At 42.2% G+C, this 72089-nt stretch overlaps 1 protein-coding gene across 1 annotated transcript; it reads left to right on the top strand.

Moving 5' to 3' along the window:
* Positions 1-17929: 17929 nt before the first annotated feature.
* On the top strand, positions 17930-59606 carry DNAJC10 (DnaJ heat shock protein family (Hsp40) member C10). The gene is made up of 24 exons (XM_032224949.1): positions 17930-18260; positions 20695-20786; positions 22676-23035; positions 24617-24782; positions 26953-27003; positions 29046-29128; positions 29986-30117; positions 31249-31342; positions 31665-31742; positions 34255-34298; positions 34595-34732; positions 36035-36124; positions 38561-38674; positions 39506-39620; positions 41278-41405; positions 43181-43297; positions 44727-44828; positions 45367-45522; positions 49331-49464; positions 51160-51213; positions 51741-51888; positions 53703-53822; positions 55955-56068; positions 56949-59606. The coding sequence occupies exons 3-24, from the start codon at positions 22829-22831 to the stop codon at positions 56958-56960; spliced, it is 2397 nt and encodes a 798-aa protein (XP_032080840.1). The 5' UTR covers positions 17930-18260; positions 20695-20786; positions 22676-22828; the 3' UTR covers positions 56961-59606.
* The last annotated feature ends 12483 nt before the right edge of the window (positions 59607-72089 follow it).

Below are 72089 nucleotides of genomic sequence, written 5' to 3'. Positions count from 1 at the left end.
TGTGGCACGAAACACAATGAGCAAAATCTTCAGAAATAGGAACTGTTGTCTTCTATGACAACCACTCCCCTTTCCTTCTATTTATTCCCCAGCCAGGGAGGGGCCATTCAGCGTCCACTTGTGCTTTGCTTCCCAAATCAACTTCTTGTCCTCCACTGTTCACCTCTCCTAACTGCTCTGCGCATATGTGCATCTAGAACAGGCCTCAGCTGTTCTTCCGCCTCACTCATATCAGTCTCCAAAGACAGCTGCCTCTCCGGTGGCTGGGAAATGTCGGGAAGCCCTGGCTCTATATCTGTGTGCGACACAGAGCATCCACCAGAGCCTTCCCCAGACTCCAGAACTGGTTCAAGTCCCCAACCTCCACATTATCCGAGTTTGCTGCCAGCTCCACTGGTAGCTGCCGGGCCACAACAACAGCATTCCATATGCATCATTGTATAGTCATACTGGCTACATAACCATGGAAGCATCTTTGTACAATGTTGGCTCCCTTGGGTAGGAAATGGAGAAGAATACTAAAGTCGGACAAAACTGGAGTCAGACAAAACCTACCTTTACTTTTTTCTTTTTTTAGCCATAGTTTAAGATATGGTTTTATATATTATTCCTGGAAATGTTTTTTTAATTCAGTTTGGAGTCTGGATATTGTGAGAAATTTAAATCAAGTAAACAACTGGATATATCTGAAAGGAAGATGCCCAAAGGAGAAATTCCTGCATCTGTATCACCCCTATTTGTAGAAATTATAGCTAACTTTGTAAGCTACTGCTGCATAAACCTGAGGAGGAGCATCAGATGATAGCTGAAAGCCAGAAACATTTGTCTTCCTAAGGAAACAAAGTTTTCCTTTAACAATTTTTCTTCTTTGGTCTTCAGGTCTACAACCTGAATTATCTTTTGTTTCTGGACTATCAGAATCTGGCAGTTCACGCAGGCTATTATTTTCCCCCCAGAATGCCTAAAATATTTTTTTTTTAAGTGGCTACTGTATTTTTACAGGCTAAAATTAGCACTTCAGGTAGTACTCAGAAACTCATTAGTAGTTAAACTCCCAATTGTAATATGGCTTTTTCGTTCTTATCTGCCAGCATTCGGACTGCTTCATTTTGCACCAATTGCGGTTTTATAGTAGTCATCAAAAGACAACCTCACATAAAGCATGTTGGGGCAGTCTGGTGTAGTGGTAGAAAAGGTATGAGTCATAACTACCAGGGCCAAATTGGGCAGAATTTTGGTAAAGCTGAGTGAAGGTCCCACAATCTCCACCTATAGCTGTGATGGTGAACCGATGGCACATGTGCCAGAGGTGGCACACAGAGCCCTCTCTTGGGTCTGTGTGCCGTGACCAGATGCTCTTCTGGTTTCCAGCACATGCATGTGCTCCAGCCAGCTGGTCTTCAAATTTCTGGGGTTCCAGCATGTTTGTGTGTTCTGGTTTGGGCACTCGGTGTCAAAAAGGTTCGCCATCACTGACCTAAAGGACTCCTTCTGGGATGGGTGACACCGTGTCCAGAATTATGAGAGAGAGAACCAGATGGCTTCTTGGCAAACAGCAACTCGACCATGATAGGATTCAAAATCCCATCTAGACTTCACCGTCTCCAGAAGCTGAGACAAAATGTCTATAGATATCTGGCCTAAAGCAGGTAGGAGACGTATCAAGATATTGATAATGCTTCTTTCAAATCTTCTGGATAACCTCTATTTCAAGCAGATAGTGAAACAGGGATAAGGAGACTGAACCCCAGTGGTGAAATTCAAATTTTTTTTACTACTGGTTCTATGGGCATAGCTTGGTGGGTGTGGCAGGGGAAGGATACTGCAAAATCCCCATTCCCACACCACTCTGGCCAGAGGTGGTATTTGCCGATTCTCTGAACTAATCAACATTTTCACTACTGGTTCTCCAGAACCTGTCAGAACCTGCTGAATTTCACCCCCGCTGAACCCTATTGCATCATAAATAGAACTGCCCACTGAGTCAGCCTCTTTCCACACCATTGGCTGATTCTGCACTTATAAAGGAATGGAACCACTGCAGAGATTTTTTTCCTACACTTACTTTAGATGACAAATAAGGAAAAGGTCAAGAATGGAAGGGCCTATTCCTCCCGTCCAGATCCTGATGAAAGTCATCCACCATAGTGACCAATGCCACTTCTGTACCATGCTCATGCCTGAATCCTAGCTGAAAGGGTTCCAGATCATTTCTCTGAACTACTTTGCAATTAAAGCCATAACTCCTTCTCAATAACCTTTCCTAAAAAGGTTGTTTATAAAGCAGTAGTTGTCCAATATAGGATGGGCCTGAGAGGATGCAGCATTATCTTTCTCCCAGCACAAGCCCATCTCCCAAAGAGGCATAGACCATGTCCCAGATGAATCTATTGCCACACATGCCAACTGAAGAAGCAGGGAGGGACATGGATCCAGGCCACAGATGGCAAAGATTGAATCACAATACTTTTTCTATTCCATCTGGGATGCCAAAGCAAATCCCGGATCACCCTACCAAATGCTACCTTAGCAATTCAGGTCCCAACTATGGAGACAAGACTTGTCACGCAATCCCATCAATGCCGCATGGTGGCAGATACTCCTGCTGCTCATTTCCAACTGGAAGGCTCTCTTAAATAGTGCTACTGAATACTGGATGATGACTCACTGATAAAGTAAGGTTGGAAAAGTATGAATGCTGTTCCAAGATGGGGGCTTGAATATGAGCTTGTACCAGTGATGAGTTTCAATTTTTTTCCTTACCAGTTCAGTGGGTGTGGCCAGATGGGGCATGGTCATGTGATTGAGTGGGTGTGGCCAACTTGACTTCGCTCACAGCCATGCTCACTCAGCCATATGACCCACCACCAAGCCACGCCCACATAAAAAGGTAGGAAAATTGAATTTCTACCTATCTACCTGTGTGCAGGAGGAGCGAGTGAAGGTCGAGAGGGCAGGCGGGTCGAGTGAGTGGCAACCAGGTGACCGGTTTTGGGTCGCTACTGGTTCGGCAACCCAGGCCAAATTTCCGCTACTGGTTCGCACCAACCAATGCAAACCATCTGAATACCACTTCTGGCTTGTACTCTTGTTTGGTTACAATAACTTTTTGTTTTCATTCCCTGGCACTTCAAGCATTTACTCTTGTCACTTTAACTTCTGGAGCAACTCAGCAAACTAAGGAGCACCCCGAGGTCAGGGAATAAGAGAGGCTGCTCAGAGGCAATCATGTCAAATGCAATGCTCACCTCCTAACCATAATTCTTAACCAAGGACACCCCAGAAATTCTTTCCCCTCAGACAGAATGTAAGCTTATTTTGTGTTGGCTTTCATTTTCATTCGGCTACAAAACTCAGTGCTTCTCTTGTGCGATTCTATAATTTGGGATTATATTTTGCATTTATCATAACCAGTGGGACCCTTATTAGTTTTATTTCATTAAATTACTAGTTCAATAATAGTTTCAAATAACTGAGAGAGACTTCCCTCTGTGGATGCGTTTCAACCATCCAGGTTTTCTTACAAGCATTACTTCTTCAATTGTAACGTGGGTTGTTTGATTTTCACCTAGCACGGTGAACAGAGCTGTGTGCTTGGTTTATGCACTGATGCTTTATGTGAACAACAAACCAGATTTTCTGCTCTTTTGTGAAAATGTCAAGGTCGGGTGGGAAGGAGAATCACTGTGGCCATTGCTGTCTTGCTGAATGTTCTTCACCGCTTTGATATAAAGCTTTCTGTCTCTTTCTTCAAGCTGAGACAACTTTTTTTTTAAAAAATTAATAATTTGCCTACGCAATTTGTACAATTTTAAAAGGCTTTTATCTATTCACCATGTTACGTGTTTTCTTTTTTACCTTAACACAAAAACGTTCATGTTACCTGCTATATTTCAGCTTCAACTGAGACTTAATAGCCAAGTTATAATATGCAATTTTTAGGACATCAAATGTGAATCAGCAATTGCACAATGTGTAGAAAGTTAATTATGAGCCTGTCAGCTATAACCATATGATCAAAGAAACACAGTGTAGGCTTTCAAAGGAAAAAAAAAGATAAATGGCTTATCAATAATAGAAAAAAATTAAAAACATTCAGACAAAAGATGCTTTCAAGTAGAAGCAGTATAAAAATTGAAAACCACTGGTGTACGTATTTATAAAAGTACACAATAGTCCTTAAGCATGATTCCCACACTACTTTTTCCTAAATGTTCCTTATAAACTAAAGATAAAAGTTCCTCTCGCACATACGTGCTAGTTGTTCCCGACTCTAGGGGGCAGTGCTCATCTCTGTTTCAAAGCCAAAGAGCCAGCGCTGTCCGAAGATGTCTCCATGGTCATGTGGTTGGCATGACTAAATGCCAAAGATGCACGGAACACTGTTACCTTCCCACCAAAGGTGGTTCCTATTTTTCTACTTGCATTTTTATGTGCTTTTGAACTGCTAGGTTGGCAGAAGCTGGGACGAGTAATGGGAGCTCACTCTGTTACGTGGCGCTACAGATTCGAACCGCCGAACTGCAGATCTTTCTGATCGACACACTCAGCATCTTAACCACTGAGCCACCGCATCCAATGTTGCTTATACTAGACTATAAATACAACAACATATTGGACATGAGTTGCGTTTGTTTTGTTGCTTCCTTCTGGTTTCACCCCAGCAACAGTTCATATTATTTCTGATTATAAATTTTGCAGAGTTTGAATGAGGAATGTGTCCTGAACACACAGCAGGCCAACCAGTCACTAAAGACCTGATTTTTATCACTCTCAGCCTTCTGAGACATTACATCATAGTTAGGGAGGTTTTGTTATACTGATCTTTGTTTGTCTTTAGCACGGGAGGAAAATGTCTATGCTTTCACATAGTTGGAACATAAAACATATACAAGAAGTTCAGCAAAAAATTTTTGACGTTTTGCAATTTTCCTAAAGGGAGAAATAAAAAAATTAAGAACAAAATTGCTTCTTCCCAATAACTTAGCACAAATAGTATGAAGTCTGTTAGGTAAGCTCCCTGTTGGAAGAGCGAGTACGTTCAGAGAAGCGTTGTGAGAGTTGTGTTGGAGAACATACAAACCAGCATACAGAGACACTGCAGTTTAAATAGGCATTTACTTTTGTGGAAATAGAGGTATCAGAGTCCATCAAACAGTCCAAGTCATACACGGATAAGACAGTCAGTCATCAATGTCTTTCAGTTAAGGGATAATCCAAATAACATAGTTCATAATCATACAATCAGTCCGGTACACAAAGTTTGCTAGCAGTTGCAAAACTTACAATAGCTCACGGCACTTTCTAACAGCCGGCTTCCAAGACACTCAGATCAGATCAGCCCAGCATGTAACAAACAGAGAGCTAACAGTCATTCTGGCTCCCTCTTATGGCCGATTGAGGAAAACAGCAACCAATCACATTTTACAGTATGATTTAAAGAAACAGGTACAGCATTGCTATATGATTTACATATTGCCAACACAACCGTTAGATTATATTCCTAACAAAGTCAAAATTACACTCATTAAAATCTCTGGGAGACTCAGAGACAAGGACAGTTAGCATCAGGCATCTTAGCTCCATTTTCAGAGCCCACAAAATGATATTTGTCAATATTATTTCACTAACGTTAAAAAAACCCAGATAACCCTGTATTGTTATTACTAAACTATGTAATGATAGAGATGTTTGGTAAATACTTATTGGATTTATATCCTACTCATGGCAAAATCTATCCACCCAGAGACTAGATTCTGAGGACAGCCAATAAATACATTCCTTCTCTGAAATTCCCTCTTGGATTAATGCATGAAGCATGGAAACAATTGCTTCATCTGGAGCAAATAAAGCAGTGTTTAAAGCAATGGTGATGTCCCCCACCCCTCCTCTATTTCTCCAAACTAAAGCCGTGTTTACTCTCCAGTGCTTAGAGGGACAATATGCCTCAGCAAGCTGAGTGGAGAATTATTCATGCACTCTCTAGTCTAGATGCTTCACCTTGCTGGGATAGAAATCTTCATAACCAATCTCCACCACTTGTTCTCCAACTTATAGAGTCCAGTTAGTAGTCTTGGATGTGGGTCAATTTCCTCCAAACTACCATAGTAATTACCATGGGAATACTTGTTTTTTAATCTATCCTGTTTCCCTGAAAATAAGACCTCCCCAGATAATAAGCCCAATTGGGCTTTTGAGCATATGCATTAAAATAAGCCCTCCCCCCAAAATAAGACAACCCCCCTGAAAATATTGCAACCCACCAGCAGCCATGAGATGACCACGCTCACCACTTCCTGAACCTCAAAAATAATAAGACCTCCCCGAAAATAAGGCCAAATGCTTATTCTGGGGGTCAAAAGTGTTGTGTATTGAAGAAAGTCCTCGCTGTTACGAATGACAGCTCGGAAGCAGCCAGGCGCGTCTTAGCCAATCAGACGCGCCTGTCAGTTGCCGAGCTGTCATCCGCGCGAGCTGTAACACGAGCCTGCTGCCTGCTGTATAAAAGGCAAGCCGTTTTAACAGTTAACTGTCTTGTTAGAGCAATCACCTTGCTGATTGCTACATTGTTTCAGCTGCCTCAGCTACTGCCGCCTAGCCGGCTTTCACTTGTTACATTGTTGCGAGTTACTGTTACAAATCCTTCAGCTTCTGAATAAACGGTTACAGTGTCTCACAAGAACCTGCCTGGTTTCTTAAGTTATAATACTGGCGACGAGGACTGGGGACCTGTAACCTGAAGAAAATCAACTGCAAATTTGTTCTCTCAGTTGTTTAGAGTTCTCCTCACCGTCATGGCTGGTATGCCTACTTTTGCACCTTTTGGAGTCGGAGGTGAGACTTGGGAAGCATTCCTTGAAAGGTTTGAGTGCTTTCTGATCGCAAATAACCGCCAGGGTTATTCTCAAGCGCGAAAGTGCGGGTTTTTCCTTACAGCTTGCGGTCCGGAAATGTTTGCCACCGCAAGGTCTTTTGCCGCCCCAAGAGCGGTTTATGACCTCTCCTGGCAAGAGCTCACAGATGGGCTTCAGGCTTACTATGCCCCTACCCCCTCCCAAATAGCCAGACGTTTTGCTTACCGCAGGCGCGTCCAAAAGCCTGCAGAGAATGTCAACCAGTTTTTGCAAGCTTTAAGAGTTGCTGCAGCACAGTGCGATTTTCCTGACTTAGAGGCTAACCTTGCAGAACAATTTGTCTGTGGCTTAAAAGACATTTTCCTCAGACGCCGGCTTTTGGGCAAGCCTAAAGTCACGTTAGTTTATGCCATAGATGAGGCTCGCGCTGCGGAGTTGGCAGATTCATCATCCAGCGAGATAGAACGTTACCTCGCGCAGATGACAGTTGCTGGCAGTTTACCAACGGGTCAAGCCTCAACCGCCTTGGTTCCTCCTCCACTACAACAGCCAACGTACATCACCAATTTAATTGATGAGCTTGCCCCTCTTCCAGACTATTTACTTAATTTACAGGTGGACAGGATTGGGGCACAGCCCCGCAGACAGCAACCGCGTCAGCAGCAGTCTATCAGCCGTCCACTTTCCAATTCAAATGCCTGTTTTAGCTGCGGTGGTCCGCATGCCAGGGTTTCCTGCCCCTTTAAGGCTGTAGAGTGCTGCCGTTGCGGGAAAAAAGGACATTTGGCCAAAGTTTGTAGAGCTGCTCAGCCTGTTACAGCTGCATCGTCTGCTCCTCCACCTCCTTATGGGACAGCTGCTTCAAACAGGAGTCCTCAGCCCCGCGCGTCTGCTCAGCGACAGGATGATTGCTTCAACGTCAAGCAAGCTGGCCTGCCGCTTCCTGATGTCTCTATCAATTCTTCTTCAGAGGGTACGAACAAGATAATTGTCACTCCATTGATCGAAGGTCAACCTTGCAACATGGAAGTAGACTCTGGAGCTTCCAAATCCTTGTTATCTTGGGACAAATTTTCTCTTTTGTGCCCCCATGTTAAACGCTGTCACCTTTCTCCTCCTGACTCTATCCTAAAGGACTATCAGGGGTCTAGCATTTCTATTGTTGGTTCCTATAATGTCAGAGTTTCTTATGGGCAGCATTGTACAACTTTGCCTGTTTTAATTGTTCTTAAGCCCTTGCCATCCATTCTAGGTTTGGAATGGTTCAGTCCACTGGGTCTCTCAATACATGGAATTCATTCCATGACAGACACTTCTGCTGATGTGGCATTAGTTTTGTCAGATTACGCTGACATTTTTGATGGCCAGCTGGGCCGGTACAAGGGTAACCCTATCTCTCTCAACTTGGATCCCCAGGTTGCTCCCATCAGACTGAAGGCCCGCAGGGTGCCTTTTGCTTTAAGGCCCAAGGTTGAAGCTGAGCTCGACAAGCTCGTGGCACAGGGCATACTGGAGCCTGTCGACCATTCACCGTGGGAGACCCCAATTGTCATTCCGGTGAAGCCCGACGGCTCCATTAGGGTCTGTGCCGACTACAAATCCACCATCAACCTCGCCTTGCAAGCAAACCCATATCCAGTCCCTGTTGTACAACATCTGCTCCATTCCCTGGGGCAGGGTTGTATTTTTGCCAAACTGGATATGGCGCAAGCCTACCAGCAGCTTCCTGTGGATGATGATGCGGCGGCTGCCCAAACCATCGTCACCCACCAGGGGGCTTTCCGTTGTCGCCGCCTACAATTCGGCGTATCCGTTGCCCCGGGGATTTTCCAGAGTCTCATGGAGCGGTTGCTCCATGGGCTCCCTGAAGTGGTACCATATTTTGATGACGTCCTGATCGCTGCAAACAGCCGATCAGACCTCATCAAAGTTCTAAGGAAAGTCCTCGACCGTTTCAGGGGTGCGGGACTTAAATTGAAACGCAGCAAGTGTTTCTTTGCTGTTCCCCAAGTGGAATTTCTGGGCTTCACTATTGACGCCCAGGGAATTCACCCTACCCCTTCAAAATTGGCAGCTATCAGGGACGCACCTGCTCCAACTTCCAAGGCGCAGCTACAATCGTTCCTGGGGCTTTTAAATTTTTATGCACCTTTCATTCCACACAAGGCATCACTGGCCGAGCCCCTGCATCGGTTGCTTGACCGATCAGCGCCTTGGCAATGGGGCAGCCGCGAAGCACAAGCGTTCGCAGCTGTCAAATCCCTGCTGACGTCAGATGCAGTCTTAGTCCAATACAGTGACAAGATGCCTCTGACTCTAGCGTGTGATGCCTCGCCCGTGGGTTTGGGAGCCGTTCTGAGCCATGTCCTGCCCAATGGTTCAGAAGCTCCCATAGCTTTTTACTCCCGGACACTGTCATCAGCAGAGAGGAATTACAGCCAAATTGACAAGGAGGCTCTGGCTGCAGTGTCAGGAATTAAAAAATTCCACGATTACTTATACGGGCGGCATTTCACCTTGTTCACAGACCATAAGCCACTCCTTGGGCTTTTGGCAGGTGATAAGCCGACCCCTCCTATTCTATCCCCAAGGATGACCCGATGGATGGAATTCTTAGCGGCGTACTCCTACACCTTACGCTACCGTCCGGGCAAGCAGATAGGGCATGCAGATGCCCTGAGTCGCTGCCCACTTCCATTGAAGGAAATCAAACCAGTTCCTTGCCTTTCAGTTTTGGCAATTGCAGAGCTAGAATTGCCTTTGTCTGCTACAGACATAGCAGCCCACTCTCGGTCTGACCTTACTTTGGCAAAACTTCTTAATTGGGTCCTGAGAGGTTGGCCTTCTGGTACATTACCACCTCAATTCAAACATTTTAAAAACAGACAAGCAGAGCTTTCAATTCATTCCGGCTGCCTATTGTGGGGCGACCGTGTGGTCATCCCAACGGTCCTTCAACAACAGATTTTGCAACGCCTTCATGAAAGTCATCCTGGGGTCAGTAGAATGAAAGCTCTTGCTCGCAGTTTTGTTTGGTGGCCAGGGTTAGATGCCGACATTGAAGCCTGGGTTGCCAAATGCGAGACATGCCAACAATCCCGGCCTTCTCCTCCTTCCTCTCCCTCCCGGGAATGGGAGATGCCTCGAGGGCCTTGGTCTAGGTTACATATTGATTTCGCTGGTCCATTCCATGGGCAGGTTTTCCTTATAGTTGTGGATGCGTACTCTCGATGGGTGGAAGTATTGCTAATGCACTCCACCACATCTGACAGCACTGTGCGAGCTTTGCGACGGTTGTTCGCAACCCATGGGTTGCCAGACACAGTGGTGTCTGACAACGGCCCGCAATTTACAGCCACAACTTTTCAAACTTTCCTGGCTGAACTAGGGGTACGACATGCGCTGGTTGCCCCTTACCACCCGGCAAGCAATGGCCGAGCGGAAAGGGCAGTTAGATCGGCCAAGGAGGCTTTGGGCCGGCTAAACCGTGGTGACTGGCAGGCTAGGGTGGATGCTTACTTATTGGCACAGCATTCCACACCTTGCCCACTGACACAGAAGAGCCCCGCGGAGATGTTGATGGGCAGGCGCCTGCGGACCACCCTGGATAGATTGCATCCCGTCTATTCAGGAATTCAGTCTGGCAACCTGGGGCCTCCAACCCCATCCCGTTCTTTCCAACTGGGGGATCTAGTTTGGGATAGAAATTATGGAGGGGATTTGAGATGGGTTCCAGCAGTTATATCGCAAATAACAGGACCCGTTTCCTATAGGGTTCACTTATCCGATGGATCCTCATGGCGAAGACACCTGGATCAATTGAGGAAACGGAAGACAGCAGCCGTAGCTTCTCAAGCGGATGTTCAAGGGTTTCAACCGCAAGTTCAACAAAATCTAGCCTGTGTAAATGCTCCTCCCATTCCAAGGGTTCCAGATCCTTATATACATAGCCCAAACCCCTCAGAGGTGGACTACCAGCCTCATGCCCATCCAGCATCATCTGCCACCATGTCTCATCCACACAGTTCACCTCTTAGTTGTGCAATTCCTCCACAATTACCACAAGGACATCGTTGCCAGGATCCGCCTGCAATAGAATTAAGGCGGTCCGAGCGAATCCGTCGTTCCCCTGCTTATTTAAAAGACTACGCGTGCTTGCGCACAGCTGGGGGGAAAGAAGTGTTGTGTATTGAAGAAAGTCCTCGCTGTTACGAATGACAGCTCGGAAGCAGCCAGGCGTGTCTTAGCCAATCAGACGCGCCTGTCAGTTGCCGAGCTGTCATCCGCGCGAGCTGTAACACGAGCCTGCTGCCTGCTGTATAAAAGGCAAGCCGTTTTAACAGTTAACTGTCTTGTTAGAGCAATCACCTTGCTGATTGCTACATTGTTTCAGCTGCCTCAGCTACTGCGCGGCTTTCACTTGTTACATTGTTGCGAGTTACTGTTACAAATCCTTCAGCTTCTGAATAAACGGTTACAGTGTCTCACAAGAACCTGCCTGGTTTCTTAAGTTATAATAAAAAGGAATTAAGACCTTGTCTTATTTTCAGGGAAAGATGGTACTCAGTAATGTTGCCAAGGGATCATTATCTGGGAGTTTCTTCCCCCCCCCAAGAAAGTGGTTTATCTTTATATAGTAAAAAGCCAACAGCATTTGAAAGAAATCAACAGCTCAAAAATTATCAGAACAAAATTTTCATATAAATAAACTTCTAAAAAAAAGATTGCTGTTATAACTGAATTTATTTAAAAAATGTTTAGCAACATTCACAACTTAACATAGCTTGCTGACACAATGGTACAGTAGTTAGGGTGCAGTAGTGCAGGCTACTTCTTGTGACTGCCCGCTGCCAACTGCAATTTGGCAGTTCAAATCTCACCAGGCTCAAAGTCGACTCAGCCTTTCATCCTCCCGAGGTGGGTAAAATGAGGACCCAGATTGCTGGGGACAATAGGCTGACTCTGTAAACCGCATAGAGAAGCTGTAAAGCACTATGAAGCCTTGTATAAGTCTAAGTGCTATTGGTATTGCTATATTTCAACAGTACTGATTTCCTTAAAGGCACATTCACTAAAAACAAACTGGCTCCTTCAATATCAAAGATGGGGAAATTAATCATGCAAGTCCACCATCCCTTAACCAGAATATTAGGAGAAGAAAGCTAACTACTAATACCTGGCTATGTCCTGTCCAAAAGCCTTGATTCTGGAGCAAGTACAGGATTTCTTTGATTGCCTTATATGGTTTCCCTTTTGAAGATTAAGCTACAAATGAATGCTCATTTTGAAAAAAAGGGTAGAAGCAATTCTGATAATTTCTCACTAAGTTCTCAGAGTATTTATGGACTGATAGGAAACAAGGCTATTGAACTCAGAGATATTTACACTAAATAAATCGATTTAGGATTGTATTGTATGCTGAGGGAGGATGTAAATAGTACAACAGCCAAGATATATAATCCTATATATTACAAGTCTTCCATATGTTGCTGAATTGGTACAAATTGCTGTATCCGGTATTGAGAGAGATTAAGAGACCTTGTTTCATTTAATACAATTTATTAGCACAGATGTAAGGGACAGGGTGGGTCAGTGAATAAGATGCTGAGCTTGTCAATTCAGCGGTTTGAATCCCAAGTGCTGCATAACGGAGTGAGCTCCCGTTATTTGTCCCAGCTTCTGCCAACCTAGCAGTTCGAAAGCATGTAAAAAAATGCAAGTAGAAAAATAGGCACCACTTTGGTGGGAAGGTGACAGCGTTCTATGCTTCTTCGGCGTTTAGCCATGCCAGCCACATGACCACAGAGATGCCTTCGGACAACGCTGGCTCTTCGGCTTTGAAACAGAGTTGAGTACCACCCCCTAGAGCTGGGAATGATACCACATATGTGCAAGGGAAACCTTTACCTTTTTTTTTAACCTTTTACAAGCATAGATGTTCTCCAGTTTAGAGTCACAGTAAGGTAGTACTGCTGAGTGTGGGACAATATTTCCTAAACTAATAATTGTGCAAATGCTTGGTTTTTTTTTAACCCTATTCATTAATTTTGTTTGGAAGTAATGTGGGTGGGCTTTTTTCCCCAGGAAGTGATGCTGGGGGATTTTGTTCATACAGGAGAAAGTCAACAGCATTTGAAAGCAACCAAAAGCTCAAAAATTATCAGAACAAAATGTTCATACAAATAGACCACTAAATAAAGAAGTTGCCATTACAGCTGAATATATCAAAGATGTTTACCCACATATACAACTTAACAGATTGTTGACTCTGTCTGAACATATTTCAAGAGTATTGACTTCCTGAATGGCACATTTGGCAGAAACAAAGTTGAATGTTTGATTTCACCAAGTTTGATTTCACGTTATTTTTAATATTTTCCATCTCATGTTTCTTATATTCTAATTCCACGTATTACTTTTTTCCCCTCACATAAGTCAATATGAAAACCTGCAAATATTTTTGTGAGCTTGTCTCCTAACATATGCATAGATATAATAAATGCAATTTATTTTCCATAAATATCTATTTTTGTTGCACTTATCTTTAATATTGTTTTGTACACTTAGTTTGAATTGTGAACTTCATCATAAAATTCAGATATTTGGACATTTCCTTACATTCGCATATAAGCTTAAAATATAAGTTTGTGAACAGATTTTTGGATGTGCAAAATGTATAGGCTTCCATTGAATCACAAACATGTTTCTAGTACCATGTTCCTAAGTGGACATATGTGAAATTTAGTGTGTCCAATAAATTATTATGAATTATGTACACACTTTCCAACTATGGTTACCTAAACATATATTACTTATCTGCACTAGTCAGCATGGTAAATGTGCTAAACGTGAGATTTTTTTCATAACTAATGTCCATATGAAAGGATCTAATATCTTAGACATATATTGTTAAAAGTTCATTTCATACTTTTTTTAAAAAAGTTTCTTTCCGATCAGAAAACAAATGTGATTAGAGCGCCCTCTTGTGTCTAAGCATTCATATTGTCTAATAAAGAAATCCACTTCCCAGCTAGATGCATAGTTGAAATGGATACTTTATCTGGGGCGGCCATCTGCACAATGCCATATAAATTACCTATTTACAAAAGATGAAGTACAGTCTGGTTTGAACTGGATTAGAAAACGAAGTAATTCTCGTTGTTAAAAAGAAAAACTGGGCTGGAAAAATAAATGCAAACTTGGTAAATGATCTTAAGATTTGATTGGGTAATATAATTATTTTAAATTTAAGTTTCTCAATAGATAGATAGATTCCTGAACAATGTGTTTAAGAATACTTACATAATTGAAAAAGAAAAAAGGGAAAAAAGCTCATCATTATGTGCAATATTTATGCTGTTGAACAAAGTGAAACAGGATTTAAAGACACGTAATCATGTTTGTCACTTCTGCTTTATGTTCCTTACAGCAGAAAGAGCTGAAAATACTATCGAATTGCACTGCGGTTTCCAAATCTTACGGCTAAAATGGGTAAGGATCTCCTTCAGTAATTCTGCTTCTCACATTTCACAATTAACTTTAGTTCTACTTTTATGCAGATAAAGAACACAATAAACCTATTAAGTCTCCAAAAGTTAGCAAGAATTAGAACTTCTACACAGAAGAATGCTTTAGCAAAATTTATCCAGCTCTTTGATCATTTCACCTGGAATAATACTTTCCTCCAGCATATCTAAGACATTAATGTAACCATCCTACCTTTTCCAGAATATTGTGCTACAAATTAAGAAAAGGTCATTACGGACAGTCCTTGACTTACAACCACAACCGAGTCCAAAATTTATGTTGTTAAGCGAGTCATTTGTTAAGTGAATTTTGCTCCATTTTACGACTTTTCTTGTCACCGTTAAGCGAATCACTGCAGTTAATACCCGGTTGTTAAGTGAATCTGGCTTCCCCGTTGACTTTGCTTGTCAGAAGGTCACAAAAGGTGGTCACATGATCTTGGGGACACAGCAATGGTGATACGTATGAACCAGTTGCCAACATCTGAATTTTGATCACATGACCATGGGTTTGCTAGAATGGTCGTAACTGTGAAAAATGGTCATAAGACACTTTTTTCGGTGCCGTTGTAACTTTGAATGGTCACTAAACAAACTGTTGGAAATCGAGGACTACCTGTATATTGCTGGCTGTCCAAGTCAAATGCCAACTTTAAGGGGCAATGTTATCATACCCGGCCAGGGGTGGGTTCCTGCCAGTTCTAACCTCTTCAATGGAAGAGGTTCCACAAATCTACAGTGCCGTTTAGAACCGGTTCTAGCTCCCTCCCCCTGCCCGTCCGCACATCATCAAGATGAAGAGCGAGAGGAGGAATTCTGGGAGTTGAAGTCCACGAGTCTTAAAGCTGTCAAGTATGAACACCCCTGGGTTTTTTTTTTCTAAAGGGTTAGGGGTGCAAGGGTCTTGTAACTTGACAGCTTTAAGACTTGCACACTTCAATGCAAGAGTTCCTGAGCCAACATGACTGGAAGAGGAATTCTGGGTGTTGACATCCATAAGTCTTAAAGTTGTCAAGTTTGAACACCCCTGGGTTTTTTTTTTCTAAAGGATTAGGGGTGCAAGGGTCTTGTAACTTGACAGCTTTAAGACTTGCATGCTTCAAATGCCAGAGTTTCTGAGCCAACATTTTGATTGCTAAGTAAGAGCGTTGTTAAGTGAGTTTCACCACATTTTACAAGTTGGCCACGCCCACCCAGTCACATGGCTGGCAAGCCACTCCCACTCAGTCACATGGCCGGCAAGCCACTCCCACAAAGCAGGCCCCACCTACAGAAGAGATTCTAAAAAAAAAATTGATACCCACTACTGTACCCGGCTTATGTTAAAGGAGCAAAAATTCAACACCTGTATTCTTTATTAACTCCCACTCTCCATCCCAACCAAGGTGAAATTCAGCAAGTTCTGACAGGTTCTGGAGAACCGGTAGCGGAAATTCTGAGTCGCTCAGAGAATCGGCAGATACCATCTCTGGCTGGCCCCGGAGTGGGGAGGGAATGGGGAATTTGCAGTATATTTCCCCCTGGAGTGAGGAGGAAATGGGGATTTTGCAGTATCCTTCCCCTGCCATGCCCACCAAGCCATACCTACAGAACCGGAAGTTTTTTAAAAATTGAATTTCACCACTGATCCAGACCTTTTCATTTTCAGGTCAGAGTAACAACTGGGGTCCCATTAAAGCCTAAGACCAGATAGCGCCCCTGCCTCCCGTTTCTGGGAGAAAGATTTACTCCCTGAACAAGACAGAAACTATAAGAAGTGAAGTTCAGCCTCCTTCCCTTCCCGGCATTGAACATACTTTGCTTTGCGAAGATATCTCCAAACCAAAGGATCTCTGGCCATGGTGCCGACTTCTTTTGGGGTGTGGGAGTGATGAGCAGTTGTGTGGGAGGCTAATGAGAAGGGCTGCAAAAAAAAAGCCATCTTCTCTCTTCTCACCCACTAATTTGACAGCTATTGCCACTAAAATAATAACAACAGAAGAAGAAGAAAAGAAGGGGGCGAGAGAGACATCTCAGATTCATCTGTAGGAGACACTCCCCCCCCCCAATCCATCCAGACAAACACCTGTTCAGCGGGCTTAGAAGCAAACAGCAAACTACCTCTAAGCAAACACAGCAAAGCTAAAAGTAAATCCAGAAAAGGAGCTGTTGCCCAGGTACAAAAGAAACCAGGGATCTGGCGTATTTACAGTGTGGAAGTCGCCGTTTTAACCAATGGAAAAACTCGCCTTCAGACATGGCGGGTGGCTTCATCCCTTTTTAAAGAACAGACCGGACAGTCACTTTGTCTGAAATGGCATAGAGAGGATCTCCTACTTGAGCAGGGGAGGGCTGGACTAGAAGACCTCCAAGGTCCCTTCCAGATCTACTCTGATTCTGGTTTGAGCATTAACAGAGGACTACGATCAAGATCAAGTGTGGTACTAATACCACTCTATAAAGCCCTAGTAAGACCACACCTAGAATATTGCATCCAGTTTTGGTCACCACACTATAAAAAAAAGATGTTGGGACTCTGGAGAAAGTGCAGAGAAGAGCAACCAGGATGATTAGGGGCCTGGGAGCTAAAACATACCATGAACGGTTGCAGGAACTGGGCATGGCTAGTCTAGTGAAGAGAAGGACCAGGAGAGACATAACTGTATTCCAATATTTGAGGGGCTGCCACAGAGAGGAGGGGATCAAGCTATTTTCCAAACCACCTGAAGGCCAGACAAGGAATAATGGATGGAAACTGAACAAGGAGAGAGAATCAACGTAGAAATAAGGAGGAACTTTCTGACAGTGAGAACCATCAACCAATGGAACAGAAGTTGCCTTCAGAAGTTGTGGGGGCTCTCATCACTTGAGACTTTCAAGAAGAGATTGGAGTGCCATTTGTCAGGAATGGTGTAGGGTCTCCGGCTTGAGGTGGGGTTGGACTAGATGACCTACAAGATCCCTTCCAACTCTCTTAATCTGTTAAATCTGTTAAACTACTAACTACTTGTTAAAAGGACAAAGAAAAGTTGGGGGAGGGCCTTCATCACTTGAGACTTTCAAGAAGAGATTGGACTGCCATTTGTCAGGAATGGTGTAGGGTCTCCTGCTTGAGGTGGGGTTGGACTAGATGACCTACAAGGTCCCTTCCAACTCTCTTAATCTGTTAAATCTGTTAAACTACTACTTGTTAAAAGGACAAAGAAAAGTTGCGGGGGCTTCATCACTTGAGACTTTCAAGAAGAGATTGGACTGCCATTTGTCAGAAATGGTGTAGGGTCTCCTGCTTGAGGTGGAGTTGGACTAGATGACCTTCAAGATCCCTTCCAACTCTCTTATTCTGTTAAATCTGTTAAACTACTAACTACTTGTTAAAAGGACAAAGAACCCCCCCCCCCATCCGCGCCCCTACTCCAGAGCCCTCCCGGTCAATCGCATCGGGTTCATCAGAGGCGGTTTACTCCGGAGTAAATGCCGCAAGGAGGCATTTGCTTCGGAAGAAGCAACCCAACGGAAGAGGCGGCTACTAGGGAGGCCGAGCTCTCGCTCAACAGCGGTGGGGGTTGGCTTCGGAGCAGCCATGCGGAGGGGCCCTTCCTCCCCCAGAGCTTCTTTGTAAAGTTTGCAAGGGGTTTGGGGCCAGGAAGCCCCCTCCCTTCTCCAAGGGGCCTCCACCCCGAGATCCTATTCCCCCCCCCCCCTTGGAAGACTCGGCGGTCGGAGCTGCAGCCACGTCAGCCCGCTTTGCCCTCCCCAACCCCGCCCGCCTGCGTTCTCCTCCTCCGGACGGGAACCGGATCCGCCGCCTCGTTTTTCCTCCTTCTTCGCCGCCGCTCCCCGGCTGCAGGTCCGGCTCCTCCCCCGCGCCGGCACCAGCAGGCAGGGATCCCTCCAGCATCAGGTAAGGGCTCTCCGGCTGCTGCTGCTGCCTCCACCGCCCGCGGCCTGGGAGAGATAAAGTAAGCTGGAGCCGCCAAGCAGCCTGGCTTTCCGGCTGCCCCGATCTCAGTCCGGCTACTAGCGGGGTTTCCCTTTCCCGTCCTTCGGTTGAAGGGCTTGGTTTGTCTCCGCTTCTTCCACTCCGCTTTCCTTTTCCTCCCGCCGGCCCTTCTTCTTCTTCTGAGCTTAAGGCCTTCTTTCCCCCCCACCGCATCCTCGGCAGCCCGGGCATGCCTTGCCCTTTTTAAATGCCCGCCGCGGCTTCTGCACGGAGGCGTTTTCCGGTGTGTTTTAGCCTTTCCTCCCAGGTTTTCCAAGCCTTTTAGGCCGGGGGGAGCCGTTGAATTGTTTCTGGAGACGCTGCTTCCTATCCGCTATTGGCGGTTCCCTCTTTCTTTTCTTTTTGTAGGAATAAGCCAAGAGTTTTGCAATTAGAATGTGATTTTGGCCGGTTTCCCTCGGTCCTCCGCCCCGCTGTAACCCCAGTGGGGTGTTAGTAAGTGCAACATTCTCCTCCTTAAGGATTATGGAAAGAGAAGGAGAGAGAGCTAAATTAAAGTTGGCGCTACAGCAAGTCCTTGTCTTAAGACCCCCAGTTGAGCCCAAAATTTCAGTTGCTAAGCGAGACAGATGTTAAGTGAGTTTGTCCCATTTTCTTGCCACAGTGGTTAAGTGAATCACTGCAGTTGAAGGGTTCCACCACAAAACCGCGGTCGTCTAAAGCGCGCTCGACGAAACCGCGTACCTGACGTCATCACAGCGCGACGAAAAAAGCACGCTGTGAGCGGTAAAGGTAAAATTAACGTGTAAAACTAAACCTAACCCCCCCAAACCTAACTCTAAACCTAACCCTTAACCTAAACCTAACCCTAAACCTAACCCTTAACCTAACGCTAACCCTTAACCTAACCCTAACCCTAACGCTTAACGTAACCCTAACCCTAAACCTAACCCTTACCTTTACGTGAATCGGCTTGCTTTAAAAGCGCTTTTTAAAGCGCCCTTTTTTCTTCGCGGTCCTTGTCGTCGCGCTGCTGATGACGTCAGCGACGCGCTTTAATCGGGCGCGTTTTAGTGGACCGCGGTTTTGTCGTGCCACGCAGTTAAATTAGTAAGACGGACATGGACTTACGTTGCTAAGTGAAACATTTGTTAAATGAGATGTGCCCCATAGTATGACTTTTTTGCCACTGTGAATAGAATAGGAATAGAATAGAATAGAATAGGAATATGAATAGAATAGAATTCTTTATTGGCCAAGTGTGATTGGACACACAAGGAATTTGTCTTTGGTGCATGTGCTCTCAGTGTACATAAGGTGAATAAAATACATTCTTCAAGAATCATAAAGTACAGCACTTAATGATAGTCCTAGGGTACAAATAAGCAATCAGGAAACAATATCAATATAAATCGTAAGAATGAAAGCAACAAAGTTACAGTCATGTAGTCATATGTGGGAGGAATCTGTTGCTAAGTGAATCACTGCAGATATTAAGTTTAATACAGTCGTTAAGTGAACCTGACTTTCCCATTGGCTTTGCTTGTCAGAAGGTCACAAACGTGAAACCAGGACACTACAAGGATCATAAATATCCATGTTGCCATGGAATTTTGATCACGTGCCCCATGCAAAAGTCGTAACTGCGAAAAACGCTCATAAGTCACTTTTTTCAGTGCTTTGTAACTTTGAACCGTCACTAAATGAACTGTTGTAAGTTGAAGACTTATCTGTATAGAGAGGTACTATACGCTCTATAAGACGCACAGACATTTCCACCCAATTTGGAGGGTGAGGGAGGAGAGAGTGCATTTTATACACCGAAAAATACAGTAATTGCTTTGGTTGATGGCTCCCATAATCCTTTGCCTTTGCTGGCTTGGACTGATAAGAATTGCCTAAAAATGTACCTGGATGGTATCAAATTGCATGCCCAAAGCGGTGTTTGTATTATTTCATCAGTCCCTCACAAAGGCAAGGTGGATTATTAGTGCTCCAGAAAGGACTGACAGGACCCAGATCTATTAAGTCTCAGGAAAATTGCAGCTCTGTTAATAGAATAGAATAGAATAGAATAGAATTCTTTATTGGCCAAGTGTGATTGGACACACGAGGAATTTGTCTTTGGTGCATGTGCTCTCATAATACATAAAAAGACAAGATACATTCGTCAAGAATTATAAGGTACAACAATTAATGATAGTCAATATTTTTAAAAGACCAGGGTGGCAGTTACTTGGCTTTCAAAGCCACAACATAGGATGGAGGAATGTTAATACAGTACTTAAAGTATCACTTATAATTCCCTTATTGTTTTTTTTCAAAAACTTGTTTTTGAAGATTTTAGTAGCGAGAAAGTAGTCTTTCACTCATTCTGCTGTTGATTTCTCCTCAGGGTGAACTCATTTCCTGTAGCCACACTTCACCTGAATCTTGTAAAGCTGCTTTGCTGGAGAGCTTCTGCCTTTGAACCACAGGAATAAATAGGTAAGCCTTTTCCTGACTCTGCAGGCATTCATTGTTGGCAGGGGTGTAGCTGCCAAAGAGCACATGCTCCAAGGCTGAGAAAGTGTCGTGTAGAACTACTGATAAATTACTGGGCTAGAAGAGCTAATTGCCTCAACCATCTGACTCTATTAATCCATGTATTGAATGCTTCACAGTTAGATTGTTGTCATGTAGTATAATGTGTGCTTTTGCTCCTGCCTGCATCTGGAAATAGATGTGGAATATAATATTGGAACACCAAATGGATCATTTGGCCATATCCTCTGTTGAAGCAAGGACGCTCAGTGGCTAAGACGTTGAGTTTGTCGATCAGAAAGGTCAGCAATTTGGTGGTTCGAATCCCAGCGCCGCATATTGGAGTGAGCTCCCATTACTTGTCCCAGCTTCTGCCAACCTAGCAGTTCGAAAGCATATAAAATGCAAGTAGAAAAATAGGAACCACCTTTGATGGGAAGGAAACAGTGTTTTGTGTGCCTTCGGTGTTGAGTCATGCCGGCCACATGACCACGGAGACGTCTTCGGACAGCGCTGGCTTTTCAGCTCTGAACCGGAGATGACCACTGCCCCCTAGAGTTGGGAACGACTAGCACATATGTGCGAGGAGAACCTTTACCTCTGTTGAAGCAACTGTATTGACTACCAGTTAGTTTATCAAGCTAGGATTAAAATCTTGATTCTGGCAAACAAGGCTGTAAACAAACAGGGACCAGGATGTAGATCCTATCAAACAAGTCCTCTTGAAGGTTTGGCAGAATGCCATTTTCTGGTTACTCATAGTTGAGCCTATGGTGAACCCAGCTTTCTAAAATGATCTTCCCCCTGAAACCTACGGGTATCTATATTTTGTTCATTAGATCCTTCTGTCAGACCTGGAAGCCATCTTTTGCATTGGGCCTTCAGGCCTGCCACATTTAAAGCTGTGGGAAACTCGGAGAGGGGATTATATATAGAGTTTGAGGAAGTTCCAGTTATGTCTTTTTACAAGCAGAGTTGCAGAACAAGATAGAAACAGAGTTGTGTTGAATGCTTTAGAGCAGCGATGGGGAACCTTTTTTGACTCACGTGCCATAAGTGGGGGGAGCACAGGGGAGTCATGTGCTTGCGTGCCGCACCCATAATGCAATGTGCGCCCCGTAGTGTGCATGTATGCACTACAGGCATTCCCCCCACACACACATTTTTTGCATGCTTTTATTGACCTTGCCAAGCTCCAGAGGCTTTATAGGAGCCTGGGGGGGGGGGCGAAAAGAGCCGCCCCCGCACACCCCTCGGACGCCTTCCAAAGGCTTCAGGGACCTTCAGGAGGCTTCCCTGAAGCCTCCGGAGCAGTCAAAATGACACTCTGAGCACACCGAAAGTGACTTCCGATTTGCTCAGAGGGTCGTTTTAAGCGCTCCAAAGGCGTCAGGGACCTTCAGGAGGCTTCCCTGAAGCCTCCGGAGCAGTCAAAACGACCCTCCGAGCAAACCGGAAGTCCGTTCCTGAACTTCCGGTTTGCCTGTAGGACTGGTTTTTTGCGCTCCGGAGGCTTCAGGGAAGCTCATGAAGCCTCCGGAGGGCCTCCGGGTGGGGGGGGTGCTCTTTTCGCCCTCCCCAGGCTCCTATAAAGCCTCTGGAGCCTGGGGAGGGCGAAAAATGGCTTCAAAAAAGGATGAACTCAGCTGGCCAGCGTGCACATGTGTGCTGGCCAGCTGACACAGCAGCGCTTCGCGTACCCTGACAAATGGCTCCTTGTGCCACCTGTGGCACGCGTGCCATAGGTTCACCATCACTGCTTTAGAGAAAACGGGGGGAATCAGTGAGGGAACTCATGTCATGAATTTGCTGTAGAATATAAAGGACCTAAAATCTGTTTGTTGTTTCCCTAGGCCCAGTCTACTTAAGAAGCATACATTTCCATCCCTGGATTATGACAGCAAAAATCCTACAAGAAGCTCCTTCAGAAATATATGCAGTCCAGGTTACATCAGCGTGAGACCTGTTAAGTCTGTTGTTAAGTACACTTGGCCAAGATATTCATAATGGAGACCTCATTTCCCAAAAGACAACATGTCAGAGACTTTATAAAAATTGTCTCCTTGTATCTCATTTTAATATGGCTTGTAGCCTTAGTTGATCCAACTCAAGACTATTACGGTTTACTTGGAATATCCAAAGAAGCAACAAGTAGGGAAATTAGGCAGGCTTTCAAAAAGTTGGCTCTAAAGCTGCACCCTGATAAGAACCAGGTAGGTTGGCTTGACAGGAAACCTTTTCCTGTCAACTAAGAAATGTACATACAAATGTTTAAATATCTTGTGGTAATACATACCGTGTTTCCCTGAAAATACGACCTACCCCATAAGTAAGTCCTAGCTTGATTTTTACACGTGTGCCAAATGCAATCCAGAGCTCTGTTATCGACTGCACAGGGCTTTCCGGAAGAGCCTCTGATGGTAAAACGGAGGCCGGAGGTACCGCATGTGTCAATCTGGACCTCGTTTCTTGGCTGCAGAGGCCTTGCCAGCAAAACAGAGGCTGGGGGTGACGCGTGCAAGCAGTGGCAAGCAGCCACGAAAGAAGGGGGCTGGCAACGGGCTCCTGCTGGGTAGGGTTGTGGTGGCTCCGCAAGGTATGTCAGTGAAACACACACACATACCGCCAAAAATAAGATCTGGTGCCTTTTCCATTGGCAAAAAATATATATAAGACCGGGTCTTATTTTCAGGGAAATGTGGTATTTTGTGATTAATTGGTATAATTGTTTCAGAAAGTACAATATGTAATATTACAGTGGTACAGTCTTGCGCTTCCTATATAATCGAAAGGGGAAATAGCCATGAAACTCTTACAATTTACACAGTTAGCACTTCTCTCTTTTTTTCTGCTTCCAAGAAACCATTTCTCTTCATGTTCAACCTGATGCGTCTTAATTATGGACTAGCGTTCCAGAGGTTGTAGTCAAATCTCTTTGATTATATAATCTATACCAGTGTTTCTTAACTTGGCAAGTTTAAGATAAGTGGACTTCAACTCCCAGAATTCCATAGCCTGCATCATAAAGTTGCCAAGGTTGAGAAACACTAATCTATAGCTTCAGGGTAAATAATAATAGATCCATGAAATGTAATGGAGCAAACTACAAGGATGCATGATAAATCCATTATTTTGGTAATCAGAGCCCCAGTCAGCCATCAGTAATAATAATCACTCTGAGAACACTGTGCATGCATTTCTATAAAATGAGCAGCTGGTGTTCCTTTTGAAATAGGTCAAACCTTGTACAGGTTTGCTGTGCAGTGTGACACTTCTTACTTGAATTACGCACCCAACAATAGAATCTGTCTTAATGCTGGGGTATAATAGCTACGTTTGTTCTACTTCAAGCTCAGATCCTGAAAATGTTGGCCAGTGAGGAGGAGGAGGAGAAGGTGAGATTTCTGCCTAGCTCTCCTTAGCAGTCTTTCAGGCTCTGTGAGAAGTTGCCTGTATAATTTGTGAGCTATAGAGAGAGAAATAAATAAAAAGATTCAGAAAGAAGCAAAATTACACCAGCGTGTAGGAACGTAAAAGTCATATCACCAACTGCTTATTAATTCTCATACTACAGTTCACTTTAAACTCACTCGTATCACACACACCCGCACACACATATCACTGTAACAAAGTTAGCAAAAACATAATGAGCTTTCTTGACATACCATACGTATAAACAGTTAAAAATTAATACAATGCCTCTGTCAGAACATTTTTGAAAATTGAAATGTCTTGGGCTGATTTCAGTATTTTTCTCAATATTTTAGTTTTAACGCCAGTGCTCTTTTCTCCAGAACAACCCAGAGGCACATGAAAATTTCTTGAAAATAAATCGAGCGTATGAAGTATTAAAAGATGAAGATCTGAGGAAAAAGTATGATAAATATGGTGAGAAAGGTCTGGAAGATCACCACGAAGGAGGTCGCTATGAAAGCTGGCACTATTATCGCTATGATTTTGGTAAGACGTTTTCTTGTAGGTGAAACTGAATTGTAACCTATTTTCTGTGGTTCATTTGTTAAAAAAAAAAACCACACACACACAACACCTTCAAAAGAAAATACCGGCCTTAATTTGCACACTAAAAGGTACAGGAGAATTTAAGTCTTAATTAGGAGTGTGGGTGTTGTGTAATAGCATGTTATGCATATTTGGATTTTTTAATTCCTTTGGGAATGGGACATCCACTGTATTAAATTTGCTTTGCCATCAGAGTTGTTAATGAGTTGTTTCATAGTAGGTTCTCAGACTGCCTGCAGATTGAGTGAGAGCCTCCATTTAAAATTGCTTGTTGGTATGGATGGCCAACTGGCAGTCCACCAGCCAGCCACATCCATCCATTGCATATCAAATACACTCCTTCTGTGTCAGGTAATGCAGAGCCCAGACAGAGAATGTGAAATAGCAAGCAAAAGAAATTAAAGGAGGGGTGGGGAGGCTATATAAGAGAAAAGGAAGTCAAACTAAATTTGGTTTATACCTGGCCTGTCAAATTCCTGGATGTGTCATGTGTTGGCCACAGTTTAGTGAAGGGGGGGGAAAGTCCCGATAAGTCTTGTTACGATGTGAGTTTAACACAATTGGTTTATACTAATACCAACCATTTTATCTCCTTACTTTCTGTCCTTCTGAATTATTCCATTGCATCCTTAACATTGCTTTGGGTATTGTCTGTTGTTTTCTTCCACTTCTAACCTTCTCTCTGAGGAACTCTGTATTTAACCACAACTTTGATAGTTAAGCTCTTTCTTCATATATGTTTCACAATTCAGTTCTCATTCATTCTCTTTTTAGAGTTAAATCAGTGGTCCCCTTGATTTTGTGCTCTGCCTGCGTTTATTCAACACCCAGAATCATTTTAGTTTGCAAGTTTAATAACATTTATATGCCGCCCAATCCCGTAGGACTCCGGGCGGCTTACAGTACAGAATAAATGAAAAATAAAATACAGGGGGAAAAAAGATAGATTTAAAAACAGCACACCGTACGCTCCGTTCTAAATGGGGCTGGACCGTATTTTGGGGTCAGCAGCCCCAGGCCTGCCGGAACAGCCAGGTTTTAGTGGCTTTCCGGAAGGCCGAGAGAGTGGGAAGGATCCAGGTCTCTGCGGGTAGATCATTCCACAGGGCCGGGGCAGCTACAGAGAAAGACCTCCCCCGAGTAGTCGCCAGCCGGCATTGCCCGGTCGACGGTACCCGAAGGAGGCCCAGCCTGTGAGATCTTATGGGTCATTGGGAGGTATGTGGCAGGAGGCGGTCCCGCAGATATCCAGGTCCCAAGCCATGTAGGGCTTTAAAGGTAATAACCAGAGAGTTTGAGAGTTATTGTTCATGCTATATTTTCTTGTTTTACCATACACATTTTCTAAATACCCTATTCCTACTGCAAGTAACTTGCCTTTATGTCTGGCCTGATACGCACAACTCTCAATTATCTGCATCCTATAACAAAATGGGACAGAGGCATTCTCTTAAACCAGCCTTTCTCGGCAAACAACATTCCTTGCCCTTTAAGGTGGATCTCTGTTGCTGGGAGGGTGGGGGGGAATGGGAGCGTTTTAAAACATTAATAATAAACAGATGGATATTTCAGTGTGAGTCTTATCTGGGGAAAAAGGTGGTTAGCCCTTTGGTCTCACAAAGGGAAAAGAGGTTTAAGTGTGTCTCAGACATTGTTTTAATATAAGTGCTAGAGTGGTGGTTTCTTTCCAAGGTTTTGTATTTTGTATTCTTGACAATAAACCAAATTATTGAGATGAATCTTTTTTTCATTGTTCTGTGCTGTCAGAAGCTTGGCAATATTGTCATGTGTGACAGAATGAGCTATGAAACTCAATTTCACTTGAGCCCAAAATTAAAATGTACGCTATCTATGAATGAAATGTAGCTTCCCTGCTTTAAAGAGATGTATTATAGTCATTATTGATAGGTTTCTATGCTAAGATTTTGTTATGATAAAATATTCTAAGAAAGGAAATACTAGAACCTAAAGCCCCCCTCGCTATTCATGGGTTAATGGTCTCTTAAGTATATATGAGCAGAGTAGTAGTAACTGTTTATTAGTATTTAAATGTTGTATAGCTGGATTAAATGGACTTCTAAAAATGCTAACTGAGTGCTATTTTTACCAGGTATCTATGATGATGATCCTGAAATCATAACATTGGATAAAGGAGAATTTGGTAAGTCATATGTGATCATGTAATTTCCTAACATTTCTGCTTTCCAGCAAGAGCCTTGGTGGCGCAATAGTTAGAGTGCAGTACTGCGGGCTACTTCTGCTGACTGTAGGCTGCCTGCAATTTGGCAGTTCAAATCCCACCAGGCTCAAGGTTGTCTCAGACTTCCATCCTTCTGAGGTGTGTAAAATGAAGACCCAGATTGTTGGGGGGCAATATGCTGACTCTGTAAACCGCTTAGAGAGGACTGTAAAAGCACTGTAAAGTAGTATATAAGTTGAAGTGCTATTGCTATTTCAAATTTCTTTATTGTGTTGTTTTTACGACTTTTTTTGTTGTTACTGTACAGATAGCAGAATGTTATTCAAAATCCATGTGAGGTGGTCTTCAATTTTTTTTTTATTTGCACCCTCTCATTTAGTGATTGCAATTATTAAATTGGAAGTGAAACAAACACTGAGTGGCCATTAGGTGACTGAGACACACACACACACTTTGTGAAGATCACTGCTTGCTGTCATTTCATTCAGATACAATTCTCTGATGAGGCAATATTGGCATTATTCTCACTCTGGCATCAGTTATTGTCGGGCGTATAAATTTGGTCATATGTGCATCCATTAGTTGTAACATGTTTTTTTTTAAATGTTGTATTTGTGAATAGTCGCTAATCAAGGTGGTTACTAAATGAGGAGTGGGTATATTACATCCTAGCTATTGCTATTGCTATTGCTATTACATCCTGCCTTTCATTTTGGAGGTCAAAGGGCACAGAGCTCTGCTTTTTCTTTTACATCAGCAACCCTATCAGGTTGAGTAGACAGGGAAAGTGTGATAATGATCGAGCTACTGTCACTGGGCCTGGACTTAAACATTGGTCTCCCTGCTTTTAGGCCAGTACTTTAACCACTAAGCTCATACTTCATGCTTTTATGCCCATAATGCTGTTTTCATCCTACAGTAGACATATTAATATTAATTCTTTCCCTTTGTTTCTGTTTTTGCCCTGACAAATGAATATGGTATGCATCTTAAGTTGACTTTTAAATGAGCATATTATTCATGAGATTAATAAATTGTCATGATGATTTGTAAGAAGTGGGATGACAAAATATTCTCTGTTGCTGGGCAACTATAATTGAGATGTCAGGCATTATCTATATATTCCTTCCTTTGGTCCAGGATCTGCACAGTTCCACTTTTAAAGAGCGAGGTTCCCTTCAACTTTTATTCAAAGGGGAAACGAGGGGAAAGAACTTCCATGGAGTTGGTGGAATGTTTTCAACCATTTTTGTAGCATTAATTCGAGACCTGTTCTTCAGGCAGTTTACTTAATGTTACCAGAATAGTTAATTGAATTGTAGCAGGATCTGCCAAATCCAGCATTTAGTTTTCAAAAGTACCCAGCTTTGGGGACCTCCAAGGAAGATAAAAAAAATGAAGTCTCCACTCTATTATTTCTTATTAGTGTTTCTAAAATAGGCTAACTTTCAGTGGAGGTGGTCTGATCATCTTTAAATCTAATTAGCCATGTATCGTGTATTTTAAAGTAGGGGAGGGAATTCCTTCCCAACCCACAAGGCATGTAACTGGATGATGGGAGTTGTTGTTCAGCTAGAACTTACAAGTTTCAGTCTCATTTTAAGACCATTTAAATTAATTTATATATTATAAGCCAGGGGTGTCAAAAACACAGCCCGCGGACCAAATCCTGCCCACGATAGGCCACAGAGTTGGCCCGTGGGCCATCCTAGAAACAGCAAGGGACCGGCCCCTGCTGCCCTGGGCCCAGCCACGCCCACCCAGTCAGCCATGGTGACCAGGCCATCAATTCCTTCCACGTATATTATCCTTCAATTCCCATCATCTCTAGAACAGCAGCAGGTTGACTGGAAGATATGAAAAGTCCTACTTAGCTGAAGGACATCGGTTTAGAAGAAGACTAGGATAATCTACTTGCTCCCACTTCCTTCCCATTATGCTTGCCTGGAAATTGTCCAGTGGTGAAAATAATGTTTTCATTATCATTCTTTCTTTGTTGATAGATGCTGCTGTTGGTTCTGGAGAATTGTGGTTTGTAAATTTCTATTCTCCTCGATGTTCGCATTGCCATGATTTAGCACCCACGGTAGGTTGCCACTGTACGTGTGTTGTCATTAAATTTATGTCCCTGTTTCTTTGTGTATGTGTATATGTGTTTAAGAGAGAGAGGATAGAATCCTAGAGGGGTGATTAAGGGGTAAGTGAAGACTTTCCTTGTGGCACGAGAATAAGAGGAAGCTGCATCCTTCTGGCATAGACTTGGACTATATTTCTGCAATGCAATGATCTACAGTTTGGCCCATGCGAATCCCTATTGCCAGTGGTGGGATTCAAATTTTTTTACTACCAATTCTGTAGGCGTGGCTTGGTGGGTGTGTCAGGAAAAGGATACTGTAAAATATCCATTGCCTCCCCACTACAGGGGAAGGTTACTGCAAAATCCCTATTCCCTCCCAATCAGCTGGGACTCGGGAGGCGGAGAATAGATTGGGGCAGGGCCAGTCAGAGGTGGTGTTTACTGGTTCTCCAAACTACTCAAAATTTCCACTACCAATTCTCCAGAACTGGTCAGAACCTGCTGAATATCACCTCTGCTTATTGCATGTTTTGGCAAGAATATAAGCAGTGCCTTGCAGTCTGCCACCATTTTTTTTCTGAAACAGTTCTGCTAGGAGTCATATCAAAAAATTATTCTGCCACTTTGACAATCTGAGAGCATGTAGCGATGTTGAACAAGAGTAAGGAATGTGCTGGGTAGTGGGGGGTTGATGTAATTATTCAGCTAATTCAGCTAAGAAGGAAAAGTGGATTTTTGTAAACAATACTAGCAAAGCTATCTTCGAGTTACAATTAAGGGAACAGATATTGAAATCATATCATTTTTAAGCATTTCTAAACGGGATAAAAAGGCTGAAAAAATAATCTTTTTTTTTTCACTTGAAGTGGAGAGAGTTTGCTAAAGAAATGGATGGATTAATACGCATTGGCGCCGTCAACTGTGGTGATAACAGAATGCTTTGCCGGAGTAAGGGAATCAATAGCTACCCCAGCCTCTATGTCTTCAAAAGTGGAATGGTAAGTAGCGCAGAACCTACCATCCCATTACATTACATAGAGGAGTATTTGAAGTAACTCCACTGCACTCGGGGATCTCTGGCAGAGGAAAAAAGTCTTATATTAGAGACTTGGGGTCAAAGCTTGTCTTAGTTGCATGGTGATATGTAACCTCAAGGCCAAACATTTGAATACTATTGCAAGAGGGTATCTCAACATTGAAAGGAAGATTGTTTTCACCCAGTAATTTAATTCTGAACTGAGAAGGGTGCCTTTGATTTTCTCAGAATATGCAGATTTTTTTTTCTGTCCAGTCTTCAAGAGCCGAGGTGGCGCAGTGGTTAGGGTGCAGTACTGCAGGCCACTTCAGCTGACTGCTATCTGCAGTTCAGTGGTTCAAATCTCACCGGCTCAAGGTTGACTCAGCCTTCCATCCTTCCGAGGTGGGTGAAATGAGGACCCAGACTGTGGGGGCAATATGCTGACTCTGTAAACCACTTAGAGAGGGATGAAAGCCCTATGAAGTGGTATATATGTCTAACTGCTATTGCTATTGCTATCGTACATTTAGAATTACCTTCTTTTGAAGGAAGTATGATAGAAGGCATTTGATGCTGAGGAAACGTGAAACAGTAGGCCTGTTCATACTTTGATACTGAAAAGAGGTACAAGGTATCCTGCTCCCCAATTTTTTTTTACAGTGTTTGTCCCTAACCTTTCTGTTGAGCAGAGATAAGAAGGATTCTCCTTGCTTCTATTGAGCAGAGATAAGAAAAGGCCCTACATAATCCAAAACCCTTAAGCAGTTTAAACCCTGAATTTTTCCAATTGCAAAGAATGCATCAAATCTGTAAAGGCTAGATGGACATAATATAGCACAGGTCGTTGCTTTGTTCTGCTTAGGCGCAGCTGTTTATATTTTGTAGAACATATTTTGTGTTTCAACTAGGAGAAGAACTGTAGCATCGATAAGGTAATAATGTTATGTCTTCAGTTTCTATTCCAGATTCCCCTTCCAAAGTCAAAAAAGAAATTTCTGTAGCAAAGATCGAGGATATAAAAAAGTTCCCAAGAATAATAATGGTTCATATATGTGACTGTTTTATAACAGTCACTGTTTTAAAATTGGGTGCTTTTCCAAATCTTTTTTAGAATCCAGTGAAATTTTATGGTGACAGATCACAGGAGAGTTTAACAAATTTTGCCATGCAGTATGTCAAAAGCACGGTGACAGAACTATGGGCAGGTAAACATTTATTTATTTTCAAATAAGTATTTATTTTCAAATTGCACATGTTTTTCTTTTAGTGTTTATTATGTTAGATCACTCAAAGCAGAGTCTGGGACAGTGAGTAGATGTGAAACAAATAAATAGTTCACTATTGGATGAAATATAGGTGATGATATTTTAGACAAATATGTTTCTTTCATAAATTATAAAACATGTTTACAAAAAATATGATCTTAAAGTTGTCTTACAATTAAATCATACTACATAAGCCTTATGAATAAGTAAAGCAATAGGTGCAAATTCCTAAATACATTTTGTTCTTTTTTTTTCCACCTAGGAAATTTTGTTAACACTGTTGAAACTGCATTTGCTTCTGGTATTGGCTGGTTAATTACCTTTTGCACTGGACAAGGAGGTGAATATATTTGCTTATCAAAGAATGAATGAGAGATTTTAATTCTTCTAACAGCCAAAAAGCCCTAAAGTTGAAACTAAGCAGGAATATATTTAGAATTGCTTCTAGGATAGGAATATTTTAATTCGTTTTCATTAATATATTCTGTAATTAGATAATATAACCCTGCAAGAATTGGTTTTGCTTTTTTTAACAGGTCTTTTAAAAAGCTATTTTTAAAATATCATCTCTGCATTACTATTTTCCTTGCCCTTTCTTGTTAATTTTATACCTTCTCTATGATTGTAAATCTATTTTTTTCAGAGGGATGGAGGACCCAGATTGTTGGGGGCAATCGGCTGACTCTATAAACCACTTAGAGAGGGCAGTAAAAGCACTATGAAGCAGTATATAAGTCAAAGTGCTATTGCTATTGCTATCAGCTCTTCCTCCTTCCCTGATTGGGCAGAAGCAAACCAAAACAGGGAATCAAACATGAAATTTCAGGCTCTCGTGCTTCCCTGCAAAGCTTTGGGTGGGGTGTGTGTCGATGTGTGTGGGTGAAATATTAAGTAAGAAAAATAGGAGTACAGTAGATAGATAGAAAATGGTTTAGATGCTTTACTGTCTTGATTTAGTATGTTCTGTATTTCAGTTGAGACACATTAAGTAATTTTTCATAGGATTCAATGCCAAGTACCGTGTTTCCCCGAAAATAAGGCAGGGTCTTATTTTCTTTTGACCCACAAAATATGGCTTGGGCCTTATTATCAGCAGAGGGCTTATTGTTTTGAGGTAGCCAGGAGACTACTCTCTTGTTAGTGGGGTCCCGAAGAGCCAGGCACAGCCTCAGGCTTGAACGGCTGTGTTGCACTGTCGCAGCAGCACTACATAGCAGCCATGACGTGACCATGCTCACGAGCAGCTGCCCGGCAACCCGCCTTTCCAGCTGGGCACAACGCCATTCACTGACTTAGGGATATTGCCAATCCATGAGAGCACCCATTCGCAGCCCTCCAGCTCCTGCAGCTTGGCACCTTCGGAATGCCCCTAGGTCAGTGAATGGGGCTCTGCATAGCTGGAGAGGGGGGTTGCGCGAGCGGCTTTTCTGCTCCCCACTCACGCAACTCCCAGGCTCACGATGCCTTTGCCTAACTCTCCCTGCAGAACAAGGGCATGTCTGCTGTCGCTGCTGCGGCCAGTGCTACATGGCTTTTTCTGCGACTTTCAAAGCACGGAGGTAGGATGCCGAGTCTTCTGGCAGTTGCCACTCTGGAGTACGCTCTGCTGGCAGCAAGCCCACAACCATAGAGCGTACTCCCAGAGTGGCAACTGCCAGAAGACTCGACATCCTACCTCCGTGCTTCGCAGAAAAAGCCATGCTGCACCGGCGGCAGTAGCAGGAACAGAGATGCCCTGGTTCTGCAGGGAGAGTTAGGCAAAGGCATCATGAGCCTGGGAGTCGTGCAAGCGGGGAGCGGAAAAGCCACTCGTGCAACCCCCCTCTCCAGCCATGTAGAGCCCCATTCACTGACCTAGGGGCATTCCGAAGGCGTCAAGCTGCGGGAGCTGGAGGGCTGTGAACAGGCACTCTTGTGGCTTGGCGACACCTTTAGGTCAGTGAATGGCACTGTGCCTGGCTGGAAAGGGGGGTTGCCAGGCGGCTGCTCATGAGCGTGGTCACCTCATGGCTGCTGTGTAGTGCTGTTGCAACAGAGCAACACAGCCGTTCGACCTTGAGGCTGTGCCTGGCTCTTCGGGAGCGAGTTCGTAAGAGAACAGCTGCCCGGCAACCCCCCTCTCCAGCTGGGCAGAGCGCCGCTCACCGACCTAGCGGTATCCCGAAGGCGGCAAGCAACGCAAGTCTTTGCCCCACCTCGTTCCCGCAGCTTGGCGCCTTCGGGATACCACTAGGTTGGTGAACTATTCTCTGCCTGGCTGGAGGGGAGGGGTTGTCCAGGGGGCTTATTTTTGGGGGAGGGCTTACATTTTTGTCCACCCAAAAATGTAGCATGGCCTTATTATCAGCACATGTCATATTTCGGGGAAACACAGTATTGTATAATCTCTTTGTGCTGAGGATTTACCTTAACAGTTTTCCCCGAAAACTATTTAGCTGTGTAATGGTATTTGAACATACATGTAAATATGTAAATCAAATGTGTGCATTTCAACTCCCAGAATTCCCCAGCCAGCACTAACTGGGAAAAACTCAGGCAAAAAATAGATAGAAACTTAAGGTAAACCTCTCCAAACTCAATTGCAGAAAATGCAACTTCAGCAACTGAATGGTCAATGTCTGGAATGCTCTAACTGTCTCAGTTGTTTCATCCTCAAACCCTCACAGCTTCAACTGTAAACTGTCTACCGTGGACCTCACCCCATTCCTAAACAATGTTCCCTCTAAGCTGTGCGCCTGCGCGGCTGCGCAGGTAACAAGAAAACACCACGCACAAGTTTCAAACTGCAGCGCAGTGTTTTTTAATGTCTTTAAATGTGACTGATTTTTACTCCTTTAATGTAATTTGTCTAGATTGTTTGACTTCTCGAACACGCCGTAAACTGGCTGGCATGTTGGTAAGCATTGGTCTTTTGTTTTTAAAGAATATTAAATACATTGGTAAAATTTGGCCCAAAGGAAAGCACTTCATCCCACTGACTTCAGTGGGAGAGAGCAAAATACATACTAGAGTCCTCTATCTCACCTTGATTTAACTTTGCTTTGGCCGTTATTCCTACCTCCTCCCTGGGATGGAATTGTTTTGTGAACAAAGCATAAACTGAATGGCAAAGTATGCCTGCCATTCAAATAGATGTGTGATGTCTCTCTGCTAGATTTCAGTTTTTCATTTTTCTCATGTTTTTCAATACAGGAAGGCCTGGTTAAAGTAGGCTGGATGGACTGTGCCACCCAGGGTGAGCTTTGTGATAGTTTGGATATCTCATCTAGCACAACAGCGTATTTTCCACCTGGAGCCACCTTAACTAATAAAGAGAAAGGAGGTGTTTTGGTATGAGTTTTACCATTGGTTTGCCTTTGTCTACGCTGAGTAGTTGGTGGTGGTGGAGGTGATAAAGGAATAAATACCTTAGTATTTTTTTCTTCCTAGATTTTGCTTATGCTCAGGTGGTACTTGTTAATTTTAAGTGTTTGGCTATTGCTGGCATTCCAGGGAAAGAGTAAAGTTTTGTGTATTGGAGAACACCTGTACTTTATGTCAGCCTTATCCAATCCAGCACCTTTGAAATATGTTGTTCTAAACTACCATCATCTCTATCAGCATTGTCCATGATCTTGCTCCCTGGACTGCTCAGATTTCTTATCCATGATACCTGCAGGGTATCAATTGGAGCCCTGGTGGAGCAGTAGTTAGAATGCAGTATTGTAGGCTAACTGTGCCCACTGCCAGGAGTTCGATCTTGGCCAATTCAAGGTTGGACTCAGCCTTCCATGTTTCGGAGGTCGGTAAAATGAGGACCCAGATTATTGGAGGCAATATGCTGACATTGTAAACCACCCACAGAATGCTTCATAGCCCTATGGGGCAATAAATATATGTATGTATGTACGTACATATGTATACATATGTGCATACATACATGTACGTACGTACGTACGTACGTACGTACATACATACATACATACATACATACATACATACATATATATATATATATATATATATATATATGCAGGAAGTTTTATAAAAACTTTGCTTATTGCTATTATATCTTTAGAGAATATACCTGTACTACTTCTGCTGCCTTATATCATGTAAGCATTCTGGCAGTTAATTGTCCTGAAGATACTGAATTGCCCAATGCTTAACAATACCACTTTATTCTAGTTATTGTATTGTATTTATTGTATTTTATTTCTAATGTTGGACAAAATATTAATATTTAGAATAATTAATATTGGTAGATATTGAGTAAATTTGACGTAGTGGTTTCTAGCATCAGGTTAGAAAGCAGGAGACCTTGAGTTTTAGTCCTGATTAGGCTTAAAATCAATTGGGTGATATTGGACCAGTCAGTTTCTCTCAGCCCTAGGAAGGAGACCACTTCTGAAAATTAATCATTTTTCTCTCTCTGGAATTCTTTTTCTGTATTCTGACATTTTGATAGGATTTTTTTTATTCTTACTATTACATTATTTTCTTCATCTTGTGTATTCAAGAGAGTGCAGAAATGGCTCCTTGAAATGCATTAAAAATTACTGAAACATTATTCCGAACAATTAAATTATGGTAAATAAAATCTCCACTGTACAGCTGAATAACATTTTATACGATGATTTCCACCCTTTTCAGCATGTGAACTCCTTAGACGCAAGAGAAATATATTTGGAAGTCATGAAGCACCTTCCAGACTTTGATAAAATCCTAGCATCTACTTTAGAGGTAAAGATTTCAACTCTCAATTTCTCTCTTCATCGCAACACGTTTATTATTTTTGTTCCCTAAAGCCTCTCATTTTTCCCTAATAGGTCATACCAATCCTCTTTTCTTAAATCCGGGCCATGTTTTCTTTTAAACTGTAGAGTAGGCCTGTACAACAGGAGGCCTTGTGTGGCCCACTGGCATTTTTAAACATATCCGTAAATTCATTGCTTCCAAATGTTACCAGGCAGTCTCTACCCTGCTCTCCTGAAACAGGCTGCTGAGACTGTCACGTGTCTTCAGACTTTATCAGAGTTGCCAACTCTGTTGCTGCCATCAGTATGGCCCATTCCATCTACAAAACGTGCAGGCCTTCTCCTGAGGTTTAGTGGTGGCCCTGGATTTACACCTGGCTTAACCAGAATGTAAGAAGCAGGGGAGAAAATAATATCTGTTTTGGTTGGGAAGTGCAAACTCTGCCATTTTGAATGAAAAGTCAAATAGTGTGAACATATTGCGATATTTATTTAATTTGCTGTGGCATATGTTTGATATAACATATTCATAAATAAGAACATTCGCCCATGCATATGTTTGGCTCCACAGAAATATACAGGTGAAACTCAAAAAATTAGAATATCGTGCAGAAGTTCATTTATTTCAGTAATGCAACTTAAAAGGTGAAACTAATATATGAGATAGACTCATTACATGCAAAGCAAGATAGTTCAAGCCGTGATTTGTCATAATTGTGAAGATTATGGCTTACAGCTCACGAAAACCCCAAATCCACAATCTTAGAAAATTAGAATATTGTGAAAAGGTGCAATATTCTAGGCTCAAAGTGTCCCACTCTAATCAGCTAATTAAGCCATAACACCTGCAAAGGGTTCCTTAGCCTTTAAATGGTCTCTCAGTCTGGTTCAGTAGGAATCACAATCATGGGAAAGACTGCTGACCTGACAGTTGTGCAGAAAACCATCATTGACACCCTCCATAAGGAGGGAAAGCCTCAAAAGGTAATTGCAAATAAAGTTGGATATTCCCAAAGTGCTGTATCAAAGCACATTAATAGAAAGTTATGTGGAAGGGAAAAGTGTGGAAGAAAAAAGTGCACAAGCAGCAGGGATCACCACAGCCTGGAGAGGATTGTCAGGAAACGGCCATTCAAAAGTGTTGGGGACTTTCACAAGGAGTGAACTGAGGCTGGAGTCAGTGCATCAAGAGCCACCACACACAGACAGATCCTGGACATGGGCTTCAAATGTCGTATTCCTCTTGTCAAGCCGCTCCTGAACAACAAACAACGTCAGAAGCATCTTACTTGGGCTAAAGAAAAACAGACCTGGTCTGTTGCTCAGTGGTCCAAAGTCCTCTTTTCTGATGAGAGCAACTTTTGCATCTCATTTGGAAACCGAGGACCCAGAGTATGGAGAAAGAATGAAGAGGCACACACTGCAAGATGCTTGAAGTCCAGTGTGAAGTTTCCACAGTCTGTGTTGATTTGGGGAGCCATGTCATTTGCTGGTGTTGGTCCACTGTGTTTCATTAAGTCCAGGGTCAATGCAGCCGTCTACCAGGAGATTTTGGAACACTTCATGCTTCCTTCCGCAGACGAGCTTTATGGGGATGCTGACTTCATTTTCCAGTAGGACTAGGCACCTGCCCACACTGCCAAAAGCACCAAAACCTGATTCCATGACCGTGGGATTACTGTGCTTGATTGGCCAGCAAACCCACCTGATCTGAACCCCATAGAGAATCTATGGGGCATTGCCAAGAGGAAGATGAAAAACATGAGACCGAACAATGCAGAAGAGCTGAAGGCCAGTATTGAAGCATCCTGGTCTTCCATAACATCTCAGCAGTGCCATAGGCTGGTAACTTCCATGCCATGCCGCATTGAATAATTGCTGCAAAAGGGGCCCAAACCAAGTACTGAGTACATATGCATGCTTATACTTTTCAGAGGTCCGATATTCTTCTATGTACAATCCTTCTTTTATTGATTGCATGTAATATTCTAATTTTCTGAGATGGTGGATTTGGGGTTTTCATGAGCTGTAAGCCATAATCATCACGATTATAACAGATCACGGCTTGAACTATCTTGCTTTGTATGTAATGAGTCTATCTTATATATTAGTTTCACCTTTTAAGTTGCATTACTGAAATAAATGAACTTCTGCACGATATTCTATTTTTTCGAGTTTCACTTGTACATGCACAAAGAAACTTCCCTAGAATTGCATCATGAGTTAAGAAGAAATGCATATTTATATGTATGTTCAATGGGAGAAAGCAAGCATACAATAGATAATATGGGGAACTACAGATAACCTGACGTGTTATATACTTGGGAAAAATCAGCTAATCTATTTGATCTCTTTTTCTATTCTCTGTTTAATATATTTTTCCTTCAAAAAGTCTGAGATGTTTTTCCTTCCCTTTTGCAAGGATCATGTGGCCCACCATCGGTGGTTAATATTCTTTCAGTTTGGCAACAACAGCAAGTCAGATACACACGACCTTAAGAAGCTAAGTGTTCTCCTTAAAAATGAAAATATTCAAGTAAGTGTGTGAAGCTCAATAATCTTTTATTTAAAGAGACAACGTTGTTTTATGTGGTGCCTTTTTTCTTTTTTCTAATTCTGATCATTTTGAAGCTTCCTGCTACTTTCTTTTAGTCTTTTGCTTCCCACCTTCATCTGGTCCCCCATGGCCTTTTCTTAAAGATCTATCCTTCAGTTGGGAAGACTTGAGTTAAACATTTTTTCCCATACTGACATCAGCAGTTACTTGCTCCTTCATTGAAGATTTAGAGCAGGGGTATCAAACTTGCTGCGTCATGTTGTCGTTAGGTGATATATCACATGTTTTCCCCCTTCGCTAAACGGTGGGCGTGGCCAGCACATGATGCATTCAGCCCACAGGCTGCGAGTTTGACATCTCTGATTTAGAGCATGTGCTGAGTCAGCATCTAAAATAATAGTCTTTCTCCTTTCAAGTTGGGATAGATTTGGAAGCACACGGCAATAATATTGGAAGGCTGTGGGTGTTTCTTTTCTCCTATAATAGAAAATATAATGAGGTTGCAAGGTAGTCTCAAGATTTGAGATTTGCCCATTAAACCAGCGTGGGCATGCTTAGGATAAAACTAGGCTTTGGTTGCATTTAAGGCCCGTTGGCTAAAATATGTCAAAACTGACCAGTGCTCTCATTAGCAAACAGAAAGAAAGAAGAAAGAAAGAAAGATAGATTATTTCTTACTCAAAAAAGAATTGAGAAAAAAACGGACAAAGAAGGAAAGGAAACAAGGTTTAAAAATGGGAGTGAAATTAGAATGTTTCTTTTGTGGAAAGTTTGCCTTAAACGTATAACTTATAGCTGTTTCTTTCACAGGTTGGGAAATTTGACTGCCTTACTGCTGCTAATATTTGTAACAGTCTGTATGTTTATGACCCATGTGTAGTGGTTTTTAAAGGACGGGGAATGGATAACTATGAAATCCACCATGGTAAATACTTTTTATATAGAAGATTTACAACACTTACAAGTGGGATAGGCAGCTTAATTTTTTTTACAGATATATTTAACTGCAGCTTCGCAGTTTCTTGCCATTGACATTGTAATAAATTGGAATCGAACTACAAAATGAGTAGAAAGCTTATTTCTGATTTATTATGTTGTGGTACTTGATGCCCTTTCTTTAAGGAAGGATTGGACTGTCTGCTTGCCCTCCCTGCCTCTCCAGCTCCCCTTTTGCAACACCTAGTGAAATCCTCCAAGGAGTAGCTGAGGACATAATATTTTTTTTCATTTTCAGAATTCTGGAGTCACAAAGGTTGCACCCCTTAGCCACAGCCCCAAACCTCAGATTTATTCTCTACAAGCGAATGACACAGCCCCACACATACATATATTAACACTTGGAAAAGGGGCCAACAATTTTGGTCTTTCTGTTCTGATATTAAAATGTGATATATAGAAAAGAAAAATGCCTTCCAAAAGAAAAGGTTTGCCCACTCTAACCACCGTGGAAAAGTAAAAATCTGCCTGAACCAAATGTCATATTTAAAACATTCATCTATATTGCTATTGTTAAGCAAAGAAATGACTAGGAGAGTTTTCAGCTGTTTCTGTATTGGTGATTTTTCCATTCTGAATTGTCTCCTTCCTCCTTTGCTGTCATCCTCTAAAATGCTTGCATTAATATAGCTTGGAAAATACCCTGTTTCCCTGAAAATAAGACCTCCCCGTATAATAAGCCAATTCAGGCTTTTGAGTGCATGTGCTAAAATAAACCCTCCCCCCAAAATAAGCCCTCTCCGAAAATATTGCAACACCGCAGCCATGAGGTGACCACGCTCACTGCCTCCTGCACCTCAAAAATAATAAGATCTCCGCTAAAATAAAGCCAAGCCCTTATTGTGGGGGTCAAAAGAATATAAAGAGCCTGTCATATTTTCAGGGAAACAGTAATTTGAGGTATGTGTGGCCCTTTGAATGAGAAAATGGCCCCTGCTCAAGATTATAGCTTTCTAGGACTGTTTTTCATTTGGTGGAAGGTGGGATACCATTTAATAGGTGTTCCTTAGATTTATCATAAGTTGATTTGATTCTGATCAATTTAACACAGTGCCTAGTTTGTCCCTGTACTGGAGTTTTCTGAGCCCAAATTTCACCAGAAAAAGAATTCATTTTATTTTTGATATTTTAAGTAAAAGAAAAATAGGATGCTGTAGAATTCAGGGATGATTATTCCATAAAGTTGTTGGAATTAAGCTCAGTGTGATTGAAAGAAGCTTTCTCACAATACTGAATCATTCATCTATTGTAGCTTTCCTTAACTAGCTCTATGTTGGAGATACTGTTTTTTTATTGATGATGAGAGTTGCACTCTAAAACATACTTCTGTTAGACAGATTGACTTGTAGCATTCATGTGCTTTCTTTCATTAGAAGTGCTATATTTATTATGACTTTTTAAAAAAAAATCTTAAACTTCATTTTGGGAAAATCTTGCAAACTTGATTAACTTTCCTCAGAACACGTGTTCTTTTTCTTTTACTTCAAGCTGTCTTTCTCATCTTCATCTGTCTTTTCCCTGTCGTTTGCTGAACAAACAGTAGGTGGCTGTCTACACCACATCTCTGTTTTTGTTTCCTTTTAAAGGGAAAAATGTTCTGTATGATTTAGTGGCCTTTGCCAAGGAGAGCGTGAATTCCCACGTCATTACACTTGGACCTCAAAATTTTCCTGGCAAGGAGAAAGAACCATGGCTTGTTGATTTTTTTGCACCTGTAAGTATTTCATCAAGAGCCAGTTTTGTGTGGTAGTTGAGTAACCAAGGTCGAATCAAGGACACTGTGAGTTCTAGTCCCACTTTTAATATAAAGCCAGCTGGGCGATCTTGGGCAAGGTATTCTCTCTCAGCTGTAAGGAAAAGGCAACGGCAGGACACTTCTGAAAATCTTCTCATAAAAACTGCAAGAATATATACTGTATATACTCAAGTATAAGCCTAGTTTTTCAGCCCACTTTTTGGGCTGAAAAAAGCCACCTCGGCTTATACTCGAGTCAGTGAAAAATTTGCCCAAAATGGAGGAGAAAAAGGGGCGGGGCCATGCCGCTGGGTGACGCTCGTGAATGGCCCAGCGCCCCTGTGAGTTTCCCCTCCCTCTGTGTCAGTTTGCCGCGCAGCGTGCACCGCACCATCCCCCCTCCTCACGTTCTAATGTAATGCAGGGCTATCTTACGATTCCCCTTCCTCCCCCTCCTGCCGCTCTGCAACGATGTCCCACCTCCTCCTTGTTATGGCAAGCAGCCACATAGCGATGTCCCACCTCCTCTGGTACAGTGATCCAATGATAGGAATCACTGTGCCGTGTGTCATAGGAGGCGGGACATCATCATCACAGCGGGACATCAGCATCATGAGGTGAGTGAAGTATTTCATTGAATACACCGGTATTGTGTGATAATAATTTGTTATGCAGAGCAAATTTTTACAATGGCTACTGTATATTTAATGGGCACAGGCAGGCTGTATATGTTATTCAATGGGCAATGGCATTATTGGTATCTATTTTTATTTTTGAAATTTATCGGTAGCTGCTGCATTTCCCACCCTAGGCTTATACTCGAGTCAATAACTTTTCCAGTTTTTTTGTGGTAAAATTAGGTGCCTCGGCTTATATTCGGGTCGGCCTATACTCGAGTATATACGATATCTAGGTATTCGTGAGGAGTCACAACTGACTTGATGCCAGCGTTCCAGAAGAACCCAACTCCAATTAAAAACTCCGAGACAGAGAGGGGAGGAAAGGGAAGAAGAGGGGAAGGGTAGAGGGGAGGAAGGGGAAGGAGAGAAGGGAAAGGAGAGGAGGAAGGAAGGAAGGAAAGAAGAAAGAGAAGAAAGGGGGGAGGAAAGGAGGGAGGGAAGAAAGGAGGGAAGGAAGGCGAGAAGGAGAGAAGAAAGGAGGGAAGGAAGGAGAGAAGGAAGGGGGAAGGAAGGAGGAAAGGAAGGAGAGAAGGAGAGAAGAAAGGAAGGGAAGGAGAGAAGAAAGGGAGGGAAGGAAGGAAGAAGAAGTAGGATTGTTGTAAGATAAGATGGGTTTATGGGATGGTAAGAAAGCAATTTCAATTATATTGTCAACTGTAGGGGAGAAAAATTGTTACAAATACATATTATTAATAACAGTTATGAGATCATATAATTGTGAATGTATATATGAGAAATAAAAAAAAAAAAAAAAAAACTCCGAGACAGGCATCTTCTCAAAGCTCCCTTTTATTAGAGTAGTTATACTGGCATGTCTGGGAAAACCTGAATTTGAGAGTTCTAGGTTTTCCCTCAGTACATCAAAAGCCCAAACACAGCCCTTGCACCCATCAGTCCATCACATGGTCACAATCACAAAGAGATTTGTGCATTCCTCCCAGTTAAACTCTAAGGAAAGATTGTGTAAGCAGAAGTAATTACCAACAACAATTGGTCAAAAAAGAACCAAAAAATTGTGGTGCTCTAGTGATGGGGAGATTTTTTTCTCTCTCTTCATTCTCTCTTTGATATTAGTGGTGTCCTCCATGCCGGGCTTTATTGCCAGAACTGAGGAAAGCATCAAAACATTTGTATGGACAACTAAAATTTGGGACATTGGATTGTACGGTTCATGAAGGAATTTGCAATTTGGTAAGTTGCAAGTGACATTACTTGCATACACTTACACTGGCATACACTTACACGTATGAACATAATTACGATGGGAGAATCGGGACATTACATCTTTTTTTAAGTTTCTATTTATATGAAAGACTGTCTTCTACACACATATCTGCTTGGGTGCACATGCACAGACACACTCATTCTTTGAGGATCTTACAACTTCTAAACTTTATGAACCTTAAACCTTGAAAATTAAGAATAAATTGCATAGAATGTAGGCAGAATAGTTTACCTGATTTTAAAGAATTATAACTTTATAATAGAGGCGAATATCCAGATAACAGATATCTCTGGGCAAACTGTTAAAAGCTGGAGTTTGGGTCTTAATAATCAGGAAATATGTTTATTTCCTTAAGTTAAATTCTCCTCCTTAAAAAAAAATGTTCAAAGAACTTCTCAGAAGTTGAAATCATGTTCTTTGAATTACAATGTGTAACTCTGAACCTGTACCATGTTTTCCCGAAAATAAGACAGGGTCATATTTTCTTTTGACCCCCAAAATAAGCACTTGGCCTTATTTTCGGGACGGTCTTATTATTTTTGAGGTGCAGGATGCAGAAAGCGGGGTCATCTCATGGCTGCTGCTGTATTGCAATATTTTCAGGGGGGAGCTTATTTTCGGGGGGGGGCTTATTTTAGCGCATGTGCTCAAAAGCCCAATTGGGCTTATTATCCAAGGAGATCTTATTTTCAGGGAAGCAAGGTAGTCTTGTCCATGTTTGTTGGGACTTAAATATAGACAATTGCAATATAAAACTTTTTTTAACCTCACTAATATCAATCCCATCTGGTTCATCGACAAAAGTGCGCCGACAAAAGCGTGAGTTTGAAATCGCGCGGAAGAATGAACATAGAAGCGTGCCAACAACAGCGCGCCGACAGAAGCGCGCTCTAAACCTAACCCTAAAGATAACCCTAAGCGTAACCCTAAACCTAACCCTGAACCTAACCCTAACCCTAAACCAAACCCTTACCCTAACCCTGAACCTAACCCTAAACTTAACCCTGAACCTAACCCTAAATCTAACCCTGAACCTAAGCCTAACCCTAACCCTTACCCTTACCTTAACCCTTAACTTAACCGGTTCACCGACCCTTACCTTAACCGTAATGGCACTTCTTTCAGCGGTCTTTTGTCGATGCACCTTTGTGGGCGCGCTATCGACGTCACGGTTTTGTCACCGCGCTGTTGTCAGGCGCACTTTTGTCGGGTCACGATCCCATCTGACACCTGTGTTTTGTTCACTTCTGTTTTTTTTAAATAAATGATTGCAGTGATACAGAATATGGGTGCTTAGGTTTAGTTTTCAGAAGAAAGTGCCTGCCAGAGTACTGAATGAAAGGAGGCCTAACTCCTGCCATTTCTCAAGAGCTTTTACTTCATGTTCTCTTATAGCACAACATTAGAGCATATCCAACCACTGTGGTATTCAATCAGTCTCACACACATGAATATGGAGGACATCACTCAGCTGAACAGATCTTAGAGTTTATTGAGGTAATTATTTATTTGTTAACATTTCCTACCACATTGCAATCCCATAGGAGTCTCAACAGCTTTAAAGGAAAACAAATATACTTAGGACACCTATGGTCCAGTTAGCATCTTACAAAACCTGAAGTATACAAGCCAGAAATAATTAAAGGATGTATTAGACTCTTTGGCCTGTAAGATATGTATGAAAAAAATGGCAATTTATTTTGATCATAAATTCATTTAATGAAACTTTTATATTTTTAAAAAAAATGTTGCCGCGGTACATTAAAAGCATTAATTATTATTATATTTAGTGAATAACTTAGTTTGAAACAATCAAAGCAAAATGTAACTAATCGTAAGGTAATAAGCAATTGCAAGGAAGGAAATGTAAACTGTATAACACCAGTTTTTCCAATTTTAAACCTTGATATAGTCATGAGAAGCGCTATCTATCCCCCCCCAGAGGAAGTGTTTCCCTGCACTGTTTGGTATGGTTGGTGAAGGTTGATACATTTGAAAAGGAATTTCATTAAATCTTTTCCATTCTGTGTTTCAGGATCTTATGAACCCATCAGTGATTTCTCTAACACCAGATACCTTCGCTGAGCTAGTGAAGAAAAGGAAGAATAACGAAATCTGGGTGGTTGATTTTTATGCTCCGTGGTGTGGTCCCTGCCAAGCTTTAATGCCAGAATGGAAGAAGATGGCAAGGGTAAAAGCAAAACTTGCTTATTTTTAGTTATCTTTTTTTCCCAAATACCATCCGTGGAAACTCCCTCAGTGTTCCATATCAATTAATATACTTTGTCTATCATAAGTGTTTACGTATTATTGTCTGTGATAAACAAACTCCTTGTGACCCGACAGCAGAGCTGGCAGCAGAATCGGACAGTGAGGAGGTAGGGGAGGAGCATGGGCCAGTCCTGGAGGCTGGGGAAGGCTTGGACGAGGTCTCTGCATTGGAGGCAGAGATGGGGCTGAGGCCATCTGGCAGTGATCAGATGCCTACGGAGCTAGACAGCAGTGAGGCAGAGGAACAGCTAAAGCCTGTTCCCGGTGTGCGCATGGGCAGAGCTGCCATAAGAAAAGAACAACTCAGGAATCAGGTTAGACTTGGAAGTAAAGTCACAGGTGGAAGGTGATTGGCTCCTCCCATAGGAAATAAAAGGGGAGTGGGCTTTTGCAGGAAACCATTCATTCGGTTGTTAGATTCATTTCAGGAGTCTGAAGATCTGTCCGTGAATCTCAGACACTCTGTGCCCAGTCTTTCCTTGCACAGCACCTCATTTGAAAAATACTTACATGGCAGCTTTCCAAGATAGATAAGGTCTGTAGTCATAAATATTCCTTTGAAAAGACTGTTTGCCAGGCCTTGCTGTATGTGAATGAGAATTCACATTTATTTAATAAAAGGGGTTTTGTCGGGACCAGGACTCTGCCTCGTGCTTTTTGGAGAAGCCTAGGTCAGAACACTCCTGTCCTATTCCAGGGCAAGCATACACAAACCCTTAAAGAGGCGGTTGCAAACTGTACTGATATATCTGGGAAATAAATAAACAAGAAGAAAAGGAAATGCAAGGGCAGCTGCACACATACTCAGAGCAGAGGAAACAGGTCCCCAAAAACTTGCCTTAAAATTCCAGTCCAAAAGAGCGGGTACAAGAGTGATCAAATGATGAAGTCCAAGAGTTGTAAAAGGTTCATCAGCCGGTTCTGGGTCCAAGCTCAAAGACAGTATAACAGAGGTGGAAGGGACCTTAGACGTCTTCTAGCCCAACCCTCTACTGAAGCAGAATACCCTATACCAGGGGTCGTCAACCTTAAACACTCAAAAGAGCCACAAAGGTCCTAACCGGAAGCTCCCCATTCAATTTTGGCGCCGACTGGAAGTCTGGTTCCCCCACCATAGAGTCTCCTCCTAGTGCGGCATTGTTTTTCCTCTACCTGTCCTAACTGAAAGCCCTATCAATTGCTGGGAGGGACAGGGAGCTGCAGCAGAGGGATGAAAGAGCCACATGCGGCTCCAGAGCCATAGGTTTGCCGACCTCTGCCCTATACCATTTCAGACAAGTGTCTGTCCTGTCTCTTCTTAAAGGCCTCCAGTGATGGAGCAGTCACAACTTCTGAAGACAAGCCATTCTATTCAAATTGGGAGTCAAGTCCCACACAGTCAGAGTAAATAAAATGTTGCCAACAGAGAGACCTGAGCATGCTGCTCTTAAATAAAACAACCCAAGTGTTGCACATTTGGAAGGGTAATGTTCCTTTCTCTACTCTGCTCTCCACACGCCGAGCCCTTGTATTGGAGGGGTCAATCACGGTAACCTGGGGTCCTAATCTTCAGAGACTGGCAGCAGCTGTGCCTGCTGGTTTTCCTATACAGCCCTGCTTCCTCTGAAACGCCTCAGACAGCCGTTAGTCCAGCAATTCTGGAACTGGCCACTCAATGTTGGTTTCTTCATCTGAATTTAAGCTTGCCATGACAACTACTGACGTAGTTCATTCAGTATTTTCTTCCCTTACTAAAAAAACAGGCAGAAAAGGGTATGTAATCGATAGTAGACTTGAACATAAACAGGGGCCGGGTTACCTGCTTGTTCCTATCAGTTGCATTTTTTTGTAGCGGACACTGATATTCCACAGCAATTAATTCCATAGTTTGAATTCCTTGGAATAGTGCAACAGATTTTTAAGTGCAGTGAAAATAGACATTGAATAGAGTTATGCTTTTCTTTTGAAGTTATTGAAATTCCATATCTTGATTTATGGCTCTGGTCTGTTTAAATTACTCAGTTATTTTGAATAATGCATTGCTATTCGTGGCATGGAATGTCAGAGAAATGAAACCCAGAAAAAGAGCATTAACTTATGCAAACACAGGGGAAATGATAACCTCTTGGCTGGTTGACAGCAATTGCAAAATATTGTCTTTAGGAACAGGAAGATGCTACAAAGAAACCTCTCCAAATCGCTTTTCCCCCTTAACTTTTTTACAAGCAAATTTGGGATCAGAAACTCACTGGCGAAACTTAGCTAGGTGGACATCAGCTATAGTTCATCCAATTGCCACCATTTTATCTTCAGTTCGTTTTCATAACGAGATCCTAAAGGTTTGGTTTACCATCATCCCCAAAACCATTAAGGTTCCCCTCGCACATATATGCTAGTCGTTCCCCACTCTATGGGGTGGTGCTTAGCTCAAAGCCGAAGAGCCAGCACTGTCCGAAGACGTCTCCGTGGTCATGTGGTCAGCATGACTAAACACCAAATGTGCACAGAACACTGTTACCTTCCCACCAAAGGTGGTTCCTATTTTTCTACTTGCATTATTTACATGCTTTCGAACTGCTAGGTTGGCAGAAGCTGGGACAAGTAATGGGAGCTCACTCTGTTACGTGGCGCTAAGGCAGTGATTCCCAAACTTGGCAACTTTAAGACTTGTGGACTTCAACTCCCAGAATTCTCCAGCCAGTGGTTTGGGAACCACTGTGCTAAGGAATCAAACCGCCGAACTGCCGACCTTTCTGATCAACAAGCTCAGCATCTTAGCTATTGAGCCTCCCATAACCATTATACACATGTAAAAACTCCAATTCACCACCTAAGACATAGGCTCATGTCATTCAGGAGCTTTTCATTTTGGAAAAAAAAGAGAGGTGTGCATTCTTTCCTTTTACACCCAGTGTGGTGTCTTAACCAAAATCCATGCAAAAATAAAGATTGTTGGGGTCCTTTTCTAACATGTATGTAATTGGTGCACTAATATGCATGACAGCTACTTTTTTTTTTTTGCTGTGTTCTCAGGAGTTTGCTTTCATCCCTTATCCTGCCCGACACTCAAGCTGTATAAAATAAGTAAGATTTTGTTTCTTGTTACAGTGGAGGGAAATTGAGTGAGTTGAAAAAACCTATCTATAGAGGGACGACAATGAGTGACAAAGGAGACTACCAGATTTCGTGCCAGTATGCTTTCTATACTGAAAGTATAGAAATGGGTGGCTCAATGACTAAGACCCTGGGCTTGTCAATCAGAAGGTTGGCAGTTTGTTGGTTTGAATCCCTAGCGCCACGTAACGGAGTGAGCTCCTGTTACTTGTCCCAGCTTCTGCCAACCTAGCACTTTGAAAGCATGTAAAAATGCAAGTAGAAAAATAGGGACCGATTTGGTGGGAAGGTAACAGCGTACACCTTTGGCATTTAGTCATGCCAGCCGCATGACCACGGAGAGGTGTTCAGTCAGTGCTGACTCTTCGGCTTAAAAACGGAGATGAGCACGTCCCCCAAACGACTCTCACACTTGTGCGGGGGAACCTTTACCTATACTTTCTTGCTAACTCAAGCTCTGGGTACATGCCTGGGGAGAAACTCTTAGCAAACTCTTCAGAGGACAAGCTATTGAATAAGGTAATTGGGTAGGTTTTCTTTAAAAAAAAACATATTTTTTTATTGCAGTTATGTTTGGATGGTTTATTGGAGCAATTTTTACAACTCAACTAGAATAATCCTATCCTTTGTTTTAGTTGCTGAATGGACTGATTGTAGTCGGTAGTGTGGACTGCCAAAAATATTTTTCTCTGTGTCATCAAGAAAATATTCAAGGCTATCCTGAAATAAGGCTGTTCCCGCAAAAATCAGCTTCCTCTTATCAGCACTAGTGAGTAATGCAACTGTTCTTATTCCAGTCTAAATTCATGCAAAAATGCTTTAGTTAAAAATGCTTGTATGCATTTTATTGTATGTGCGGCATTGAATATCAGAGCAAGTACCATATTTTTCAGAGTGCAAGACGCACCGGAGTATAAGACACACTAACATTTTGAAGAGGCAAATTAAAAAAAAAGGTTCTTGCACTCGGCAGACCTCCCAAAAATGGGCCCAATTTTTTTTCAAAAAAAGGACATAGATTTAGGAGGTTTGTAGAGTGCTCCTAGGGGGTAGGGGGACAAAATTGAGCAAGAAACGGCCTGTTTTTCACTCATTTTTGCCCTCCCCAGTCCCCTGGAGCACTCTGCAAGGCTGCTAAAGGCTATGCACGGCCATTTTGGTGAAGGGGGTGGGGTTTCAGGAGGCAAAAAATGCTGTATTCAGCGTATAAGACGCACCCAGATTTTCAGCCTCTTTTTTTTTGAGGGAAAAAAGTGCATCTTATACTCCAAAAAATACGGTATTTATTTGTCCAGATGGGGAAAATAATGATGGTCTAATATAAAATTCAGTGATTTGGATTAAACCCTATTCATTACAATTGTGTACTATTTCATAACTGAAAGCATATTCGTAATTTGGCATGGCTGGAAATGTAGATATAGCTGCTGCTTGCAACTCCTTATATCATTGCATCTTTTTCCAGGATTGCATAGCAGCTGCAGAACACAGCCACAGGGGAAGTGTACAACTCCTTTAAAGAATTGAATATAGGTGCTATATTTGTACCTTATGTATTCCATAATCTTTTTTTTTGTTTGTTTCTGAGGTCCTGATGCTCAATATTTGTATAATAGAATCTGTAGTACTTCGATCACTCTTTTTAAATATTTATCAAAAAGCAAGTGTAGAATATGAACTTATATTCAAAGGTCACTATTCATAGTGTGGATCTCATCATTAACTAAACTAAATGAGCACAGTGATGTAGTGTAGTGCTTTGTTATTCTTTGTAATAAATCTTATTCTGCGCCATTTTTATTATTCAGTTGTATTTAGCTACTTATTTGTGGAATTCCTGCCCTTGAGATGTGGTGACAGAATCTAGTGTAGGGACTTTAAAAGATGATACATGGGGGTGAAAAAGATCCTAATAGCACCTATATGGAATGACTGCTGTATGAAACACCAGATGAGGGCACACAATTAATCAGATTCAGGGTAAGGAGATTGAGATTGAGATTTGTTTTATTTATATGCCGCCCTATTCCCAGCGGGACTCAGGGCGGCGAACAACTCAAGGGGGAAAGGGAACACAAAAGTACAATACAAGCATTTAAAATAGCCAACAGCCACACAGGTCGAGAGGGGAAGGGAGCTCATCAACCCCAGGCCTGCCGACACAGCCAGATTTTAACAGCTTTTCGGAAGGCCTGGAGAGAGGTGAGGGTCCGAATCTCTGCGGGGAGTTCGTTCCAAAGGGCCGGAGCTGCCACAGAGAAGGCCCTCCCCGGGTAGTAGCCAGATGGCATTGGCTGGTAGACGGAACCTGGAGGAGGCCAACCCTGTGTGATCTAATGGGTCTTTGGGAGGTAATTGGCAGCAGGCGGGGTCTCAAGTACCCAAGGATATTTTTATGCAGCGCTTCTCAAAACTGAATCTTTTAGTAGAAAGGTAACTTTGGTTTTTATATATCTTTCAACAGTAGCTACAATGGCTGGCATCGAGATGCCTATTCATTGCGAAAATGGGCACTTGGGTGAGTTGCTTAGCTCTACTTTGTTCACAACTCGATCAAACTTTTTTTTTGTTTGCTTAAAAAATATCAGTTTGCCTGATGAAGAGTTCTTAGAAATGTGGGAGCTTATAGCAATGATTATAGCAATGCTTTTCATACTATATTGTAGGCAACTGTATAATGCATTTCTAAAACCAGAAATTCTGGCCTACCCTACTTCTTTTGATGAGTAAACTTTTGGAATTGATTCAGCGTTTAAATTGTTGGAGATCTTCAAAATTTTATTAAGATCCTAATTAATCAAAGGAAATTCTTCATTCAAATCAAGTAAAATATTACATTTTTCTGAAACTCAGGCTGATCAGTATTTCAGTAGGTGCTCTTAATCTTCGATGATGATGAATGTGCAGTTAAATCAACTTTCATGAATCTCTGCTTTTAAGACTATTGAGTTTGTTGCACTCGGAGATTCTCTGAACTCCTTCACATGAAGGTACTAACTTCATTGTTGATTTCACTGGAATCCTATGGCTCTTCTGTTTCTTTAGTTATCTGCCTCAAGTGTCTCTGGACCTGACATCTCAGAGCTTCAGTGATAAAGTTCTGAATGGAAAGGACCATTGGGTCATTGACTTCTATGCACCTTGGTGTGGCCCTTGCCAAAATTTTGCTCCAGAGTTTGAGATACTCGCAAAGGTAAATTCTTACAGTTTTTCAGCATCAGAAAATACTTGTTCAATTGAATTTACTTGATGTAGACCCCCAAATTAGCTCCCAACCAGGATATTTAGCATTTTAACCTCTATACATTATTTTTCTCATTCAAATACAGTCTCCAGCAGAAGAAAATATATGTAGCTCAGGGCTGAAATGTGGAGTCCTTAGTGTTCTCTATGCTTGGTTATTTGTGTGTCGATGTTTCGTTACTTAACTAGGTGACGTCAACAGTGAGCAACATCACTGATGAGCACCATCATGATGCTCCTAACATCACAGTGGGTGCTCCTAATATTACAATGAACACTTAGGTAGTGTCAATCTAGCTAAGGTCATTAGTGAGCACCAATGACTTCAAATATCTCTCAAAACTCAAAACCTGGCAATGATAGTTGAAGCAAAACTATAAAAGGAGTCTATGTCAGAAATAGAAATGTTGACAATATAATATATTTTTCAGAGTATAAGATGCACCGGGGAGTATAAGATGGACCGAGATTTTGAAGAGGCAAATTTTTAAAAAAAGTTTTTGCACTCTGCAGACCTCCCCAAAATGGCCCGTTTTTCATGAAAAAGGGCCCATTTTTTGTCAAAAGGTATGCATAGCCTTTAGAAGGCTTATAGAGTGCTTTGGGGGGGGGGGCAAAAATGATCAAGACCCGGGCCATTTTTTGCTCATTTTTGCCCTCCCCAGCCCCTAGGAGCACTCTGGAAGATTATGCACAGCCATTTTTGAAAAGGGAGCGGAGTTTTGGGAAGTAAAAAATGCTGTATTCAGTGTATAAGACGCACCCAGATTTTCACCCTCTTTTTTGAGGGGAAAAGGTGCGTCTTACACTCCAAAAAACACGGTACTTATCTAAGCACAGTTCTTTTATGGCAACTAAATTCTCCATTAGCATCTGGCAAAAAATAATGGGAACTTCATTGGCTTATTCGGTTTGGTGGTTAAAGTGCTGGCCTAGAAACCAGAAGATTGTCACTTCTAGGCCTTCCTTGAAAGCTAGTTTTGTGGTTTTGGACCAGTCACTCAGCCCCACTAACCTCACGGGATTGTTGGGGAGGAGTATAGGAGTCAGGAGTATGAGGTATTTTTGCCACCTTGAATTACTGTATTTATGTGCAGATAAGCCAAGATCAGCTAATCTGTGAATAAGTATAGCCAGAAATCTATATGGTATATAAAAAAGGTGGGATAAAAAAAATGAGATGACAACCATGAGCAGGGATAGTTCGTGGTGCAGAAAGTGTCTGAACCTGAACTTTGAAAATCAGTTTCAGTTGCTCAAGCACAAGGGTGTGACTTTCTCACAGGAATTCACTGTATAATAGATAGTTCAAAGGCCGCTTTCCCAGGATCTGCTTGGTTGATTTATGTCCGCATTAGTAATGCTAGAACTACTTTATCATTCCAAACAAACAAATCCTCTTATGGCAAATCTTCAAGCGAGGAATGCACTACATTTTGGGGTGGGATGAGAGTTCTCTCCTTTCCTTGAAACAGCCTAAAAAGTTGAGAATGGCTGAACCAAGATCCATTGATTTGGAAGCTCTTGAGAACCGATTAGTTAGGAAATCAGTTATTTGGGATGACAGAAGCATTAACTACATAAAGTTATGAGACTGGAGTGTTATAAAAGCATGAATGAATGAATGAATGAATGAATGAATGAATGAATGAATGAATGAATGACAAGGTATCTGCTATCACCTAATTGTTTAGTAGTAAAACTAATTGTTAACCTGATGGACTTTAACATGCAGCTCCTTTTCTTTTTTTCCCGTTTTAAAAGACTGTTAAAGGAAAAGTGAAAGCTGGCAAAGTTGACTGCCAAGCCTATGCTCATACGTGTCAATCTGCTGGCATCAGAGCCTATCCCACAGTTAAATTTTATCCTTATCAAGGAACAAAGGTAAGCGATCTATATCAGCAGTTGCAAGGAACAGATTAGAATATTTGAGGGCTAACACCTGTGCCACCTTGCCATAGTCACTCTTTTATGAAAGCCTGCAGGAAAGCCACTTTCCAGTGTAGACATGTGGTACTAGATGCCTGGTTCTTTATCTTAATAAGCCATGGTTTGCTAAGTTATAGATATAGGGTGGGCATTTACAAGTGTTTTCAGAAAATACATATGTCTAGATTAATATCTGTTCCAAAAAGTCTTGTGCTATTTTAGAAATGCATCCAATAAAATGTACCTGGTCATGCAAAGCCCCACTCACTGATTATAAACTCACCTTTTAAGTATTATAAGCCAAAAAGAGGTTGGGGAGGGGGGATTTTTACTCCTGATCTCTCAATACTGTGTTTCCCCAAAAATACGACAGGGTCTTATTTTCTTTTTACCTACAAAATATGGCTTGGGCTTTATTATGGGGGGTTTATTGTTTTGGGGTTGCCGGGCGCTGCTCTCTTGCAACTGGACTCCCAAAGAGCTGGGCACAGCCTCATGGGTGAATGGCTGAGTTGCGCCTGTTCGCCACCGCCCGGCTCCCATGGCTTGGCGCCTTCCAAATGCCAGTGAATGGTGCTCTGCATGGCTGGAGAGGGGGGTTATGCGAGCTGCTGTTCCGCTCTCGCTCACCCACCTCCCAGCCTCAAGATGCACGGCCCAGCTCTCATTATGGAGTCAGGGCACCTCCACCGCCGCCGCCGCCATCCCAGCCTGGCTTTTTCTGTGGCTTCCAACCCGAGTCTTTCGGCAGTGGCTGCTCTGGGCGCATGCTCTATGGTTGTGGGCCAGCTGCCTGCAGAGTGTACAACCATAAAGCGTGCGCCCAGAGCGCCCACTGCTGAAAGACTCAAGTTGGAAGTAGCGGAAAAAGCCACGCTGGGATGGCCATGGCGGCGGAGGTGCCCTGGCTCCGTAATGAGAGCTGGGCCATGCATCCTGAGGCTGGCAGGTGCATGAGCGAGAGCGGAACAGCCGCTTACGCAACCCCCCCCTCCAGGCATGCAAAGCGCCATTTACTGCCATTTCGAAGGAGCCACCTGCAGGAGTCGGACGGCGGCAAACAGGTGCTCATGCGGCTTGGCGATACCCCTAAGTCAGTGAATGGTGCTGTGCCCGGCTGCAAAGGGGGTTTGCCAGGTGACTACTCATGAACATGGTCGCTTCATGGCTGTTGTGTTGCACTGCTGCGACAGCGCAACACAGCCATTCGCCCATGAGGCTGTGCCTGGCTCTTTGGGAGCCCGCACACAAGAGAGCAGCCGCCCGGCAACCCCCCTCTTCAGCTGGGCACTGCGTTGCTCATCAACCTAGCGGTATCCCAAAGGCACCAAGCAATGCGATCACCTTTGCCCGCCACCCAGGTTCCCGCGGCTTGGCACCTTCGGGATACTGCTAGGTTGATGAGCGGCGCTCTGCCTGGCCGGAGGTGGGGGGTTGTCCGGGAGGCTTATATGCAGGGGGCGGGGTGTTATATTTTTGCCCACAAGAAAAATGTGGCATGGCTGTATTATAAGGACATGTCGTATTTTCAGGGAAACATGATATTAAGCTATGAAATGTATTTGAATATAAGTAGCTCGGATTGGTAGTTGGGCTGAGCTTCGAGCTTGGAAATTTGGTTGCAAACGTTTTGTCACCATTTGAGGAGATTGTCAGTGCACTTAGAATTGTGCTCGTCTGTCAGAGTGATGCAAATTAGTGTGGATATTGTTTGTTTCACTACCATGGCTCAGAAGTAGCCAAACAAACAACATCCACACTAATTTGCATCACATAAAAAAGCCAGTGCTCTGACAGATGAGCACAAAGCACACTGACGATGTCTCCTCGAATGGTGACAAAATGTTTGCAACCAAATTGCCAAGCTTGGAGCTCAGACCAACAGCCCAAATATTAAGCTATTCTTTATTTATACGTATCACTTTGTCCTTCCAAAGACAACAGTATCAAGCCTACATAGATATTTCCTTCATAAGCAACACTAAACATTACTATTAAACCACCTGTAAATATGTTTGGTTCTGTATTTGCATGTGTCTTGAGCAGAACTGATCATTCTTTTTTTTTTTTTTGCTCTGTTTTTAAAGAAAAATATTTTGGGGGAGCAGATCGAAAGTCACGAAGCAAAAGTCATAGCCCAACTACTGATGGAGAAAGTGGAAACCCTTAAAAAGAAGAAAAAACAGTCTTCCAGAAAAAAGGCAGGCAATACTTTATAAGATATTTTGCCAGAAACATACCTTAATGTTATTATCTTATACCATCAGTATCTTTGAAATTGATAGAGCTGCCACATTTGGCCTGCAAAAAATCAGTGTGATGATTAGATGTTAACAAAAGAGATTTTCCTGGATATTTATAGCCCAGATACGGTAGTAGTTGCTCCTGAAGGTCGAATAGCTTTTCTGAATATTTGATCAGATCACTGAAATTTGGGTGTCCTTACTGGATGATCAACTACTAATACGAACCGCTTCTTCATGCTCTTCAAATATGTTGGCCTTGGTGACTAGAATTTGAGTTGCTGTATGCGTGCCAGGTTTGACTAATTGCCAAAAAACAAAAAATGCCATTTAATACAAGCCTGGAAAAATGCATCCTGTGAGCAAAAAACCACTTTGCTTCTAAAGGATGGCATTCTTATGTTTCCTTTCCTTTTTTCAATTTCAACATTTCATGGTTGAGGCTGAATCATTTCAAATATTTGTAGATTGTTGGAGCTAAGAAGGCTGACTTTGAATGGAACTGAAGCCCAACAGGTGGTAGTAAACAAAAATCTGATATGGGAGTCCTTTGCCAAACCTGGGAGATCATTGCAAAAAAAACACAACAGTATGTTCTGGAAAAAGAGTCGTAAGATTTAATCCAAAGAGGAAAGGGACCGATATTGAACAACTAGGAAATATTTAATACATTGCAACGAAGTTAATAAAGAAAAGAGTTTTCCTCTCTTTAAGTTGTAGCATAGTTGATGTTCCAGTAGTAGGTAGGAGAGAAGAAAGCTGGGTTTCTGAGACTGTGAATGCAATAATTTTACTCAATCATCTTTTCTCTTCTTTTCCTCCCTTTTTTGAAAACCAGGATGAACTTTAACTTAAGAAGTGAATTCAAATCAAAGTGAATCTGCAGCAGTGGCCTGATCAGATCATGTTCCTCAAGAAGAAAAGGAAATGCACTGAAATTCCTGGGCATGGGAATCTTCTACGACTATTAAGGAACATGTTCTGAATCATCCAAAGTGTACATTTAGTATCAGAGACGTCAACTCCGGCAATCAGTTTGGTACCCTAACTGCATCTCAGGAAGGCTGTTCTTCTTTGATTATGGACATGGGACATGATGGGTATTGGGTTGATTTTTTCCCCTTTTTTCTTTCCACCTTCCAATCGTACTCTAGAGAATCATCTTTTCCTGTGTTGAAAAAAGATCCTCAATAAGATGGCAGGTGAATAGTCTTTTCTTCAAGACAGAAAGACTAAGCAAATCTCTTCATCTCTGAGGGAAAAAGACTGAACTTTGGTTTTGTCTCTGAGGGGGAAAAGGTTTTACTGTTAGTGCGCTTTGTCAAGGATTCACTGAGTAAGCTAAAGATCTAGGAATGATCAATTCCCTTTAACATTCAACCCTCTTTGTGTAGAATATGAGTTACCCCAACCTCTAGACTATGTTGAAGAGCACTCAGATCATCACAAACAACTGCATGAAGATTCCAGTGCATGGCAGTTAAGAGAAAGCCATGCTTGGATTGGTGGAACATTTTGTGGAACTCCACTGTAAGTGCTCAAAGAGCCATGACGTCATCTCTAGGGTCATACAGAGAACTCGATTCAGCAGCTGGCAGTACATACACAGTGTTGCAAGCTAAAGCAGTTTGGTTTTTCATCCCAGGCTAAAGAGTTTCCTTCTGCAGATTGTAATGATATATCTAAGAACATTAATGAACAGAGGGGTTACCCATCGTGGCCTCTTGAAGCAACAGTGAGATAATATTGGCATGGAAATTTATTGATTTCAGCAAAATTTACTTCCAGGTAAGCAACTATAGAAGAACTTAAGCTTAAAGCTTTTTACATCAAATCAGATACACCTTTTAAAAAGCAAGCCTATAAAAAGATATATCTGGATGGAATTTTTCCAGTTCAGAGAACACCTTTTTCAGTTTGTGCCACAACAGAATTATTCTGTTGTTTTTTTTTAGAGCAGGATAGTCAAACCTGCATCTGAGGCGTGCAGTGTGCTTTGTTGCCAGCCTATGTCTTAAGAAGCAGAATTATAAAACATAAATCTATATTTCAAGTGCCTTCTGAACATTTACTGATTGTGAAGCTTGTAATATTGGGAACCTAGTTGAGATATTCCCATTAGACTTGTTCAAGGACTGAGAGCAGTGTCCTTGATGCACACCCATACAGTATAATACTTGTCTGATGCCAACAAGACCTATAAAATTATGAAATCTATTTCAGGTTCTGAAAGTCTATATATCACTTGTTCTCACACTTTTTCTTGCAACTCTCTTGCTAGTTACTTGAGAGAGAAAAACCTTTCTCTACTTAAAAATGAAGTGTGTTTAATATTGACACAAGATGACTGGCAGTATTGTTTTAAGATAAGGACACTACTTTTCACACATAGCTTTTTTGATTATCTGCCCTTAAGGTGAGGTCAATTATTGGTGACCACATCCTAATTGTTACCGACTTCTTGTATGTGTAATATTTGTCTGCATATGGAAGGATCAGGAAGGATATATGTACTTCCATAATCTGAAATATCCATACCCAGATGTAATCAAGGATAGCAGAGCTAGGAACACAAATCTTGTTATAAAATTTCCAGATATGCTTCTTCCAAGGCTAAGGTTACAGACATTGCTGGTGAATAGAAAGCAAAACAAGAATATGATTTGGTCTGTAATAGAAAATAATAGATAAAATGGCTACATCTATTGATAAATGTTTTTGTTCATCAGTTTCTCATATAGCCTATTTGGGGTACAGGATTCAGTAATGTAAACAAATATTTTAAAATGCTACCTTGCAGGAAGAGGGAGAAAAATCTGCCTGCCATTTACTTTTACTCTTAGAAATTGATTTGCAAATTATTTTCTGTATGTATACCTGAGAATGGGTTTTGCCAATAAGGAAGCTTGATTTATGACAGGGTTTGGAAGATCTCTTAGGCTTATCTACCTTTGAGCTCCTTGATGATACAATCTAGGCCAAAGATTCTACATTGTAGGAAAACACTCCTGTATTCTTGAATGTTTAAGTATGTAGTCATACTTTTGGATACTAGACTGGAAGAAAAATAAGCAATTGAAGAAACACAGAATAAACATTTGATTAATTGGGCTTGCATTTGAAGAAGTCTTCGTGTAAGTAGCCTGAATTCATTTGTGAGATGGGCCCATTATTGGCTACAGTAATGGGAGTCAAATATATGTGAAGGCACAAAAGCTAAAACAACTTGTCTGGAGAAAAAATATAAACCATACCTGTTCCTGGGTGCCTGTACTTCTATGTATTACAAAGAGGACCTTTATAAATGTTTGGTGTGCGAATGGCAATTCTGTTTTAAAATCAGTTGTAAAATTTACAAATAAAGAACGCTATTCTTTTTATCCCTTTTAAACAGAACAGATACAGAGCTACACACTGTGACTGACAAAAGTTCATGTCTCACTCCATGATTGTATTGTAAACCAGAGTTTATGATAAATTAAACTCTATTTCAGGATTGTGGTATTTAATGTTTGTCAAAAAAATTTTTCCTGAATACGTTCTTAACTGTGTTGCTTCTTTTCAAAATTCCAAGCATCCAGTGATGGAAAATGAGCTTTGTCTGAACTCCATCCATCCATCCACTGCCCTTAGTTTCTCAAAGACCTCGCCCCAAGTATTTGTGGAGCAGACATTGAAACTCTGATTCCATACTACTACCCTCTCCTAAAAAGGGAAAGTTGGAGCCTACATGGAAGTTGCTCAACATGGCTGGATTTCAAGAGGGCACACCACCACCTTCAAGGGCAGTGGCATTTTACCCTCCCTAAAAGTGGCATTAGTCACCAAACATGTCCTTTCAGCCATCTTAAGGAGCTAAAGGACCCTGTTCCCTTCCTCGGATTTCACCAGTCCAGAAATAAACAGATCTATTAGTTCCAGCAAAAAAGGTTTAAACCAGATCTGTACACAGTTCTTATATGAAACACTTTGAATACTCGTATTATAAATTCTGCGCAGCATTTCAAATGTGGTTTCACCATAAATATCTCTTCTGACCCCCCTCGTCCCACACCAAGACACTCCGAGTCAAAGATACTTTACGGAATTTATTAACAGGCAGACAGGTCCTTGGCAGCAAAACAGCACAGATAAGCCTTGGCAGCAATCCAACACAGATAAGCTGTGGCAGCAATCCAGCCTGCCAGGCTCACAATACTGTTCTCCAACATTCGTTAATGTGTTGACTTCTGCAAAAAGGGTGTGTGCACAAGCAGTCCTTTTATAGTCTGGAGAGGAGCCTAATTACCAGCAGCTGAGTGCAATTACCTCCTGTAACTGCGCAACTGTTCCTTACACCTATTAGCTCTCCGGTGCCGGGCATCCAGGAACAACTCACTGCTGACGTCAGGATCACACTCCCTTGTCTCCTCCCCACTGGTCCAAGGCTCAGGCGCCTCCAGGTGGCCAACCAGCCTCTCTGCGCCCTGCTCGGAGTCGGAACCCTGTCCAGGATCCTCCAGAGCCGACTCATTGGGCCCCTCACTGTCGGAGTCTGGTGGCAGCTCCAACGGCTCCTGCTGGGCCACAACAAATATCTATTTATGATACCATCATAAAGTGATACAACCATTAAATATGATGGTAGCTGTTACATGCAGTGATATATTTTCATTTTGCAACCTATCTGGGAAATAAACACAAGGAGAATAACTTAGGTATTTGTTGTAAGCCGCCCTGAGTCCCCCCAGGGAAAAGGGCGGCCTATAAATAAACTTTCAAATTCAAAAAATTCAAAATTCTTCTGGTTGATGAATCAAATGGGTCCAAAATGGATGCCTGGTCTTTCATTTTGAAGAAGAGTGGTGAATCCAGGTATCAGAGACACCTATCTGGCCATCTGTTGGAGGGGGGAGGAGATCAAAATCTGCAAAATGAAGGACAAAACCTCATGATCAAAATTGCCTCTAGTGCATGTGACATTGATGAGTTGAACTGCCATCTTGCAGATTATCTCTCACAGACATACGTATGCACAATGCTCATGCCACTACAGATACTCCTTCAATGTCCTTACACTCCCTCTCCCACCTTCCTCATATATATATACATACATACATACATATACATATACATATACATATACATATACATATACATATATACATATACATATACATATACATATACATACATATACATACATATACATACATATACATACACATACATACACATACATATACACATACATACATACATACATACATACATACATACATACATACATTAAATTTTTACAACCCCTGGTAAGCCCCAATTATGGGAGGAAGCTAACTGCCCCAATTATGGGAGGAAGCTAACTGCTTCCATCATCTGTCAATCGGCTCGTCACAAGAGTCCATCACGACAGAAACCCAATATTTTTACTGTTGCCTTTGTTATATTTGTGGGGTTTTTTGTTTTTTTTAGGCAAATGTTTTAACCACTAAGCCACAGGCTCTGATCCGTTATCAGCTGAGCCAGGGAGAAAGGTATATATTTAAAGTCACAACCCCTGGTATGCCCCAATTATGGGAGGAAGCTAACTGCTTCCATTCTCTGTCCATCGGCTTGTCACAAGAGACCATCCAGAAAGAAAGCCCAATATTTTACTGTTGCCTTTGTTACACTTGTGTAGTATTTGTGCTGATAAATATACACAAATGTAACAAAGGCAACAGCCCCTGGGGCTGCAGTGGAGAAGTCTTTATTATGTAAAAGGGACTAGCTTGGCCTTAATGGCCCATTAACAGTGGGGATGAGCAGGAAGCTACAGGCAACTATTCTGTCTTTTAAAACATGTTTCTTTCTTTTCATATCCAGAGAAATATTCTGCCTTTTCAATATTTCCTAGGATATTTCATTTTTCTGGGAGAGCGCTGAGTGATAACTTCCTACAGTCCCTCAGCCATCACACATCAGCCGTTGTTGTTTTTTTAGAATGATCTCAGAACTAGAAATGGGCTCTTTGGCCTAAACCTAATGCTATAGAAACATTACCTGGATATAATGAATTTAAAATTTCCCGAGGAAGGTTTGATCCTTTTCCTAGAAATCAAAGAACTAACCAAAATGCTACCATAGTTGTTCCAAGGATCTTTTATACTTCCAGTCAAAGATCATCAGTCACGAAATCCAGGAAGGAAGACTTGTCGCTTCAGCCAAATAAATAAAATACTTATTTGGTGCAGGAAGGCACGCTATTAGAAGCCAAATTCCCAAAGCAGACGGTTTCAGCAGATGCAAGCTTCAGATCAAGCATCTGTGACATGTCCAGAAAAAATAAAGATACTGAACAGGAGAAGAATGTATTACACTTGCCCAACATGTTTTGTAATACTCTGCAAGGCAATATATGAAGTAGCCAGCCTGATGGGGGCAATTAGCAGCATTTGATTCCTTATTGAAACTCCTAACTATATTTGCACACTTGGACACAAATCTGCTTGTCCTGCAGAGAATACTTAGGCATTAATGTGGCGGGGGCGGGAGGGGGGGGACAGAAACAGACCTCTGTCTATTAAAAAGGAAGCAGCCATCTTGGCTGAGATCTCAGACCCTTAAAAAGTTTGGGAGAGAGGGAGGGAATGTGCTGCCGTGGCTCAAGTGGAGTTAGAGACACTGGATATGGTGATGGTAGGCTTAGCCATCTCCAGTCCCTTTCCGTTTCACCTTCCTCCTGCGTAGGAGTGAAAAGCAAAGCCAGATGCCCTCCACCCACCCACCCACCCCCACCTTATTTCAAATTTTAGGCCCTTGTCCCTAGAAGGAGACTGAATCTTGCATTACCTCTTTTTTCCAGGTTCACGTGACACAGCTGAGCAGGGGGAAACAGTTTAAACTAAAACAAGCCTGAGGCTATTTGGGGAGAAAACTAATCCTCTCTTATCCTCCTGCTGACTCAGTTTTTGTGTTCTGTTGAAGTGTATTGTGCAAACCTATTAGCCTTGTCACATTCAGTGAAAGCACAATATCCCTTGTAAGGGCAATAAAAGAGGTTTCTGGTAATGTTTAAGGGGGACCAGATTTTGGGGAACAGAGGAAGGAGGCAGATACATAGACACAAGTACAAAGGGGTGAGGCATTGCATATTTGCAATTACACCCTCCGGACCCATTTATTTATTTGGCTGAACACTCTTGCATAGTAGTAAGCCATAATGAGTTTGCTCATCATGCTAAGTCAAAAACAAACTGCAGAATCATAGAATTAAAAGAGACTTTAAAGGCCACCTAGCTCAGGGCAGGAGCTCCTGGCAGCTCTCTGACAGATGACCCATAAGATGTAGAATTCCGACAGACTCTGCCACTTTGCAGTCTAGAAACTCTTGTCTCAAACTTTTTTACATTTTCTTCTGCAGTAATCAAGACCTAAGCCTGGGCTTGTAGCAGACCAGGGGTGGGTTTCAACTGGTTCGCGGCGGTCCCCGCGAACCGGTTGGTCGGCGAACCCGGAAGTAAGTAACTACCGGGAACAGCGAAAAGCCCACCCCGCCCGCCCACACTCCCTACCGGTCTTTGAAGGCTTCTGCGCTTCCACGCAGGCGCATGGCACACACAGCGCCTGTGCGGTTCTCCACAAGCAGCTGGAGCATCGCGCAGGCGCTAAGACGCATGTGTGAACTGCACGCATGCACAAGGATGCCGCCAGCCCCGTTCCAACCGTACCGGTTGGAACGGGATGAGCAACCCACCACTGTAGCAGACGTAGTTTTGAATTCTTTTCGGGTAAGAAGGCAGCACTGGGCTCGTTCCAGATCACAAGACTGTAATTCCCTTGCAGCACTCATGAGATTATCATCATTAGTTCACTGTCAATAAGCACCAGTAAACTGCAGCTTTTGTCCTTCTTTGGCACTTCCTTTTTGTTCTGCCTCTTCCAACATCCTTGCCAAAAAAAAGCCAATGCAGTCCTAGGCTGCCTCAGCAGAGGAACAGTATCAAGATCATGCGAAGTGTTAGTACCATTATATATTGCTTTGAGAAGACCACACTTGGAATACTGCATCCAGTTCTGGTCGCCCTGATACAAAAAAGATGTTGAGACTCTGGAAAAGGTGCAGAGAAGAGCAGCAGTGATGATTAGGGGGCTGGAGGCTGAATCATGTGATGAATGATTGTGTATAGTCTAATGAAGAAAAGGACAAAGGATGACATCATAGCAGTCTTCCAATATTTGAGAGGCTGTCACACAGGAGACGGGGACAACCTATTTTCCATATCACCTGAGGGCAAGACAAGAAATAACGAATGGAAACTTAAAGAGAGATCCAACCTAGAATTAAGGAGAAATTTCCTGACAATGAGAAAAATTAGTTATTGAAACACCTTAAGGTCAGGGTTAGAGTAGAAGATTTCCAAAGTCCCTTCCAACTCTGTTATTCTGTATTCTGCCAAGATCTTCTTTGGTTTTCATGTTCACAAATTCAAGCTTGGTCCTGTGGGAAGTTATCATCCAACCCTCTCCCAGAAAAATGAAATATCCTAGGAAATATTGAAAAGGCAGAATATTTCTCTGGATGTGAAAAGAAAGAAACATGTTTTAAAAGACAGAATAGTTGCCTGTAGCTTCCTGCCCATCCCCACTGTTAATGGCCCATCGAGAAGGCCAGGCTAGTCCCTTTTACATAATAAAGACTTCTCCACTGCAGCCCCAGGAGGGATGGAGTAAAGGCATGATAATATTGGCCCTTTACTCAACTGACCACATGGCATCTGAGAACTCATCCATACCTGGATTCAAAACACAGCCTAGAGAGTAACCCCTGCATGGCCCCATGGGAGTCTGACAACCAATCAGAATACATTTCTTACACAGGAACAGGAAACAGAGAGGTGGGACTGAACAGGTTATAAAAAGCCTAGCAAGCCCCTCCCTCAGCCCTTCTCTTCTTCTCCACCAACATTGAAGCATGTGATCACCTTTTCTGTTCAGAGCTCAAGCCATGTGCCCCTGTCCAACAATAAACCATCTTTCCAAGCAGCCTCCATGTCTCCAGTGTCTTTTTCCCCACTTGGAGCCGAACCCAGAAGGACATTTCTTTCATCAGTCCTTCATTTTGATATAAGTATCTATAGTCTAAGAACACTGATGGTAAAACCAGGGGTGGGTTACTGCCAGCATTACTGCCTGTTTGCCACGCAAAATTTTTTGATTCCTGGTGTATATAATTGTTTGTGTTGTGCCCTTCTCATTTTAGTTTTTAACTATTATGTATTTGTTTTCATCAAAATTACAAATTGGAGAAGTCGTATGCCACTCAAAATTGGTTGATTGGGATGACCCATAGGCCTCCAAATAAATAAGAAATCAATCTAAACCAGCAGTGTTCACAGTGTAACTTAAAAAGGTTCAAAGTGATCCAAGCATTATCATAGTTTTGCAATGCAGGTCCTACCTTTTCTATATGCGCCATAATATCACATACATGTACAGAAGGGCAGGAGCCGTGATGTCATTATTTTTGCCAAAGCGTGGAAGTTGCTGGAATGAACAGAAAAATCCTATCGTGTCTGAGAGAGATTAAATAGGTATGGTAACTGGTTGACAATGAGTAAAACCCAATTGACTGTCCCAGTTACTGTCAGCCTCTGCTTTGCTGCTGCTTCGACTGCCATGAAACGGGGAGGAAGGGCATGGTATTTGGGAGGGGTTACTAATTGTGCTGGAGGAAGATTCTGGAGCTCAGCTGCCTGTCGGACTACGCATGCGTAGGAAGTTCCCGCCAAGACTAACGGCACCGACATTCCATCTTAGTGATGCCTTTTGAAGTTATCTCACACCTGACACTTGGGAGAATTATGATTGGACTGTAACTGTGATGCCAAGGGGTGGGGAATGGGCTATTCTATATATCAATCGCTTTCGCGCCTAAATAATCAGTCTTTGCTTCGCTATGCCTTTAATCATTTATAATTAGTAAAAGTACACTTGACTTCTACCTATGGAGTCTCGTGGTCTTCTTTCCTAATTACCTAATGGAGAGGTACTGACAGTTACATATTATTTTATACTATGTAAAGCTTTTTCAAACCCCAATGAAAATAAGGCACAAAGTGAAAATTTCATGAAGCCAGTATAGATTTTAAACTGCCAGATGAACTAATAATCGTTTGGCAAGGAGAGAAGTTCAGATTATATTTATTTAGTATGATAAGTAAACTGAATCATTGTTAGAAATTTTAAAGCCCAAATATAGGTAAGGCAGCCACTTTGGTGTAATGGTTAAGGGACTAGGCTAGAAATAGGGAGGCTGTGAATTCTAACCCTGCTTTAGGTATTGATGAAAGAAATGTCCTTCTGGGTTCGGCTCCAAGTTTGGGCTTTTAACAGTCATCTTCCTCAGTTAGCATGCCCAGTGGCAAATGTCATAGGAGCTACAGTTCAAAATGTCAGGAGATCCAAGGTTGCCTATTGCTAGTCCAGAGCCTAAGTCCAGGCAATGGATTGCTAAACTGCCTTTGTGTCCTGTAGCCGGGCCAGGCAAAGGGTTTCCTCTAAAGATGTGTAGTAAGTTATCATCCAACCCTCTCCCAGAAAAATGAAATATCCTAGGAAATATTGAAAAGGCAGAATATTTCTCTGGATATGAAAAGAAAGAAACATGTTTTAAAAGACAGAATAGTTGCCTGTAGCTTCTTGCCCATCCCCACTGTTAATGGGCCATTAAGAAAGCCAAGCTAGTCCACTTTACATAATAAAGACTTCTCCACCAGCTACAGGAAAGCATGATAATATTGGCCCCAACTGACCACATGGCATCTGAGAACTCAACCAAACCTGGATTCAAAACACAAGCCCAGAGAGTTGCCCCTGCATGGGCCCATGGGAGTCTGACAACCAATCAGAATACATTTCTTACACAGGAACAGGAAACAGAGAGGTGAGACTGAACAGGTTATAAAAAAGCCTAGCATGCCCCTCCCTCGACCCTTCTCTTCTTCTCCACCAACATTGAAGCATGTGATCACCTTTTCTGTTCAGGGCTCAAGCCATGTGGTCCTGTCCACCAATAAACCAACTTTCCAAGCAGCCTCCATGTCTCCAGTGTCTTTTTCCCCACTTGGAGCCAAACCAAGAAGGACATTTCTTTCATCAGATGTGCAAAATGCTAAGGTATTTTCTCTTAAAAGGCTGCCTCCCACCCAACCCCCTGGTTCTCTTGCATCTCTTGAACCCACTCCAAAAGACTGTACCACAAACATTGTACCACCATTTGGCTGACACTGTCACAGCGGGAGCTCCAAACTGACAACTGGGATTGTTAGTGGCAAGCTGGTTTTGACACCCAGCTTTGAGAGCATAGTAATATCTCAGCATCTGGTGTTTTGATGTCTGGTTTGGTTTCCAGTCAGTCTGTGCAAAAGAAAACAAACTCACAGCTGAACAACTACTTGACATTATTTCAAAGGACTGTAACTTGTTACTGAATAGAACATTAGTCATTCTGGTTAGAACTAAACAATCGAGACCTAATTTCCCTCTCGGGGACAAATAACACCATTTTGGTGAATGGGAAGCGATTTTGTTGAACAAAAATGGCAGGGGAGAATCTGTTTAAATCTTCTTTGCCATCCTAAGCTCATATTGCAGTCCTAGTTCTAATCACCTGCTCTTATGGCTTCTATTTTAATTTACAAAACATTGTCAAAATGTGCATGTTTTGCATTTGTTTTAGGATACCTTGCTTAATTTCAACTTCTAAAAAAAGTTTGTTTTCAGGATTCATTGTCCTTCAATTTATTTTCTCCTTTTCATCTCTATTAGAAGGAGCTTTCATATTTTAATAGCCATTTTGTTCTTTCAGCAAACATTTTTATTAGGATTAAGGACAAAAATGTTGTTAAATCCATGTAGTTGGTAATTGTATTTTTCACTAGTAGTCTTGTCAAGCAGACTATCAAACATTTATTAGAAAATAACATTATACAGAGTCTCATAAAACTTCTCCGGAGGGAGCATTTTTATAGATGTTGAGAATATTTGAGAGAGAGAGATAACTAGAAAAAAGGGAAAGGATAGGAGAACTAACATCATTGGAATAAAGGGTGAAAAGAGATTGTATAGCAGTTTAACTGTTTTCTAAAATCTTGCTAAAATACAACCAAAATAGGGAGAGGCACCTACTGGAGGACAGACTTGGAAACACGTTTAAAATTTACAGAAAAACCTTCTTTATTATGGGCCCTCAGCAAAGATTAAAACTGTTCCAGTATGTTTCAAACATAACCTAAAGCAATGAACTGCTTAATCAGGATGTCCCATTATGTTGCAAGTTGATATCTTAAATGCTCTTGAAGCCAGTAAATCCTACTCATGCCATGTTAGATACATTTTACTGCAATTAATGTGATTTCTGTATGGTTTTAAGTTACCTTTGGGATGGGAATAATTAGAGTCAGCTTGTAGCATTTCACCCCTCTCCCCCCCCCCCCAAGCCTGGCAGCTGTTTGGCTGTTTAGCTTTAAACAAGTTTTTCCTTAGTAGAAAGGCTGGAGGTGATGTCCAGGTTATTTTCACTTCCTCCTATCTCCTCTTAGGCTTGGCTTCTTTCAAACAAAGCCTGTAATAACTGGGATGGATGTATTAAAGGAGGGATGGGGTCCAAAGCTAAAGTAAGAAAATATTCCCATCCTTTTGTCCAGTAGATGAATAGATTACAGATCCACAAGAAGACTTAAGTGAGGATCTGTGTTACATGGGAACCCAAATATTCTCCCAGAGAGTGGTGGAGATAGGAGCAATAACAGAGAGGCCCAGCACATTAGCTCACAATGAAACATATTTTCTTTCTTGATTTACAACTCTATAATTCTTCAAGTGAACCCTTGATGTCTTAAATCTCCCCACAAGGAACACAACAGGCCAACTTGCCATCTGGATATCTCCACCAAAAATTACAGACAAGACTGTTTCCTATGAAATAGTCCAGACAAGGCAGTTAAAATGGATGTTAATTTTACAACATCTGCAGTGATTTATGTGATTTGTTTAATGACATCATTACAAAAATAAGGCAAATTGGGTAATTCATGGCTATGCATCACTGGCATGATTACGGTAAGTTATTACACAGATGATGCCGATTGACACAAATGATGTCAATTATCATGATGACATCCTTTCAAATTGAATAGACCTTCTGGAATAGTGGATTACCTCCAAAATGATCCATGAATGAGGTTTCATTGTGGTTTGATTGGGGATAAGCAATTTGTCATTTACAAGGTTATAGATGCTCATATTATTTCCGCTGGGGGGGGTGGAATCATCTTTCCTTATAATAAAATGTTTATCTGTAAGGCAACACAAATAAATTCAGTATTACTCCTTTGTCTGCAATAACGTTGTGATTCAATTAGCTTGAACTGTAAATGTTCATGCATTCATATGTTGCCACTTCTCTCTCTTATTTTATAGAATAGAATAGAATAGAATTCTTTATTGGCCAAGTGTGATTGGACACACAAGGGATTTGTCTTTGGTGCATAAAAAGACAAGATACATTAATCAAGAATCATAAGGTAGATTACTTAATGATAATCCTAGGGTACAAATAAGCAATCAGGAAACAATCAATATCAATATAAATCGTAAGGATACAAGCAACAAAGCTACAGTTCTGCAGTCATAAGTGGGAGGAGATGGGGGATAGGAACGATGAGAAGACTAATAGTAATAGTAATGCAGCCTTAGTGAATAGTTTGACAATGGTGAGGGAATTATTTGTTTAGCAGAGCGATGGCGTTCTGGAAAAAACTGTTCTTGTGTCTAGTTGTCTTGGTGTGCAGTGCTCTATAGCATCGTTTTGAGGGTAGTGGTTGAAACAATTTATGTCCAGGATATGCAATTTATCTGCATATGTGTTTTGCTTGTAAAGATGTCAGAAAACTAGAGTTGGGGAAATGGGGTTTCAAATGGTGTTATAGAGAGGCCTCTGTATCATTATTACGTCCTGAATTTGAGGGAAGTCTATTTCCCCAAGGGATGACTTAGAGATGACTTCAACAATTTTAGCAGGGAAAAGTGACTACATAATTTCTCAGCTCATTCGTTCAATATATTTCACACAGCTGGGCAAACACTCACAATATGAAACAGGAATAAGGAGAACCAATACTAATCGATTTTCTTCTTCTGTGGGATATTGAAATGACGGCCATTCTCTACCCACCCCTCTTCCAGCCCATGGCCTTTGACATCTGAAGCCTAAAGGTGATTGTTTGACTTTCTTCCCTATTCATCCTTAGGAGTTCAGCTTGGTGAGAGCGAAGGACTTTTTGGGGAGGATTCTTGGGATTGAAAGCAGTGCCAATGTGGAAAAGATCTTAATTCTGTTTACTGCATGGCCTGGGGAAACCAGCCATTTCAACTGAGGTGAGATATAAACGTGAATAATACATTTCCTTAATCCTTTTGTATAATATGCTTACATTAACATGGTTTACCTTGACAAGGATTTTTCTCAGTTAGACTAATGGTGTACCCAACGTGCTAAATTCAAATGAAGTTTGCTACTCTGTGGCTCACTGTTTTGTCTAAATCCAGTCTTTGAATTGCTCTTCATGCTCAATTATTCTTTTGAATGACCTTCATTGTCCTTTGACTGAAGAGAAGAAAGTGAGGCTGAGAACGAATCATACTGCTGAAGCTTCCAACTGAGATCATTCTGGGAAAAAAATCAGCTCATTCAAACTCATAATCCTGATCGGTATATAACTGTTAGATTGTTGAACAACATTGCCCCCCTCCCCTCTAGTATTGGGAGAATACAGAGGTTTCATCAGAGGTGGTATTCAGCAGGTTCTGGAGAACACGTAGTGGAAATCTTGAGTACTTCAGAGAACCGGTAAATACCACCTCTGACTGGCCCCACCCCATCTATTCTCTGCCTCCCAAGTCCCAGCTGATCGGGAGGAAATGGGGATTTTGCAGTAACTTTCCCCTGTCACCCCCACCAAGTAAATTTTTTTGAAATTCACCACTGGGTTTCATGTTTGGTTCACCGACAAATGTGTGCTCGACAAAAGCGCGCCAATGAAGCCATGGCGAGAAAACCGCGAGTTTGAAATTGCGCTGACGAATGAGTGCAGAAGCGCGCCGACAATAGCACGCCGACAGAAGCGCGCTCTAAACCTAACCCTAAACCTAACCCTTAGCCTAACCCTGAACCTAACCCTAACCCTAACCCTGAACCTAACCCTAACCCTGAACCTAATCCTAACCCTAACCCTAACCCTAACCCTAACCCTAACCCTAACCCTAACCCTAACCCTAACCCTAACCCTAAGCCTAAGGCTAAACCTAAGCCTAAGCCTAAGCCTAAGCCTAAGCCTTACCCTTACCCTTACCCTTACCCTTACCCTAACTCTTACCTTAACCGTAATTGCACTTCTGTTGGTCTCTTTTGTCGGCGCGCCTTTGTGGGTGCGCTGTCAACATCGCGGTTTTATCGCCGCGATTTTATCGGCACGCTGTCGGGTGTGCATTTGTCGGGTCACATCATGTTTCTGTAGGTATCCCTGTTCTGACAACTCATCCAAGCACCTGATCCTATGTAACTGATGGAGCAAAAAGGATCGCCATCTGTAAAATTGACAGCAGGGGAATTGGAGTTGTATGTCTGGCACATAAAAGCCCAAAATCCACCTTTTGAGTGGCTGAAGTAGAAATGGAGTGGATACTGTGTACTATTCCAGAGTTCAGACAATCTGGAGCAAGAACTGAAGCTCTGAAATAGTTGCTTGAGTACAAAACCATGAAAGGAAATGATAGCCCAATACTTCTGCCAGAATTGGGGGGGGGCTCTTCTTTTGGCCGGTCTCAGGGGCATTGCTTCACAATTTCAGTTTTTCCTCTTAATGGATTTTTCTCTGGCAAGAGAAAAGATGGAAGAAGAGGTAGAAATGAGGGGAGGACAGACATGAAGGCAGGGTTACCAAAGGCAGCCAGCGTAACA

Source organism: Thamnophis elegans, chromosome 1, assembly GCF_009769535.1.
Source record: "Thamnophis elegans isolate rThaEle1 chromosome 1, rThaEle1.pri, whole genome shotgun sequence".
Taxonomy (NCBI): Eukaryota; Metazoa; Chordata; class Lepidosauria; order Squamata; family Colubridae; genus Thamnophis; species Thamnophis elegans.
This window is presented reverse-complemented; position numbering and strand designations above follow the sequence as displayed.

Coding starts and splice junctions, on each gene's coding strand:
- DNAJC10 (XM_032224949.1), top strand. CDS start 22,829: ATGGAGACCTCATTTCCCAAAAGACAACATGTCAGAGACTTTATAAAA. Junction 31,343..31,664: donor GGTGACAGAACTATGGGCAG/GTAAACATTTAT, acceptor TTTTCCACCTAG/GAAATTTTGTTAACACTGTT. Junction 31,743..34,254: donor CTTTTGCACTGGACAAGGAG/GTGAATATATTT, acceptor TAATTTGTCTAG/ATTGTTTGACTTCTCGAACA.